Here is a 71,674-nt window from a genome sequence, read left to right on the forward strand (position 1 = left end):
CGGCTAACCAGGATAACCATCCAAGTACCCGCCCGACGGCCACCACTGAACCTGCCTCTACGCTGGGCGGGCCACATCGTCCACACATCTGACCACAAGACTCCCAAAGACAAGCTCTCCACTCCGAACTTTGTCACGGTAAGCGGCTGCCAAGAGGGCAGAGGAAACGTTTCAGGGGCACCCTCAAGGGGGCCTCTCTTAAAAAAAAATGAAACATCCCCACCGACGCGCGGGAACCTCTTGCTCGAGACCGCCCAAACTGCAGAAGACCATTCCCCCAAAGGCGCCAACCATTTCGAACGTCTCCCCCAGGCCCAGGCGGAGGCCAAACGCAAACAGCGGAAGGAGCGGACCAAACTCCGTGGGCATCCCACCCACCCACCTTCGTGGAACACTACCTGCCCCACCTGTGTCAGAGCGCGCGGATCCAGCATTGGACTTTTTCAGTCACCTCAGCGCCCACAACCCCGGAGTGGAAGAACATCCACTCTTGGTCCTGGGGGACTGCCCAAGGAAAGAAGATAGCGCAGGACGAGGCCATTCGGTCCATCATGTCCGCGTCGGCTCTCTGTAAAGAGCGATTCAGCTCTTCACTCCACCACCGCACCGCAACCACCCCTCCCCCCCCACCACGTCTTTCGCCCCCCTCGTCCTGCAAATCTTTCATCTCTTCAGATAATCATTCAAGTTCCCTTTCAAAGGCCACCATTGAGCCTGCCTCCACCTCACTCTTGGGCAGCGCACTGCAGATCCTAACCACTCGCTGGGTTAAAAAAAAATAAGATTTTCCTCATGCCGCCTGTGGCTCTTTTGCCAGTCACGTTAAGTCGGTGTCCGCTTCTGTCAACGGGGAGCTTCTCACTATATCTACTACGTCCAGACCCCCCTCGTGATTTTGAATATCTCCATCGAATCTCCTCACAACCTTCGCTTCTCGAGGAGGGACAGCCCCAGCGACACCAGACTAGGCCAGGAAATGAAGAGTAAAAGCAACAAGTGGCTTATTGATGGCTAAGTTATTGCAGGGAAGGCTCAAGATCTCTTACATGAAGGAGCGGGGTTGGCTTTTTGGTGGGGAGGCGGAGGGGGGATGGGGGGAAATGCCCAGTTAAGTGTTTGTTTTTGGAAACAAACAAGCTTTTGCTTGAAGTTCCCAACCTTGTTGTCTGTCTCTCTCTCTCTCTCTAGAGCCCTTTAATTTGTAAGTGGCCCACAGACCTGGCTCCCTGCTATGCAGTTTGGAATTTATACTGAGCATAGCCACACAACCAGTGCCGCCATATGGGCTACCACACAAGGACATAAGAAATAGGAGCAGGAGTAGGCCATTCAGCCCTCCGAGTACGCTCCGCCACTCAATGGGATCATGGCCGATCTTCTACCTCAATGCCATCTTCCCACGTCACCCCCGTAACACTTGATGCTTTTAACACGTAGGAATTTATCGATCTTTGTCCTGAACATAATGACTGAGCCTCCACAGCTCTTTTGGGGTGGAGAATTCCAAAGATCCACCACCCTCTGACTGAAGAAATCCCTCTTCGTCTCAGTCCTAAATGGCTGATCTCTTGTTCTCAGGCCGCGCCCCCTGGCTCCAAACACCCTGGCCAAGGCATACATCCTTGTCGAGCCCTGTAAGAATTTTTTTACACGTTTGAATGAGATCACCTCCCATTCTTTTAAATTCCAGAGAATAAAGACCCAGTCTATTTAATCTTTCCTCAACAGGCAATCCCTCCATCGCAGGAATTCATTTAGTGAACCTTCGCTGCACTCCCTCTATGGCAAGTAGTATATCTTTTCCTTGGGTAAGGAGGCCAAAACTGGGTCTTCAAAAATGGTATGGGTGCGTTTGAGGGGGAAACTAGGCCAGCAAAGGCTAAACAGAATGCCAGTGCCAAGCCTTTAACCGCATGGTCAGTGAAGCTCACCCTCCATGTGAGGCTAGTAGCCACAACACTCCTTCCTCAATATTCTGCCCTCACCCAGAGAGTGAAGCCGAGGTCTACAGAGAAACTTTCGCCGGCAATGAGCCTCTGCTCACCCACTTGTTGTGTTGGGAGAATGCTCGTTCGAGGAAAGCAGGAAAGTGAGTGCAGCAAGCAATTAGGAAGGCAAATGGCATGTTGGCCATTATTGCGAGAGGGCTGGAGTACACGGGGATAAAGTCGAGCCACAATTGTACAGGGCTTTGGTAAGGCCACACCTGGAATAACGGTGCGCAGTTTTGGACTCCACATTTAAGGGAGATGTACTTGCATCGGAGGCGGTACAGAGGAGGTTCACCAAATCGATCCCTGCGATGGGGCGGTTGTCTGGTGATGACCGGCTGAGTAAATCCTGTCCATGTTCTCTGGAGTTTAGAAGGATGAGAGATGATCTCGTTGGAACCTACCAAATTCTGAAGGGGTTTGTACAGGGTGGACGCTGAGGGGTTGTTTCCGCTGGTCGGGGGGAATCTAAAACACGGGCACACACAGTCTCAGGATAAGGGGGCCGATCATTTCGGACTGAGATGAGGAGAAATTACTTGACTCGAAGGGTTGTGAATCTTTTGGAATTCTCTATCCTAAAGGGTTGCGGGTGCTGCATCGTTGAAGACAGTTAAGGCCGGGATGGACGGATTTTTGGTCTCTCGTGGAATCGAAGGATATGGGGGAGCAGGCGGGAAAGTGGAGATGAAGCCCAAGATCAGCCACGAGTACACTGAATGGCGGAGCAGGCTCGATGGGCCGAATGGTCTATTCCGCCGCCTATCTCTCGTGTTTTCCCAGTTCTGATTCAAGGGTCCCTCGATCTGAAACGTTAACTGTTTCTCTCCCCACGGACGCTGCCTGTATTCAGGCCGCTCGCTCCCAGGTAGCTGGGACGTGACCTTAAACAGGCGGGAACACGGGTCCACCCTAGCAGCCTCCTCCTCCTTCCCCCTACCCCCCCAACCGGATGCAGAGGAGGGATATATCTGAACGGTTCCAGAAATGAGGCATTTTGAGCCACAAGGTTCGGTCGGAGAAGCTGGGGTTGGTCTCCTACGAGCAAAGGGGATTGAACGGGGATTGGATAGAGGTGTACACGATTAGGGCAGGTTTAGATAAGGCAGGCAAAGAAAAGCCATTCCCATTCGCTGATGATAGAAGGACTAGGGGAGGGGGGGACACAGATTTAATGCTTTGGGCAAGAAATGCAGAGGGTGGAGGTGGCGGGGGGGGGCAGTGGGGGAATGCTCACGCAGTGAAGTGGTGACGACCTGAAACGCGCTGTTACAAAGGGTGGCAGGAGCGGAGACGAGGAATGATCTCAATTGGAAATTGCACAGGGACTGATTGGATTGAGACGCAGAAGAGCTGGCTTGGCCTCCTTCTGTGCCGCAGAGACTCTCTATGACACAAAAGGTAGAGAGTTAGGGAGGAAAACGCCTTGGAATCACGGAGACGGCCGATACCCTCGGGAAAATTCCCAGCGTTCCTGAGGAACGTGGCAATCGATTTGCAGTTTTGCTGGTCCGGCAGCGGACTGCTCCCAAAGGAAGGCTCACCACCGGGTCAGCAGGGTTAGAAATTCCATCGCTGGTGCTACCCGTGAGCTCACCTGCAGCCAGAATAACTCCTCCCTGTGTGGAGACAGTGGCACATTGGTAACATCCCTGGACTAGAAACCCAGGAGGTCCAGGTTAATGGCACTGGGGACACGGGCTCAAATCCCACCAGGGCAGCTGGTGGAATTTAAATTTAATTCCGGTCCCAGTGGTGCATTCTCCATGGCAACGTCACTTGCCAACCAATCAGCACTCTCTTCACGCACGGTATAAATTGTTGTTTTCTCCCCTTACATTGGTATTCTTGCGAGTGTTCTGATGAGTGCAAGACGAAAAGCTTAGACGTGCCTCTTTTCTCAGCAATACTTAAATTCAATTAACAAATCTTGGGAATTTTTTAAAAAACAAAAAACTATTCTTTCATGGGGTGTGGGCAACGCCGGCAAGGCCAGCATTTGTTGCCCATCCCTAACTGTCCTTGAACTGAGTGGCTCGCTAGGGCCATTTCAGAGGGGCAGTTAAGAGTCAATCCCATTGCTGTGGGGTCTGGAGTCACATGTAGGCCAGACCGGGTAAGGACAGCAGATTTCCTTCCCTAAAAAGGACATCAGTGAACCAGATGGTAGTTAGAAAGTTAAGTCTCAGTAATGGTGACCATGACGACGATCATTGTAAAGACCCAAAACAAAAATAGAATTACCTGGAAAAACTCAGCAGGTCTGGCAGCATCGGTGGAGAAGAAATCAGTTAACGTTTCGAGCCTTCACGGCCCTTCGGCAGAACTGAAGCATAGTTAGGAGAAAGGAGAAATATAAGCTGGTTTAAGGTGGGGGGGGTGGCGGGGGGGAGAGAGAAGTTGAGGGTGTGGTGATTGTGGAGATAAGCAAGCAGTGATAGGAGCAGATAATCAAAAGATGTCACAGACAAAAGGATCAAAGAGGTGTTGAAGGTGGTGATATTATCTAAGAAAAGTGCTAATTAAGAATGGATGGCAGGACACTCAAAGTACAGCTCTAGTGGGGGTGGGGTGGACAGACTAACAAGGTTTTAGTTTTAGATTTAAAAATAATGGAAATAGGTGGGGAAAGAAGAATCTATATAAATTATTGAAAAAAAAGGGGAGGGGGGAGAAACGGGGTGGGGATGGGGGGAGGGGGAGTTTAAGATCTAAAGTTGTTGAATTCAATATTCAGCCCGGAAGGCTGTAAAGTGCCTAGTCGGAAGATGAGGTGCTGTTCCTCCAGTTTGCGTTGGGCTTCACTGGAACAATGCAGCAAGCCAAGGACAGACATGTGGGCAAGAGAACAGGGTGGAGTGTTAAAATGGCAAGCGACAGGGAGGTTTGGGTCTTTCTTGCAGACAGACCGCAGGTGTTCTGAAAAACGGTCGCCCAGTTTGTGTTTGGTCTCTCCAATGTAGAGGAGACCGCATTGGGAGCAACGAATGCAGTAGACTAAGTTAGGGGAAATGCAAGTGAAATGCTGCTTCACTTGAAAGGAGTGTTTGGGCCCTTGGACGGTGAGGAGAGAGGAAGTGAAGGGGCAGGTGTTGCATCTTCTGCGTGGGCATGGGGAGGTGCCATAGGTGGGGGTTGAGGAGTAGGGGGTGATGGAGGAGTGGACCAGGGTGTCCCGGAGGGAACGATCCCTACGGAATGCCATCAGGGAGGGTGAAGGGAAGATGTGTTTGGTGGTGGCATCATGCTGGAGTTGGCGGAAATGGCGGAGGATGATCCTTTGAATGCGGAGGCTGGTGGGGTGATAAGTGAGGACAAGGGGGACCCTATCATGTTTCTGGGAAGGAGGAGAAGGCGTGAGGGAGGATGCGCGGGATATGGGCCGGACACGGTTGAGGGCCCTGTCAACGACCGTGGATGGAAAACCTCGGTTAAGGAAGAAGGAGGACATGTCAGAGGAGCTGTTTTTAAAGTTAGCGTCATCAGAACAGATGCGACGGAGGCGAAGGAACTGAGAGAATGGGATGGAGTCTTTACAGGAAGCGGGGTGTGAGGAGCTGTAGTCGAGGTAGCTGTGGGAGTCGGTAGGCTTGTAATGGATATTGCTGGACAGTCTATCATCAGAAATTGAGACAGAGAGGTCAAGGAAGGGAAGAGAAGTGTCAGAGATGGACCATGTGAAAATGATGGAGGGGTGGAGATTGGAAGCAAAATTAATAAATTTTTCCAGGTCCCGACGAGAGCATGAAGCAGCACCGAAGTAATCGTCGATGTACCGGAGAAAGAGTTGTGGGAGGGGGCCGGAGTAGGACTGGAACAAGGAATGTTCCACATACCCCATAAAGAGACAGGCATAGCTGGGGCCCATGCGGGTGCCCATAGCCACACCTTTTATTTGGAGGAAGTGAGAGGAGTTAAAGGAGAAATTGTTCAGTGTGAGAACAAGTTCAGCCAGACAGAGGAGAGTAGTGGCGGATGGGGATTGTTCGGGCCTCTGTTCAAGGAAGAAGCTAAGGGCCCTCAGACCATCCTGGTGGGGGATGGAGGTGTAGAGGGATTGGACATCCATGGTGAAGAGGAAGCGGTTGGGGCCAGGGAACTGGGAATTGTTGATGTGACGTAAGGTGTCAGAGGAATCACGGATGTAGGTGGGAAGGGACTGGACAAGGGGAGAGAGAAGGGAGTCAAGATAACGAGAAATGAGTTCCGTGGGGCAGGAACAGGCTGACACGATGGGTCTGCCAGGACAGTTCTGTTTGTGGATTTTGGGTAGGAGGTAGAAGCGGGCCGTCCGAGGTTGGGCGACTATCAAGTTGGGAGCTGTGGGAGGAAGATCTCCAGAGGAGATGAGGTCAGTGACAGTCCTGGTGTGCTTCACCGATGCCCTTTAAGGAAGGGAATCTGCCATCCTTATCCGGTCTGGGCTACGTGTGACCACCAGACCCACAGCAATGTGGATGACTCTCTTCACTGCCCTCTGAAATTGCCCTCAGTTCAAGGGCAATTCGGGATGGGGCAACAGGTGCTGGTCTTGCCAGCGATGCCCACATCCCACGAACGAATATATATATATATAAAATCAAATGGAACAACGGAGCGTACGAGAGGGATAGCACCCATCAGGATCTGTTTACCCTCCCAGCCCCACAAAAATACAGATATCAGATACAATCACCTTGGCCAAGATGTCACAGCTCTGTAAAGTAGGAAGTGTGTAGTTTAAGAAGGCCCTTCCTTCCTGTCGCAGTGAATAATAACTTTTTAAAGCTATATCAAAGCAGAACCTTCCCCTTTTTCTTCCCATCCAAACCATGCAACAGATAGTCAGACTGCAAGCAGAGATCCTTACCCCGCTGATAAAACAGGGACTGCGTACAATCATCCTTACCCTGCTGAGTAAACAGGGACTGTGTAGAATGAACCTTACCCTGAATAAACAGGGACTGTGTACAGTGATTCTTATCCTGCTGAATAAACAGGGACTTTGCACAGAGATCCTTACCCTGCTGAATAAACAGGGACTGTGTACAGAGATCCTTACCCTGAATAAACAGGGACTGTGTACAGAGATCCTTACCCTGCTGAATAAACAGGGACTGTGTACAGTGATCCTTACCCTGAATAAACAGGGACTGTGTACAGAGATCCTTACCCTGCTGTATAAACAGGGACTGTGTAGAATGAACCTTACCCTGAATAAACAGGGACTGTGTACAGTGATTCTTATCCTGCTGAATAAACAGGGACTTTGCACAGAGATCCTTACCCTGCTGAATAAACAGGGACTGTGTACAGTGATCCTTACCCTGAATAAACAGGGACTGTGTACAGAGATCCTTACCCTGCTGAATAAACAGGGACTGTGTACAGTGATTCTTATCCTGCTGTATAAACAGGGAGTGTGTACAGAGATCCTTACCCTGCTGTATAAACAGGGACTGTGTACAGAGATCCTTACCCTGCTGAATAAACAGGGACTGTGTACAGTGATCCTTACCCTGCTGAATAAACAGGGAGTGTGTACAGTGATCCTTACCCTGCTGAATAAACAGGGACTGCGCACAATAATCCTTACCCTGCTGTATAAAACAGGGACTGTGTACAGTGATCCATACCCTGCTGAATAAACAGGGACTGTGTACAGTGATCCATACCCTGCTGAATAAAGCAGGGACTCTCAAGACTTGCTAGACACTAGGATGGAAATGTTAACCCTGAATGACTACCATAAACGTAACAACGAGCATTTAGGAAGAATGGCTGGGGTAATGGGGGTTACGTAGGATATAACTCACCTGACAGAATGATGTCCCTGGCTCTCCACAGGTTTAGACTGGTGAGGATGTGCAGCAGCTGTCCCACCGTCCCATTGCGATGCATCCAGTGCCACATGACGTTCTGCGTCCGACCAGGATGGCCTCTGTTCTCCAGTAGCCGAAGTTCAGTCATGTCACTGACGATGTAGGAAGCTGAAAGAGAAACAACAAAGAGTGTCAACCCCGTTAGATCTTAACTGCATAAGGCACACTTCCCCACTCTGCGTGTGCTCAACAACCAACTCCCAATCGCCCCTTCCTTCTCTGTACTCAGCGTCGGCAAGAGGGATCCGTCCACGCGACTGGCAGTGTGTTGATAGATGGGGACAGGGCGCTGGGGCGGGGGGGACAAGGGGCAGAAGGGATCGCTGGTGGGGTGAGGCGGGGTGGGAGGCTGGAGGGCCTGTCAGGGGCGGAAGGGGGGAGGGGGGTTGGCGGGCAGAAAGGCCTGTCAAGGGGTTTGGGGGGCGGGGGGGTGGGGTGCAGGAGGGTGCGCCGGGGGAGGGACAGACGTGACTGAACCATACAAAGTCTCCCAGAGAACTGCTCAAGATGATTCTACAAACAAACACAGGTGATCTGGACATTTACCTCACTGCCGCTTCAGGGATTTTGTAGTGGGCCGGTTGACCACCGTGTTTACTCTACATTCCAACAGCGACGACACTTCAGAAGGTACTTCATTCGAACGCTGTGAAAAGGTGCTACATAAAATTCAAGTCTGTTTCTCTTGTATTACATTTATTCCAGGTTACCTGACACGTACATAGCGGCAGGGTCAACAGATCGACAAAGCACGCTGAAGGCTAAATCTAGGACTTCAATGCCAGCTGCAGCATCGGATCAGCACAGTAACACTGCAGGTTGGTAAAGCGGTGCTAGCAAAGAACAGAATACCAGCACACACGCTTCAGTGGTCTGCTAATGAGCTTCTCCTGCACTAGGATTAAAAGCAGCTTTTACGCAGCTCAAGGGAGCCATAGCTGAACCATTTGGCCACATTTATTTCTGTCAAGGTGCATCCTGTCCATTTACAAAGATCCTTGCTTGTGCGGGCTTCCCTAAGACACAGCCATTGTTCTGTTGCAGGTCGGCCAGGGTGCAGCAGTGCTGCTGTTATCATTATGACAACACGGAGTGGGAAGCTGGGTGCACGCACCATCACATCAGGTACAAAGCTCCACCTCGGCACTCGGGAATCAGAGGGGTCAGTTGGTAACACGCTTGCCTCTCTCTCATAAAAAAGGTATCCGGGCTCAAGTCACACTCCAGGACTTGAGCACAGGAATCGAGGCTGGCATTCAAGTGCAGTGTTGAGACCAGTGCTGCACTGCTGGTGGGGGCCGGTGCCGCACTGCCGGTGATGGCCGGTGCCAAGGCTAGCGCCGCAATGCCGGTGGGGGGGACCAGTGCCGAGGCCACTGCCGCACTGCCAGTGCCAGAGCCGAGGGAGCGCCGCACTGCCGACCGGGGGCGGCAGCACTGCATTGCCAGTGCCGACGGAGCGCCACACTGCCGACCGAGGGGGCGGCAGCACTGCACTGCCGGTGCCAGTGCCAAGGGAGCATTGCACTGCCAGCGCTGAGTGAGCGCTGCACTGCCGACCGGGGGCGGCAGCGCTGCCCTGCCAGTGCCAGTGCCGAGGGAGCGCCGCACTGCCGACCAGGGGGCGGCAGCGCTGCACTGCCAGTGCCGAGGGAACGCCGCACTGCCAGTGCCAGTGCCGAGGGAGCGCCGCACTGCCGGCGGGGCCAGTGCCGAGGGAGCACCACACTGCCGACCGGGGGTGGCAGCGCTGCACTGCCAGTGCCGAGGGAGCATCGCACTGCCGGCGGGGCCAGTGCCGAGGGAGCACCACACTGCTGGAGGGGCCATCTTTCGGATGGGGCATTAAACTGAGGCCCCATCTGTCTGCTTGGGTGGATGCAAAAGATTCCGCGGCTGCTAATTCGATGGTGAGCGGTGTGTAGGGGGTTGGGGGAGCGGTAGTCGAGCTCTGCCCGGTGTCCTGGGGGCCAATATTTATCCCTCAACCAACACCGCACACAAAAAAAAAACCAAACCCCAGATGATCTGGGTCATTGTCACGTCGCTGTTTGTGGGAGCTTGCTGTGCACAAACTGGCTGCCGCAATTCCTGCACGATAACAGCCAGCGCCCTTCAAGAAGCGCCCGGCAGGGGGGTGGGGGAGGGAGGGGTCTGCAAACTGCGGCGAGCAGTATAATCAAACGCCAGTCTTTCTTTCCCTGCTTTTTCTTTTCCAAGGCTCCAGTCTCAACAAACTCAGTGCAGTTATCCCGCACAAGATCGAAGGCGTGTACAGATGCAGCGGCTACGCGAGCCCTTTGCCTGCTCCCTGGGTCTGTGATCACTCGGTCCGGTAGGTACCTCGCATCCTTCCCCGCTACGCTGCAAAGGTACTTCCTTTCTCGCAGCGAAGTGGGGGCTGGTGGGGGGGGGGCAAGAAAAGGCCATCTCCTGAATTTGCTTCCTCGTGATAAAAATGGTTCGAACGCATTAAAAAGGCAGCAGATCGGTCGTGAGCAACGTCTCACCAATTTTAAAAGAAAAAAAATCCCTCTGGGCAGGACACACCCACGCAGATCAGGACAAAAGGCACTGCTCAGCCAGAGCACCACACGTAGCTAAAGAAAACAAGAGTCAGTCCACGTCAGGGAAGTCAGTCAGGCCTCTGACTCAACCGGAGCAACGTGTCGAACATTGCTGCTTTGGTCTGCTTCCCCTGAATTTATAAACAGCACAGTCTCCACGCTCATGCCACTTTGCAACTCGCCACGCTCCCAGGCATGGATACGGGTCACTCACTGTCAGGGGGGGGTTTTTTACGATTGGCCCGAACCGAGGTGGGGGGCCGGCCGGAGTTGGGAGGACGGGGGCGGGGGAAGATTAGTTTCTGGATGCTGGACGAGGTATCGCCAATTGGTAGCAAGTTCCTCCCGCACACCCGACACCACATTGTCTCCTTTCCAACGAGGCCCTCAGGCTGGTCTTCTCTGCCCTCCTCCAGATCGGGGTGCCATCCCTTACGTCGCAGGCGAAGGATTTTCGCTTTGGGAACCGATTATTTGGCGCACGGGCCGCAAGCGCTCAGGCCGGCGGAGCCGATCCCGCTCGATCGCGGTCGGGACGCCGGAGGGGCTCGGCTTCGGCGAGGACGCCGGGGTTTGTTCAGCAGCGCCTTCCCGTTTGTTAAAAACGGCTGAAGGCGTCCGAGGGTCCCCTGGGCCCCGACTCCCGCCTTAGCCGAGCTGGATCCTGCCCTCCGGTGACGCACCGTCCATTCGGAGCGGTCCGGCGGGCGTGTAAGTGGGAAGGGAAGAGAAGGGGTGCTTTTCTGCAAGCATTGTGGAACGAGCTAAGCAATACGTAGCCTTTTTGCCTCATGAGTTACCGTCCCATTGCCGAGTGGAGCTTGGTGCAAATGCTGGCTGGTTTTGGCTAACCACAAAGCACAGACGACGGGTCTAGTACGCAGGTACAGCAAGTAATTAGCAAAGCAAAAAGAACATTATTGCTTGTTGCAAGGAAAATTCAATATAAATGCAGGGAGGTTATGCTCCACTGACACTGAGCACTGGTGAGACCAGACCCGGAGGACTGTGTACAGTATTGGTCTCCTTATTTAAGGAAGGATGTAAATGCGTTAGAAGCAGTTCAGTGAAGGTTTACCAGGCTAAACCTGGAACAGGAGGGTTATCTTATGAGGAAAGGTTGGACAAGCTAGGCTAGTGTCCACTGGAGTTTACAAGAGTAAGAGATGACTTGGCTGAAACATATAAGATCCTGAGGGGTCTTGACAGGGTGGATGTGGAGAGGATGTTTCCTCTTGTGGGAGAGTCTAGAGCCAGGGGTCACTGTTTAAAAATAAAAGGGGCCGCTCATTTAAGACAGAGGGGGGAGAATTTTTTTCTCTGAGGGTCGTGAGTCTTTGGAACTCTCTTCCTCCAAAGGAGGTGGAAGTAGAGTCTTTGAATATTTTTAAGGCAGAGGTAGATAGATTCTTGATAAACAAGGGGGGGGTGAAAGGCTATCAGGGTGGGTGAAAGGCTATCAGGGGTGGACGGGAATGTAGGGCTGAGGTCACAATCAGATCAGCCACGATCTTACTGAATGGCGGAGCAGGCTCGAGGGGCTGAATGGCCTACTCCTGCTCTGAAATTCGTGTGTTCGCACAGTCATTTTGAGTGTCTGAGCAGCCAGGGGCTGGCAGGGCAGGGGGAGGAAGGAAGGGGAATTGATGTTGCTGTGCCTGTGGCTGTCATGACAAGAGAACCGACAGTATTCCTGGGCAAGGTAGACAGGCAGAAACTGTTCCCCTTGGCGGAACCCCCTTGCGTATACAGATTGGGGTGAGGCTGTTCTTCGAGATCCTGAAACAGGAGCCGGCTGCGCCTGTGCTGGTGAACTCGGGGCTGTTTACAGCCCGTGTCGCGCTGGAAAGCACCTTGTCAGAATGTGATCGAGACCAAGAAGCGATGCTGAGCCTGTTCAGGAGGAGATGATGACTAGAAACTTGGTCAGGGAGGTTACACTTAGCCGACAGCTTGGGGAAATTTAACTGCACGTCATATCCTCTGTCGTCGAATATACTTATAGGTTGAGACAGACTTTGGTCTCCCAGGGAATCAAGGAATACGGGGGGCGGTCGGGAAAGTGGAGTTGTGACACCATCTTCTCAAAGGCAACTGGGGATGGGCAATAGATGCCAGCCTAGCCAGTGACGCCTACATCCTGTAAACAAATTAGTTTTTTTTTTTAAAAATAGAGAACCAGGGCACATCAAGGTGAATGGCTAAAGCAGCAAAGTTCACCGACCCCTCCACGGCCTCATTCCATCCCAGCGGACCCTCTCCAGACCCTGGGGTGGCCTCTCCTCCTCCCCCATCCTCCCCTCCCTCCCCAACCCAGCCACCACCACCGTGGAGATGCCTTAAAGTCATCCCGCAACCCTCCCACTCTGGGACTCTCTCTTCTTGAAGTCCCCCCCACCCTGGTTCTGTCCCTTGGCTTTCGAAATATGTTTCTCCAACAGCGCCATTGGCACATGCTCGGTCTGCAGTTAAAGCAGGCATCCCAAGAAGCCCTTTGCGTGGACACGCGCTGCACAAGGTGGCGCTGGCCCAGAACATACGCGTCAGCCTCTCCGCACTTATTAAAAATTCGCTCATTCGCAGGACACGGGCGTCACTGGCAGGGCCGGCATTTATTGCCCATCCTTGGCTGTAATAGGGCAATTAGGGATGGTGGAGGCGGGTGTCCTTTGAACTGCTGCAGTCCATTGTCGCAGTTTTCCAAAGAACTGGGCATCTTGCTAGGGTCGTTTCAGAGGGGCAGTTAACAGTCGACCGCATTGCTGTGGGTCTGGAGTCACATGTAGACCAGGCCAGGTATATGACGGCAGATTTCCTTCCCTAAAGGACATCAATGAACCAGATGAGTTTTCAACAACAATCTGGTAGTTTACACGGTTCACCGTCGCCGAGACCGGTTTGTTTTATTCCAAATTCATTGGATTCGAACTCAGATCATTAGCCCAGGCTGCGGGTCCAATAACATTGTGCCATCGTTTACATAGGAACAGGAGTAAGTAAAGCGCACAGCCTCTCGAGCCTGCTCCGCCATTCAACGATCATGGCTGATCATCTGCCACAACTCCACTTTACCGCCCGCTCCCCATATCCCTCGTCCCCGAGACACCAAAAATCTGTCTCAACCCTTAAACATATTTTCAACAGCAGAGCACATGACGTGGAGTTAAATTTCCTCACTCTTTCGGATAAAAGTGTGCCACCCTGACCAAGCCTCTAGTCGTCATCTCCTCCCAAACTGGTTCGAGGTCAATTTATGTCTCCATTACATTCGGGTGAGGGCGCATTCTAATGTTATAAGGCGCTACACAAGCTGTAAACAGCCCCAAGTTCACCAGCACAGGCACAGCCAGCTCTTGTTTCAGGGATTTCAGAGCACAGCCTTTTCCCAATCCGTATGCTCGATAAAATTCAAACAGCGCCGAGCACCAAGTGGGAAGCATAATCACAACTAAGCCAGACCCGTTAGGTTTCAGAGGCTGATCTGGGACAGGGGTCAGCAGTCGGGAGTTTTAGACATCCCTGCCCGAGCTCTCTTTGCAAGCGCCCGAGGCTGTGTCAGTCCGTGCGTGACCTTGGTGTCATCTTGGACCCCGAGATGAGCTTCCAACCTCACGTCCGCGTCATGACGAAGGCAGCCTAGTTCCATCTCGGTAACATCGCCCCCCCAACTCCGCCCATCAGCTGCTGAGACCTTCGTCCACACCTTCATTCCCTCCAGACTCGACTATTCCGATGTTCTCCTGGCTGATCTTCCACCCTCCGTAAACTTGAGGTCATCCAAAGCTCTGCTGCCCCACTGTGTCCTAACTCACGCTAAATGGCGTACCCCTATTGCCCCCTGTGCTCGCTGGCTTACACTGGCTCCCGGTCCAGCAACATCGCGATTTTAAAACTCTCATCCTCGCTTTCAAATTCCTCCATGGCCTCGCCACCCCCCAACCCAATCTCTGTAACCTCCTCCAGCTCCCACAACCCTATCTCTGTAACCTCCTCCAGCCCCTACAACCCTCCCTATCTCTGTAACCTCCTCCAGCCCCCACAACCCTCCCTATCTCTGTAACCTCCTCCAGCCCCCACAACCCTCCCTATCTCTGTAACCTCCTCCAGCCCCCACAACCCTCCCTATCTCTGTAACCTCCTCCAGCCCCCACAACCCTCCCTATCTCTGTAACCTCCTCCAGCCCCCACAGCCCTCCCTATCTCTGGAACCTCCTCCAGCCCCCACAACCCTCCCTATCTCTGTAACCTCCTCCAGCCCCCACAACCCTCCCTATCTCTGTAACCTCCTCCAGCCCCCACAACCCTCCTTATCTCTGGAACCTCCTCCAGCCCCGACAACCCTCCCCTTTCCCTATAACCTCCTACAACCCTCCGAGATCTCTGCGCTCCTCCAATTCCAGCCTCTTGATCATCCCCCGATTCCCATCGCTCCACCATTGGCGGCCGTGCCTTCAGCTGCCTGGGGCCCTAAGCTCTTGAATTCCCTCCCTAAACCTCTCAGATTCTCTCTCTCTCTCTTTTAAAATGCTCCTTAAAACCGACCTCTTCGACTGGACTCTTGGTCGCCTGTCTCCAATATCTCATGATGTGGTTCCATGTTAAATCTTGCTTTATGAAAAAAAGGTACCTGTGAAGCATTTTGGGATGTTGCACTTTGCTAAAGCTGTTACATAATTATTTTTTGTACCGACAGTACTCAACCAACCCACGCTTACAAAGCCCAAAACAAAATGTCTGCTGTTAGATGCGATTCCGCGATTGGGCAGCACTTGCTGAACAATCCCAAGTGTGCTCATAGCTACACTCACACCCAGTTTAAGCTAAGCAGTCGAGCTCGTAACGAAGCTCATTTACGCTTGCTAGAAGTAACATATATTCACACACACAGGCCCGTCCTCGGCAAACGAAAGGAATGTTCGAGCCTTGCGCCCTTTTTAAATTATTATGGAGCCTATAGTTCCCCGTTGCTTTCTCCATGGCAACGCTTCGGCCAATCAGAGCCAACTTGCCAACCAATCGGCAGCCTTTTTCCCTGTGGTATAAATTGTTGTGATAGTCTGAAATTTGGTATTCTTGTATTTGTCCTGATGAGTGCGAGACGAAAAGCTTCAGCAACACCTCTCTCTCTCTTTCTCATGATATTCAACTTCTGCGCCCTTGTACATCTAACCTCCCCCCTCAGATAGCTCCAAACACGGACAATCCTGCCCAGTGCATTTCCCACGACTTTGCTCAAGATAAACCCAAGTTCACTCGTTCATCAAGAAGTGACACAATAGCATGTCATGGCATGATGGAATTGTAAGCAGCTTGCCATGTCCCTTTAAGGCCCGGCAATCCCTGTGTCTTCTTCAGTTCAATCAAGCGCCAAGTTCTCTTGGCAGATAACGTGTCACATCTGATATACATCGGAGAGACAGGATTGTGAGAATCACAGCGAGAAAGCAATAACTGTGCTAAATTTACTTCTCATTTATTTAAATCGCTTGATCCTGACAGCCAGACTAAGACGGTTGTCATATTTAGGTTAATCTCACTTGTACCATTTAATATTTTATAAGCTTTGCTGAAGAATCCCCACTGCCTACCCCCGCCTCTCTTGACTGTCAAGCTTTCATTTCTTGTTCTTCATAGCTCATCAGTTTTTCCCTTGGAATCAGTCTCGCCAATTCCCCACCCACTGAACATGTGTAAGCCATTGAGTTCGGTCCACAAACTCCAGTTCCCTTGCCACTGTCCCCCTCCCCCCCCCGCTGCCTGGCAACTGCCTGTGGCTGAACCCAGACTGTTCTCAACCTCGGTGCCATCTTTGACCCCCAAGATGAGCTTCCGACCTCAATCTCGTCGTCACTAAGGCCACCTACTTCCACCACTGTAACGTTGCCCGGTGCCGCCCCGGTCTCAGCTCATTGGCTGCTGAAACCCTTGTCCACGCCTTCATTACCTCCAGACTCGACTATTCCAACGTTCTCCTGGCCGCTCTCCCAAAATTCGACCTTCCGTAAACTTCGGCCCATCCAAAACTCTGCTGCCCCCGTGTCCGAACTCAAACTAACTTCTGCTCTCCTCCCACCCGTGCTCATTGACTTACACTGGCTCCTCTTTATTTTAAAATTCACACCTCTATTTTCAAATCCCTCCATGTCTCTCACAGCTCCCCATCTCTGCAACCTCCTCCAGCCCCTACAACCCTCCCCATCTTTGTAACCTCCTCCAGCCCCTACAACCCTCCCTATCTCTGTAACCTCCTCCAGCCCCTACAACCCTCCCTATCTCTGTAACCTCCTCCAGCCCCTACACCCCTCCCTATCTCTGTAACCTCCTCCAGCCCCTACACCCCTACCTATCTCTGTAACCTCCTCCAGCCCCTACACCCCTCCCTATCTCTGTAACCTCCTCCAGCATCTACACCCCTCTCTATCTCTGTAACCTCCTCCAGCCCCTACAACCCTCACTATCTCTGTAACCTCCTACAAGCCCTCTGAGATCTCTGCGCTTCTCCAATTCCGATGCCTTGAGTGTCCCCCGATTCCCATCGCTCCACCATTGGCGGCCATGCCTTCAGGTGGGCTGGGGCCCCAAGCTCTGGGGTTCCCTCCCTGAACCCCTCCGCCGGTCTCTCTCCTCCTTTGAGGTGCTGCTTAAAACGGATTTTATGACCAGTTTGACCAAGGCTTTCGATAACCTTCCCTAATATCTCTTACGTGGCTCGGCGACTAATCCTGTCTCAACGCCCCTATGAAGCGCCGTGGGGGTGTTTTATTACATTGAGAAGGAGCTATATAAATACAAGTGTAGAGAGTGACCAAAATGGAGATGAGGTGCAAGCGTCACCTCGTCTCTGTAGAGCGGGACATCCCCACGCTAGGGGTTATGAGACGAGCTTTTGGGCTCGCGAGCTCCAAGGCGGTAATGGCTGTCACAGAGCTCAGCCTGAGTGCTAACAGGGCCCCTTTAGATCCTCAATTTTGTTTCCTCCCGATGGGTCTGGCCAAATGGGCAGCTCTCCAAGGCCCAATTGCTGATGCAAAAAAAAAAGGCCCATGAATAGGTTAAATGTTCATTTGCTTTTGGATCAACTTCCCCCGATGCTCAAACTCCTGTTTCTCCACACCCATCGTCAAACCCACCCACCCCAACCTCATTCCAGTCCAGCTCCACATCAACAGCTCTTGTGCCCCCGAATTTTCACTCTGATGGCCACACGAAGTCTGAGGCATTAAAAAAAAAGGGGGGGCAGCACCGGGACAACGTGTGGGAGGCACCGTTCTCGAGTCACAACTCCTCTGGCTTCCTCTTATTTTTAAAAATTGTTTCACCACATGTACGAAAGTCCAGTGTTGCGTCTGCTGGCCCTCCACACAGTCTCTCCTGTTATCTCAGCGCCGTTTGGAGGCTATGCATGTGTACGCTGCGCCTCTATTCTCCCACCAAACACCACAATTAGGAGGAGGAGGCCATTCGGCCCCTCGAGCCTGCTCCCCCATTCGATAAGAGCGTGGCTGATCCGATTGCGGCCTCAACTTCACTTTCCTGCCCGTCCCCCACCATAACCCTAGACCCCTCCCCCCCTCGTCGATCAAAAATCCGCCTAACTCGGCCCTTGAATATATTCAGTGACCCGGCCACCACCGCTCTCTGGGGGGTGGGGGGAGAGAATTCCACAGACTGATCGCCCTCTGAGAGAAGAAATTCCTCCTCGCCTCCGTCTTCAATGGGAGACCCCTCATTCTGAAACCGTGCCCCCTAGTTCTAGGTTCCCCCACGAGGGGGAAACATCCTCTCAGCATCGACCCTGTCAAACCCCCGCCTCAGAATCTAACATGTTTCAATAAGATCACCTCTCATTCTTCTAAACTCCAATGGGTAGAGGCCCAACCTCTCCTCATAAGACAAACCCCCTTCATCCCAGGAATCGGCCGAGTGAACCTTCTCTGAACGGATTCCAAGGCGAGTAATATCCCTCCTTAAGTAAGGAGACCAGAACTGTACATAGTGCTCCGGGTGCAGCCTCAGTGCACAGCAATTTACTTTCTGCCAGTAAGAAATTTGTCTGTCTGGCTGAATAGTGTGTAAATAAGCTTCTGCAGGTCATTCATTGCATTCCCTGTGCTCACCCGCTGCCACCACCCTTCCCACACCGCATGTCTACTGCTCCCTCCTCTCCCGTATGCTACTTTCAAACCCAACAATATTGGCAACCGTATTTCAGAAACAACGCTGCGCTGTGACCCACGGAACACACAAGACACTCACACATGACCCGTACTCAGGGGTCTGAGGAGAACCTTCACCAGCAACCCCCCCCACTGCTGCCACCCCCTCCCCTCCCCCAGCTGATAAGGCTTTGCCAACTGAAACGCTGTCTCACGGGTTGTCAAGCCAGGGCCTGTTCTCGCTTAACTTCCATGCGGAGGAATCCTGGATGCAAATCACTGGAGCAAGAATCCTGTTGCGATTGAGTCACTCCTTGACCCAGCGGCGGCGGGTGTGGGAGGCGAGGTGGTGGGGGGTGCTGGGTTTTAAAGGCACTGGAGCCAAAGGCAGGGGGAGGTTAGAAAGTCTCCAATCAGCTCGGGGGGGACTTTACCCAGGGAGCAGCGATCAGGTAGGAGACCTTACAAAACAGCCACTGTCAGTCGTACGGGCTTTCAATGAATGGCTCCTTGTTAAAAATGAGTCCAGGCGAGGTCAGCAGTCAAACGAGGCCATTTGAGGCTGCCAATGAAACTTGCGCTAGCATTAAATATTGCCCAACCCCCCTCCCCACCACCCGTACCGAGTCAGTGGTCACGAGATTCCACCCCCCGCCCCCGCCCCAACCACCTTGCTCGACTGCTCATTCCTCACGGCAAGAGCTGGACAGCGAGTGCCAGTGGGCTGCTCAACTGCAGAGGCTTCACAGCTCAGCCCAATCCCTGCCTGACGGCCCCCCCCCCAACACGTGTACACTTCTCAAACTGGGGTGGGGTGGGGGCGCGAGAGGGGTCACTGGATGGTGAGGAGAGGCTCTTGGGGTGGTGGGGGGATGACAATTCTGCCAGCTGACCGCCGGGGTAGGCTCGAGACGGAGGCAGGGGCCCTTCTGTTTCGCGTAATTCAGTTCCACGCTGCTTAGAAAATGCTTCATTGGGGAAATCCAGGAGATTATAAAAAAAAAATCAACAATAAGGTTGCTATCGGTGATGCAAAGGCATCGTCACACACTGTTTGTAAAAAAAAGCACAGTCGGGGTTTACCAGGTTTCACTCAGGCCTCTACCACGGAACAACGCTTTACCACATCCCCAGCGAGTCATTCACTGAAACCCTGGCCAACACGCACAAAATCACCAGAAGCACAATGTCATCGTGCTGGCTTCAAACCATCTCAGGAGTGTCTTCATGCCAATGCCGGGGGCACCAGCGTCCATCCCCTTGCTGTTGGTCACTCAACAGCGACACGGGCACAGGGTAATGAGCGACCCACTGGGTCCGCTGAGCCTTCGGCCAACTGAGGAAAAAAGAGTATTTGAGGGCCAGGGCCCCAAACCCAAAGGGATGGTCATGATTTACCAGGCGGCAGTGAGCCCCGTGCGCTTCAGAGACTTGGACAACCTACAGCGGGAACCTTAAATCGCTGGAGTGTTACCAGCTGCTGGGACTCGGCAAGATCCTCCCAATCTGGTGGCTAGAAAGGCAGCTCAACAGCAGCGTCCTCTCCCAAGCCATCGCCCCCATCTGCAAGATGCACTGCACTAACTCACCAAGGCTCCTTCGACAGTACCTTCCAAACCTGCGACCTCTACCATCTAGAAGGGCAAAGGTGGCAGACACATGGGGAACACCACCACCTGCACGTTCCCCTCCAAGCCCCACACACCGCCCTGACTTGGAAACATATCGGGCGTTTGCTCACTGTCACTGGGTCAAAATCCTGGAACTCCCTCTCTAACAGCGCTGCGGGTGTACCTACGCCACACGGACAGCGGCGGTTCAAGGCGGCGGCTCACCACCACCACCACCTTCTCAAGGGGCAATTAGGGATGGGCGATAAATGCTGGGCCCAGCCAGTGACGTCCACATCCTGTGAATGAACAAAACAAAAAAAAATAATCCTCTCCTAAGCCATCGCCCCCAGGGTTGAGATGTTAATCACTCAAAACCGGCTCTGCTGGGCGAGACGTGTCGATCGGACGCCCGACACCGGATTCCTGAAGCTATTGCTCCGCTCGGAACTCTGCCGCGGCGGGAGTCTCCCGGGAGGACAGCGAAAGCTCTTACAGGGACGCCCTCAAAGCATCCCTGAAGAGGTCAGACACCACCCCCCCGCCGACGATGGGGGAGGGAGTCGCCGGCTCGTGACCAACCGAAATGGAGGCGGTTTACCGGGGAAGGGCACCGGGCACACGGAGAGGCTGCCAGTGAGAGGGCGCGCGCAAACCTCCCAACGCCTCGCCCGCCCGATCCCTCCGAGCGCCACCTGCCCCACGCGCGGCAGAGTCTGCAGGTCGCGGTACCGGGGGCTCGTCAGCCGCCGAACCGGAGCGGAAGCCAGTCGCGCTCGAGGGCGTGGGACTGGGCGAGAAGGACACAACTCTAACGGGTCGGGAAAGAGCACCCAGCACTGGCGTTCAAACATACAGCACTTTTTTTTAAAAAAAAGGAAGATCCAGGCGTGCACTGCGATGACGAATGCTGACTCATTACACCCGTGGAAAAAATGATTTAAGAAAAACCAAGCGAGGTCAGGCAGGAAGCACCACACATGACTTTAAAGCACATATTTGCCTGTAAATGAACCCGGCACCGAGAAACCTCCTCTTAACCTTTGCAGGCTAAACTCTCTCGGAAAACTAAGTTAACCCCGTCACGCTCAGCCGATTCCTGGGATGAAGGGGGTTTGTCTGATGAGGAAAGGCTGAGCAGGTTGGGCCTCGACCCGTTGGGAGTTTAGAAGAATGAGAGGCGATCTTATTGAAACACGTCAAATTCGGCCAGGGGCTGGAGGGGAGAAGGGCTTGACAGGGCAAAACACTGAGAGGGTGTTTCCCTCTCGTTGGGGGAAAATCTAGAAAGGGGGGGGGGGGGGGCATAGTTTCACAATAAGGGGTCTCCCATTGAAGACGGAGATGAGGAGGAATTTCTTCTCTCAGAGGGTGGTCAGTCTGGGGAATTCTCTCCCCCACCTAGAGAGCAGCGGAGGCCGGGTCACTGGACATATTCAGGGCTGAGTTAGACAGATTTTTGATCGACAAGGGGGGGGTCAAGAGTTATGGGGGGAGGGGCACAGACAGGAAAGTGGAGTTAAGGCCGCAATCAGATCAGCCATGATCTTATTGAATAGGGGAGCAGGATCAAGGGGCCCACTCCTGCTCCTATTAATGTTCTATTTGCTCTTCCCCATCTTGTTCTCCTTCCTCCTGTTGTGTGGTGCACCTTTCTATAGAAACGTAGAAAATAGGAGTAGGCCATTCGGCCCTTCGAGCCTGCTCCGCCATTCATTATAATCATGGCTGATCATCCAACTCAATAGCCTGCTCCTGCTTTCTCCCCATACCCTTTGATCCCTTTCGCCCCAAGAGCTATATCCAACTCCTTCTTGAAAACATACAATGTTTTGGACTCGACTACTTTCTGTGGTAGCGAATTCCACAGGCTCACCACTCTCTGGGTGAAGAAATTTCTCCTCATCTCAGTCCTAAATTGTCTACCCCGTATCCTCAGACTGTGGCCCCTGGTTATGGACTCCCCCATCCCCCAATCGGGAACATCCTTCCTGCATCTACCCTGTATAGTCCTGTTAGAATTTTATAGGTTTCTATGAGAATCCCCCCTCATTCTTCTGAACTCCAGCGAATATAATCCTAATCGACTCAATCTCTCGTCATATGTCAGTCCCACCATCCCAGGAATCAGTCTGGTAAACCTTCGCTGCACTCCCTCTATAGCAAGAACATCCTTCCTCAGATAAGGAGATCAAAACTGCGCACACTATTCCACATGTGGTCTCACCAAGGCTCTGTACAATTACAGCAAGACATCCTTGCTCCTGTATTTGAATCCTCTCGCTATGAAGGCCAACAAGCCATTTGCCTTCTTTACCACCTGCTGCACCTGCATGCTTACCTTCAGCGACTGGTGTACGAGGACACCCAGGTCTTGATGCACATTCCCCTCCCTCAATTTATAGCCAGGTAATAATCTGCCTTCCTGTTTTTGCTGCCAAAGTGGATAACCTCACATTTATCCACATTATACTGCATCTGCCATGCATTTGCCCACTCACTCAGCTTGTCCAAATCACACTGAAGCATCCCTGCATCCTCCTCACAGCTCACCCTCCCACCCAGCTTTGTGTCATCTGCAAATTTGGAGATATAACATTTAGTTCCCTCATCTAAATCATTAATATATATTGTGAATAGCTGGGGTCCCAGCACCGATCCCTGTGGTACCCCACTAGTCACTGCCTGCCATTCGGAAAAAGACCCGTTTATTCCTGCTCTTTGTTTCCTGTCTGCCAACCAGTTTTCTATCCATCTCAAAACACTACCCCCAATCCCATGCGCTTTAATTTTACACGCCAATCTCTTATGGGGGACTTGGTCGAAAGCCTTCTGAAAGTCCAAATAAACCACATCCACTGGTTCCCGCCTCATTAACTCTACTAGTGACATACTCGAAAAATTCCAGTAGATTTGTCAAGCATGCTTTCCCTTCATAAATCCATGCAGACTCTGTCTGATTCTGCCACTGTTTTCCACGTGCTCAGCTATTAAATCTTTTACAACGGGCTCTAGAATTTTCCCCATTACCGGCATCAGGCTGACTGGTCGATAATTCCCTGCTTTCTCTCTACCTCCCTTTTTAAATATATGTGAGGAGCACTGCAGAGTGCTCTGAATTTTCACCTTGAAGTTTTACTTTCACAGTGAATAGCAATCAGGAGGCTAAAACCTCCTCCCTAAGACTGACAAAAACACAAGAGGCAGGAGAAATAGGCCATTCGGCCCAAGGAGCCGGTTCCCCAATTCAATGCGATCGTGGCTGGCCATGGGCCTCAACGCCACTTTGCCGCCCACTTCCCCCTATCCCTCGATTCTCTGAGGCCTAAAATCGGTCCATCCCAGCTTTAAATGTCTTCAACAAAGGACCGTCCGCAACCCTCTGGGGGAGAGAATTCCAAAGATTCACAACCCTTCGAGTGAAGGAATTTCTCCTCATCTCAGTCCCAAATGATCGGCTCCTTACCTTAAGACTGTGCCCCACCCCCCACCCCCCCTCCTCACCGTGTTTTAGATTCCCCCAACCAGCAGAAACAATCTCTCAGCGCCCACCCTGTCAAACCCCTTCAGAATCTTGTGTGTTTCAATGCGAACGCCTCTCATTCTGCTAAACTCCAGAGAACATCGGCCCAATTTACTCAGCCTCTCATTATAGCGCAACCCCCCCTCACCCCAGGGACCTAACACTTAAGCGTCCTCACCTCACCTCAGATCAACTTTCTTTGGAACAGAGGTGGTTGAGGGGAGATCTAATGGGTACATACATAAATGATTTGGACTTAAATGTAGGGGGTATGATCAAAAAGTTCGCAGATGACACAAAAATTGGTAGGGTGGTAAACAGTGAGGAGGATAGCTGTAAACTGCAGGAGGATATCAATGGACGGGTCAGGTGGGCAGAGCAGTGGCAAATGGAATTCAACCCGGAAAAGTGTGAGGTAATGCACTTGGGGAGGGCTGACAAGACAAGGGATTACACTATGAATGGTAGGACCTTGGAAAGTACTGAAGATTAGAGGGACCTTGGGGTGCATATCCACAGATCCCTGAAGGTAAATAAGGTGGGTAAGAAGGGATATGGACTACTTGCCTTTATTAGCCGAGGCAGAGAATAGGAGAGTCAGGAGGTTATGCTGGAACTGTACGAAATACTGGTCAGGCGACAATTAGAGTACTGCCTGGAGTTCTGGTCACCACATTATAGGAAGGATGTGATTGCACTGGAGAGGGTGCAGAGGAGATCCTGGGGGTTACCATTGACCAGAAACGGAACTGGACCAGCCATATAAATACTGTGGCTACAAGAGCAGGTCAGAGGCTGGGAATCCTGCGGCGAGTAACTCACCTCCTGACTCCCCAAAGCCTGTCCACCATCTACAAGGCACAAGTGAAGGTGAGTGCCCAGATGAGTGCAGCTCCAACAGCACTGAAGAAGCTCGACACCATCAAGGTCAAAGCAGCCCATGTGATCAGCACCCCATCCACCACCTTCAACAAACACTCCCTCCACCACCGATGCACAATGGCAGCAGTGTGTACCATCTACAAGATGCACTGCAGCAACTCACCAAGGCTCCTTCGACAGCACCTTCCAAACCCACGACCACTACCATCTAGAAGGGCAAGGGCAGCAGACACATGGGACCAACGCCACCTGCAAGTTCCCCTCCGAGCCACACACACACCATCCTGATTTGGAAATATATTGGCCATTCCTTCATCGTCGCTGGGTCAAAATCCTGGGACTCCCTCCCTAACAACGCTGCGGGTGTACCCATGCCACATGGACTGGGAGACGATAGTACTGGAAAGGTGACTAGCTAACAGCGGGTGAGAGGTTGGGAGTCTGGAGGCTGCCTGCCAAAGCTAAAGCAAGCCACTGGGGAAGAGGATGGATGTGGGGTTTGTTGGCAGGGGTGGGGAGAGAGGAGCGGGGAGCCTGCGGTATCAGAGCCCCAGGTGTGCCTCTTGAGGTTCAGGAGCTGCCTGGCTCCTGTGGGGCCCATTACCCTCAAAGGGCCACATCTTCCTGCAGGTAGAGACTGAAAGACAGCGCCCAATTTACCCGCTGAAGATGGCGGAGAGTTGGAATCGAGGAGGAATGGGACGATATATTTTTGGAGGCAGTTTCATCCGTCCGGCCAAGCTGTGCGGGCTAAAACCGCACCCCCACCGAAACGTCAACGTCACAGGAGGTTGGGATGACCTTCCAAGTCCATCCATTCAACGTTCAGTTCGTCGGCGCGACAGTAGTGGGACTGCGTGCTTTCACCCAAGTGGCCACAGACCGGCAGAAAACCGGTCAGTGGTTTTCGAGTACAAGAAAACGAAGTTAACCTGGTCACTCATCCGTTCTGGCACTTTGACGAGTGTAGAATGACTCTTGCGTTCGGCTGCAGTGACCAGCGATTTATAATGCACTTTGACAAGCCCTTAAGGCTCTCATAAGGTGCCACTTAAATGAAGTACCACTGCAGCCAAGGCGGCTCCTCATGTCCCTGCTTCTTTATATTTAAAAAAAATCACTCATTTTCCACACCTCTGTGTTGACCAATGACAAAACTAAAATTTTTTTTTAAACACTTATCTCACATTGCAAAAACGTGCCAGCTGCTTTATACTGTCATTTATTGGGGGCATGTTCTGCGATACTTTCTCAAGTAAAACGCAGCACATCGCCGACAACGCCAGCCGTGGCTCTCAGTGCGTAACACGCTCACCTCCGAGCAGGAGGTTGTGCGTTCTGGGTCCCGCTCCGGGGGCTCGAGCGTAAAATCCCGGCTGACTCTCCGCTCCGCTGGAGCGGCGCCAAGGGAATGCTGCACTGTCGCAGGTGCCATCCCTTGGACGGGACGCGAAGCCAAGGCTGCCATCTGCCCTGTTGGATGGCTGCAAAAAAAGACCCCATCGCTCTTTCCCCAAAGACGAGCAGGGCGTATCTCCCCAAGGTGCTTTGGGCTGATCCACCAAGATCACAACCTGCTCATCCCCCCCCATCCCTGCTGTTTGCGGGAGCTTGTTATGCATAAGTTGATTGTTACCTTTCGTATGAGCATAGGAATGAGGAGGGGTAGGCCACTCGGCCCCTCGAGCCTGCACCCCTATTCAACAAAGTCATGGCTGATCGGATTGAGGCCTCAACTCCACAGACAGCCTACCCCCGGTAGATTCTTGACTAAGGCAGGAGTCAGGGTTTATCTACTGCTGCCTTGATAATATTCATTGCTCCTGCCTCCTCTGCTCTCTGGGGAAGAGAGTTCCAAAGACTCACGGTCCTCTCAGGTAGAAAAAGAATTCTCCTCATCTCCGTCTTAAACGGGGGGCACCTTCCTTATTTTTAAATGTGTACTCCAGCTCTAGTCTCTGTGAAACATCCTCTTCAGCATCTACCCCGTCCAGTCCCCCTCAGAATCTTATATATTTCAATAAGATCACCTCTCTTTCTTCTAAACTCCAATGGGTACAGGCCCAGCCTGTCAAGCCTTTGCTTGTTAAGGTCACCCCCTCATCCCAAGTGTCGATCGAGTGAACCTTCTCTGAACTGCTTCTAACGCATTTATATCCTTCCTTCAATAAAAGGAGAGCAAAACTGTACACAGTACCTACACAGCCCTTGAAGAACTTGCCTTTCTGTAGAAACCTTTCACGGCTTCAGGATGTTCCAAAGCGTTTTGCAGCTTTCTGAAGCGTAGACAGGGCTGTAATGAGGGAAGATAAAAGAGCGCGAGGAGAGCGGCGGAGACACAGGATAAAACTGAACAAGTGACGACTCAGGAAAGCCGTGACCTGGCTGGTTAGTAGGAAATCTGCACCAAGTTTGAAAAAAAAAACAACACTGCAAAGCTAATTCATAAATGACTCAACTAAGTGGAGATGGCTGGGCAGGTGATGTGCTGTAGCTGTATGATGTGGGCGCTGGCAGATCCCATTGCGAGCCGCAGTGACCACATCTGCAGCAAGTGTTGGTTGCTGGAGGAACTCCACCTCAGGATTGGTGAGCTGGAGTCCGAGCTCCGGACGCTGCGGCACATCCAGGAGGGGGAGAGTTACCTGGACGCTTTGTTTCAGGAGGCGGTCACACCCGGTAGATTAAGTACCTCAAGTCCGGTCAGTGGTCAGGGTCAGCAGGGTGTGACTGCAAGTGAGGCAGGCAGAGGGATCCCATGTTCAGGAACAGAGGAGCCTCAGCTCTTGACCTTGTCCAACAGGTACGAGGTACTTGCTCCCTGTGTGGATGAGGAACAGGGCTGTAGGGAGGATGAGCCAGCTGACCACGGCACCGTGGCACAGGAGGCCATTCAAGAGGGGGGAGCAAAAAGACAAGTGGTAGTTGGAGGGGATTCTATAGTTAGGGGAATTGACAGCATCCTTTGTGAGCAGGATCGAGAGTCCCACACGGTATGTTGCCTGCCCGGTGCCAGGGTGAGGGACATCTCTGACCGGCTTGAAAGGGTTTTGGAGAGGGAGGGGGAGGATCCAGTTGTTGTGGTCCACGTCGGGACAAATAACATAGGTAAGACTAGGAAAGAGGACCTGTTTGGGGATTATCAGGAACTAGGAACTAAATTAAAGAACAGGTCCTCAAGGGTTATAATCTCCGGATTTCTACCCGAGCCACGTGCAAATTGGCATAGGGACGCAAGAATAAGGGAAGTAAACACGTGGCTAAAGGAGTGGTGCGGGAAAGAGGGGTTCCATTTTGTGGGGCACTGGCATCAGTATTGGAACAGGAGGGATCTGTACCGTTGGGACGGTCTCCACCTGAACCGATCTGGGACCAATGTTCTAGCGAAAAGGATAAATAGGGTGGTCAACAGGACTTTAAACTAGAAAGTGGGGGGGAAGGGAAGGGTAAAACTCCAAGAAGTATGACTAATGGGAAACAAAGCAGCCGGTTAGCATGTTGGGGGGTGGATTCAACTTCATGGAAAATTATGAAAAAGCTGATAAGGAAGGAGAGCCTAGGAGAGGCTATTAAAGTCTCCAGAACACAAAATAGGACAGAGTGTTTGGAAAGGGCTAGGAATCTAACTTCATGCACATCAGATAAAGGGACGACAATGAGAAAGGGGATGGGAAATACAGGACTGAAGGTGTTGTATCTGAATGCACGCAGTATACGAAATAAGGTAAATGAGCTTGTGGCGCAGATTGAAACTGGCAGGCATGATGTGGTGGGCATCACGGAGACATGGCTGCAAGGGGATCAGGACTGGGAGCTAAATATCCAAGGTTATACATCCTATCGAAAAGATAGGCAGGTTGGCAGAGGGGGTGGAGTTGCTTTGTTAGTAAGAAATGAAATTAAATCGATAGCAAGAAACAACGTAGGGTCAGATGATGTAGAATCTGTGTGGGTAGAGTTGAGGAACCGCAAAGGTAAAAAAACCATATTGGGAGTTATGTACAGGCCTCCGAACAGTAGTCAGGATGTGGGGCACAAGATACACCAGGAGATAGAAAAGGCGTGTAAGAAAGGCAAGGTTACAGTGATCATGAGGGATTTCAATATGCAGGTAGACTGGGAAAAATCAGGTTGGTAGTGGATCCCAAGAAAAGGAATTTGTGGAGTGTCTACGAGATGGCTTTTTGGAGCAGCTTGTGGTGGAGCCCACTAGGGAACAGGCAATTCTAGATTTAGTGTTGTGTAATGAGGCAGATTTGATAAGGGAGCTTAAGGTGAAGGAGCTCTTAGGAGGAAGTGATCATAACATGATAGAATTTACCCTGCAATTTGAGAGGAAAAAGCTGGAATCAGATGTAACGGTATTACAGTTGAGTAAAGGTAACTACAGAGGCACGAGGGAGAAGCTGGCCAGAATTGACTGGGAGATGAGCCTAGCAGGAAAGACAGTGGAACAGCAATGGCAGGAGTTTCTGGGAGTAATTTGGGAGACACTGCAAAAATTCATCCCTAGGAAGAAGAAGCATACAAAAGGGAGGACGAGGCAACCATGGCTGACAAGGGAAGTCAGGGACAGCATAAAAGCTAAAGAGAAAGCATACAATGCAGCGAAGAGCAGTGGGAAACCAGGGGTTTGGGAAGCCTACAAAGACCGACAGAGGACAACTAAAAAAGAAATAAGGAGGGAGAAGATTAAATATGAGGGTAAACTAGCCAGTAATATAAAAGAAGATTGCAAGAGTTTTTTTAGATATATAAAGGGTAAGAGAGAGGCAAAAGTGGACATTGGGCCACTGGAAAATGACGCTAGAGAAGTAATAATGGGGAACAAAGAAATGGCGGAGGAATTGAACAGGTCATTGCGTCAGTCTTCACAGAGGAAGACACGAGTAACATCCCCAAAATTCAAGAGAGTCTGGGGGCAGAGGTGAGAATGGTGGCCATTACCAAGGAGAAGGTGCTAGGAAAACTGAAAGATCTGAAGGTGGATGAATCACCTGGACAAGATGGATTACACCCCAGAGATCTGAAGGAGATAGCTGAATAGATAGTGGAGGCGTTAGTGGTGATCTTTCAGGAATCACTGGAGTCAGGGAGGGTCCCAGAGGACTGGGAAATTGCTAATGTAACCCACCTGTTTAAGAAGGGAGTGAGGCAAAAGACGGGAAATTACAGGCCGATTAGCCTGACCTCGGTCGTTGGTAAGATTTTAGAGTCCATTATTAAGGATGAGATTTCAGAATACTTGGAAGTGCGTGGTAAAATAGGGCAAAGTCAGCATGGTTTCAAGGGGAGGTCATGCCTGACAAATCTGTTAAAATTCTTTGAGGAGGTAACGAGTAGGTTAGACAAAGGAGAGCCAATGGATATTATCTACTTGGACTTCCAGAAGGCCTTTGACAAGGTGCTGCACAGGAGGCTGCTCAGTAAGATAAGAGCCCATGGCGTTAGAGGCAAGGTACTAGCATGGATATAAGATTGGCTGTCTGGCAGGAGGCAGAGAGTGGGGATAAGGGGGTCCTGCTCAGGATGGCGGCCAGTAACTAGTGGAGTTCCGCAAGGGTCAGTGTTGGGACCACAACTTTTCACTTTATACATTAATGATCTAGATGAAGGAGCTGAGGGCATTCTGGCTAAGTTTGCAGATGATACAAAGATAGGTGGAGGGACAGGTAGTATTGAGGAGGCGGGGAGGCTGCAGAAGGATTTAGACAGGTTAGGAGAATGGGCAAAGAAGTGGCAGGTGGAATACAACGTGGGGAAGTGTGAGGTCATGCACTTTGGTAGGAAGAATAGAGGCATAGACTATTTTCTAAATGGGAGAGAATTCAGAAATCTGGAGTGCAAAGGGACTTGGGAGTCCTAGTCCAGGATGTGCTGGCCCTGGAGAGGGTCCAGAGGAGGTTCATGAGAATGATCCCAGGAATGAAAGGCTTAACATTTGAGGAACGTTTGAGGACTCTGGGTCTATACTCGATGGTGTTTAGAAGGATGAGGGGGGGATCTGATTGAAACTTACAGAATACTGAAAGGCCTGGATAGAGTGGACGTGGGGAAGATGTTTCCATTAGTAGGAGAGACTAGGACCCGAGGGCACAGCTTCAGAGTAAAGGGAAGACCTTTTAGAACAGAGATGAGGAGAAACTTCTTTAGCCAGAGAGTGGTGAATCTATGGAATTCATTGCCACAGAAGGCTGTGGAGGCCAGGTCATTGAGTGTATTTAAGACCGAGATAGATAGGTTCTTGATTAGTAAGGGGATCAAAGGTTACGGGGAGAAGGCGGGAGAATGGGGTTGAGAAACTTATGAGCCATGATTGAATGGAGGAGCAGACTCGATGGGCCGAATGGCCTAATTTCTGCTCCTATGTCTTATGGAAACAGGGCAACAAAAAACTGTGTGCGCGCGCAGGAAGATCCCACAATGACCAGATCATTTTTTTTTTTTTTAAAAGTGACATTGGTTGAAGAATAAATACTTGCCCCAGGATCTTGCTTTCCTACACTGCCGCAGTGAGCACTAAACTACTTAATTGTCGTCAGAAAGCACTTGGAGGCATTGTGAGACAAGAATATCTGCCCATGAATCAGGGATTTGTTTGCCAAGCATGTCAAAAGGCTGTCTGTTTGATTCTCTCTTAACACGTCTCCCTCTCCCATTCGTCCTCCACTCACTGGCATACCTACTCCACCCATCCCTCCTTCAAAGCTGACCCAATAACCCACTTTTGACCGAGCTTTCAACCACACTCTAAATCCCTCTTTCGGCTCTGCATTCCTTTAAGGTCACAGGTCTGAACCATCGTCAGAGGTGTTATCGTACTGTTAAAACACTACGATAAGTGAACATAGTTAAATTACTCTACATTAAAACGATATATTACCAAACCAATTTAAGAAAGACACTTGGTCTTTTAGTTACCAAATGCCTGCAAAACTTAAGGAATTTGTATTCTTTAATGACACGTTTAAACTTCTATTAGGTGTTACATCGGAGTCAAATAGGTTCTTACTTTACTAAGCTGAACTGATGCAAAATTTAAAGACTCTTGTATGTGATTTTCTTCATGCTCAATGTGTATATATTTCAAATAATATTAATAAAATCTGAACCATTTAATAAAAATATGTACTTTTAAAACTATTGACAGGCAGCTTGCTTTGTAGTTGAAGTACTAATATCAGACACATAATTCAAAAGTTATTTTTCGTAACTGCAATATAACATTTAAGATTATTGTACAGTTTTAATTATTTTGCAGTTAAAAGGCAAAATAAATTTTAAAGGTAGTTTTGCACACACAGTAATTAATGTACAACTAAAACAAAATTACCTGGAAAAACTCAGCAGGTCTGGCTCCGCCGATGCTGCCAGACCTGCTGAGTTTTTCCAGGGTAATTCTGTTTTTGTTTTGGATTTCCAGCATCCGCAGTAGTTTTTTGTTTTTAATTAATGTATAACTGTTGTGCCTATAACTTGCGACATGTATAAAGTTTACTTTATGTATGATTTGCAATACATAAAGATTATTTTGCACATTATTGCAATATATAAAACATTATATCTTAATGTATATGCAAAATAAAGGTAAATTTGCACATCATAAAGGTTATATGACATGCAATTGCAATATATGACCATACTGTTAATTTGGATATGATTGTTTTGCACTTTATTGCAATATATAAAAGGCACTTTCCACCTAATTGCAACCTATAAGCATATCTTAATTTATATGCAAAATAAAAAGATTATTTTGCACACAATTGCAACATCTAAATCACTTTGCACACAGGTTAGCAATACATAAAGATTACTTCACAGATAACACATGAAGTTTACTCTGAACATAATTGCGATATATCAACAACTATTCTGCACCTTAATAAGATGCAAAGATCACTTTGCACATCCCTGCGTTAATTTACACGTAACAGTAAGCATGACAGCAACATGCAAACTGTAAACATGACTTTGCACATGGGATTAATTCAGCACACCACTGCAACACCCTGGATCACTTGGCACGTGAGATTTGCAAGAGGTAAAAGGTTTTAATCGATTGACAGGAATGGGTTTCGAGGAGAAGCAATCGTATTTTTTTTTTAAAAATGTTTTGCCTGATTTTGCATTAAATTGAATGAACTTTGCAACGTGTTGGGTTTTATCTGTGATGTGCATTGGGGGGGGGGTGGTGTGACTTATGTCTCTGTGCGTTATATATTCAATAAGCTCACCGAAACGGTCCCAGTCGGCGTTACCCAGCGAGTCCATCACCGAGTAGAATTCGTACATGACGCTGGCGGGCAGCTTGTAGACCAACTCGGTGGCCAGGCTCCACTCGGACATCTTTCCCTTCTCCGCCCGGTTCACATTTACCTCAGTGACCGTCCGCCAGGCCAGGCCAGGCCAGACCAGACCTACGACAGTTCCTATGGCAACCGAGATCCTCACCGACCGGCGGCCGAGCCCAGACTGGCTGCGCCTGTGGGGGCCCTTGGCCCTCTGACTCCTCCGCCTCCCCGATTGGTCGCACCGCCCGGCCCAGACTCATTGGTCGGCCGAAACTCCCCGCCCCTCTCGCTCCCATGGGTCGACCGCGCCGCCAGTCAGGCGCGGCCTCGGGGTCTCATTGGGTGGCTCTCCGTCACCCCTCCTGCGATTGGCCGAGCTCTCTCCTCCCGCCCCTCCCCGGATGGGTCACCCTACCTGTCTTCCACAATTGATCGGAACCCCCCCTCAGGCTCTGCCCCTCGAGCCTTTTCATTGGCCTGCCGTTCCTCTCTCTCCCTTCATTGGCTGACCACGCCGCCATTCACGCGCGGCGTCGGAACCTCATTGGTTGGTCCCTTCAGCCACCCGCCCCCCCACTTTCCAACCGCCCTCCCTCCTGCGATTGGTCCAGCACGCCGCCGCTACGTCATCCCAGCCATCCCTATTGGCCAAATACCTCCATCGCTCAACTCTGATTGGCGGGATGGGGCCGTCAATCCCAACTCCGTCGCCCGGCGGCTGGGACACGCCCTCTCACTTATACCACCTGGTCTGATTGGTCGAAGGGAGAGACAGAGCTTGTTTCTAATTTGTCAGGCGGCCTGCCAATCAAAGGTGATTGACTGATGCTCAGGAGCAGATTCACTTGGCCCTTCGCTATCTGCTGTTCCTCTTTTTGTAAAGTGAAAGTCGAGAAAGTTAGCAGAGCAGAATTTTTTTTATTGTCACACATTACTATTATTAGATTGGAAAATTCCCCCAAACTAATTTCTCATCTATTCTTATAGCCACACATTAATCCCATTGTGGAGAGGGACTTGGTTAGAGCCCATCTGAAGCCTTTGCTGGCCTTGGTACGTTGGATATATTAGCCTTGCGGGTACAGATAACAGGGTTTGAAGAAAAACAATGAGATTTTGCATTGATATAGCGCCTTTCGTGACCTCAGGACGTCTCAGGGAGCCATTCCGGCCAGCTTCGGCTGCAACGCAGGAAATGCAGTGGCCCAATTTGTGCACAGGAAGCTCCTGCTCTACGTAACAATACCAATGAGGAGCAGGAAAAGGTCATTCGGCCTCTCAAGCCTACTCCACCATTCAGTAAGATCATGGCTGACCAGATTGTGGCCTCAACTCCACATTCCCGCCTTCCCCCGCTAACCCTCAACCCCCTCGTCAGTCAAGAATCTATCTATCTCTACTTTAAAAATGTTCAATGACCCTGCCTCCCACCGGTCTCTGGGGAAGAGCGTTCCGAAGATTCACACCCGCTGAGAGAAAAAAACTCTTCTCATCTCCGTCTTAAATGGGAGACCCCTTATTTTTAAACTGTGTGCCCTAATTCTCATCTCCCCATCCTTTCATTTTCCACCCTGTCACATCCCCTCAGGATCCTATATGTGTCAATAAGATCGCCTCTCATTCTTCCAAACTCCAATGGATCCAGGCCCAGCCTGTCCAATCTTTCCTCATAAGATTCCCACCACCCCACCCGCCCCATCCCAAGTATCAGTCGAGTGAACCTTCTCTGAACTGTTTCTAATGCATTTATATCCTTTCTTAAAATAGGAGGCCAAAACTGTGCACAGTGCTCTAGATGTGGTCTCACTAGTGCCCTGTACAACTGCAGCAATACACCCCTACTTTTATGTTCCATTCCTCTTGCAATAAACGACAACATTTCATCCGTTTTATTCCATTATCTCTTTCAGTAATGGGAATGAAGGGATGAATATTGCCGGGACACCAGGGATAACTTTTTTTTATTATTCTTTCAAACGATGTGGGAATCGCTGGCAAGGCCAGCATTTGTTGTCCATCCCAAAATTGACCTTGAACTGACTGTCTTGCTCGGGTCATTTCAGAGGGCAGGTTAAGAGTCAACCACATTGCTGTGGGGTCTGGAGTCACATGTTGGCCAGGCCGGGTAAGGACGGCACAATTCTGTGGTCGCCTTGTGAAACTGATTGGAGAGCTGCTGCATAATTCTGAGGTGCAGAGGGATCTAGGTGTTCTAGTACATGAGTCACAAAGAGTTAGTATGCAGGTACAGCAAGTAATTAAGATGGCAAATGGAATGCTACCTTCATTACGAGAGAGACTGAACATAAAAGTAAGGATGTTATGCTTCAGTTATACAGGGCATTGGTGAGACCGCACCTCGAATACTGTGTGCAGTTTTGGTCTCCTTATTTAAGGAAGGATCTAAATGCATTGGAGGTGGTTCACAGGAGGTTTACTAGATTGATACCTGGATTGAACGGGTTGTCTGATGAGGAATGGTTGGACAGGCTGGTCTTGTTTCCACTGGAGTTTAGAAGAGTAAGTGGTGATTTGATTGAAGTATACAACCTTGACAAGTTGGACGTTGAAAGGATGTTTCCTCTTGTGAATGAGTCCAGAACTAGAGAGCACTGTTTTAAAATTAGGGATCACCCTTTGTAGGACAGAGATGAGAAGAAATGTTTTTCTCTCAGAGGGTTGTGCGACTTTGGAACACTCTGCCTCAGAAGGTGGTGTAAGGTGGGGCCATTGAATATTTTTAAGGCAGAGGTAGCTAGATTGTTGTTAGGCAAGGGAATCAAAGGTTATCGGGGGTAGATGGGAATGTGGAAATCGAAACACAAGAAGATCAGCCATGATCTTACTGAATGGCGGAGCAGGCTCGAGAGGCCTAATGGTCCAGTCCTGTTCCTATTTCTTATATTCTTAAGGCCTTATTTTAAATTCCACCGGCTGCTGTGTTGGGATTTGGACCTGTGTGGCCAGGACAACAGCCTGGGCCCGTGGATTACTAGTCCAGTGACATTACCACTACACAACCGTCTCCTCGATCTTCCCCACTCTTCCTTGAAATGGCAGCCATGAGATCTTCTGCGCCCACCTGAGAGGGTAGATGGGGCCCTCAGTTTAAAGTCTCACGGGAATGCTGGCACATCCAACAGTGCAGCTCTCCTCTGGTACCTCACTGGAGTGTCAGCCTAGCTTGCTGCATTCGAGTTTCTGGAGCGGGACTTGAACATGCAACCTTTTGACTCAGCAGTGAGAGAGAGAGATGCTTACCTCCAGCTGACACTAAAAAGGTTACGAAAGCAGCTTGCGTAAACTTGGCTCATATTTCACTGATGACTGCACCACGTTTAGTTCCATTCGCAACTCCTCAGATATTGAAGCAGTCCGTACTCCGCATGCAGCAAGCCCTGGACAACATCCAGGCTTGGGCTGATAAGCGGCAAGTAACTTTCCCGTCGCTCAAGTGCCAGGCAAAGGCCATCTCCAAGAGAGAATCTAACCATTCCCCCCTGGGCATTCAAAGGCTTTACCATTCACTGAATCTCCTCGCCATCACTGAATCTCTCCACCATCAGCCTCCTGGGGTTTAGCACTGCCCAGAATCTCAACTGGACCGGCCACAGAAATACGGTGCCCATGACTGCAGGTCAGAGGCCATGTATTCTTAGGTGAGTGGCTCACCTCCCGACTTGGCAAAGCCTATCCAACACCCTCGAGGCACATGTCCGGAGGTGAGCCACTTACGGCAGGATGCCCAGTCTGCAGGCAAGCGGAGAGCGTTCCAAAGAAGAATCATTTTGGGACTCAAAACGTGAGGTCTGTTTCTCTTTCCACAGATGCTGCCAGATGCTGAGTCTCCCCAGCACTTTCCTCTTTTTTTACGAGCGGAGGGCGTTCCACATATCTGAGCAGCTGCCAAAGTTGGAGCGATGGAAATCGGGAACGCGCAAACAGCCGGACTCGGGAGCAGAGCAGAGATCTCGGAAGGCTGGGGTGCAGCAGGAGGTTGCAGAGCGAGGGAAAAGGGGAGCCCAGGGAGGGATTTGAAAGCAAGGGGACTTTTATAGGTGAGGCATTGGCAGAATGGGATCCCGTGTAGCTCAGCGAGCATAACGGGGGTGATGTGTGAAGGGGATTTGATCAGAAAAAGATTTCCATTCCCGTAGTGACATTCAGGGTGGCTGAACATCCTGAAGTGCTTTACAGCTTATAAAGTACTTTATTGGTGTAATCACTGTTGCTATAATGTAGGAAACGCAGCAGTCAATTTGCAGACAGCAAACTCCTGCCAACAGAAATGTGATAAATGGCCAGACAGATAATCTATTTTTGTGGTGTTGACTGAGGGATAAATATTGGCCAGGATGTACGCCCCTGATTTTCTGCAAAGTAGTGCCATGGGATCTTTTGCATCTTCCTGAGAGGGGAGCTCAACTGGTTTAACATCTCATCTGAGAGGCAGCACCTCTGACAGTGCAGCGCTCCCTCAGTACCCCACAGTGAGTTCTCAGCCTAGATTGCTGCACGCGAGTCCCGGAGTGGAGACTTGAATCCACAACTTTCCTGACTCAAGATGTGATAGTGCTACCAACTGAGCCACAGTGGACACCGACTAGTGCATGTTACAATTCGGGAAGCAATCTTCACTGTTTTTTTATTTTGGATATCCACCATCTGCAGCTCCTTTTTTTGTTAATGACACGGCACCAAAGTGCCCTCTCTGGCGGCTAAACAGAGAGCTATTCCCGAAGAATGGCGCTGGGTCAACATGCTGGGATAGTCTCAGCTGAAAGACTGAGGTGAGGTAGATGGGCACGTGGGGGATAAACACCAGCGGCGACCAGTCAGGCTGAAGGGCCTGCTTCTGCTTTGCACGCTGCACAAGAATTAGGAGCCAAAGTTGGCCACTTGGCCCATCCAGCCTGCTCTCCCATTCAATAAGATCGTGGCTGATCTGATTGTGGCCTCAACTCCACTTTTCTGCCCGTCCCCCTCCATAACCCTCCACACTCCCTCGTCGATCAGAAATCTGTCTAACTTGGCCTTGAATATATTCAATGAGCCAGCCTCTGCTGCTCTCTGTGGGGGGAGAGAATTCCACAGACTAATGACCCTCTTTAGAGAAGGAAATTCCTCCTCGTCTCTGTGTTCAACGGGAGACCCCTTATTTTCAAACTGTGTTCCCTGGTTCTAGACTCCCCCACAAGGGGAGGCAGCCTCTTAGCATCCATCCAGTCCCCATGCAACTCTACATGATCCAACTCCCTTTTGAAAGCTACCACTGAAAATGCTGCCATTGCCCTTTCGGGTAGCGCATTCCAGATCACAACTTGCTGTGTTTTTTTTTTAAAAATTCTCCTCATCCCCCCCACTGGCTTTTTTTGCCAATTGATTTCATTTCTCCGCACAGTTAAACACACCAGTTTCTCCCAATCGACTCCACCAAAAAGTCCATGTTAATTCTGAACACCTCTTATTAAATAGCCCTCGAGCATTCTCTGGACCGAGGAGATGAGGGCACGCTTTTGATTGCACGTGCCTGTGCAGAGCCGACTGGCACGAATCCTCCTCACTAAGTCACGCAGGAGGAACTATAAGAGGCGCAGAAAGCTACAGAGAGGATGTAGGAGTTTTTCTGGCCCCTCTTCGAGGCTCTGTTCACTGCTCACAGTGAATCATGTTGAATGAATGCTGGCTGCCTGCCAACTCAGCTTGTTTACTCCTGAAGCACTGATCTGGCACCCGAACGCATTTCCTCCTCCCCCTCCGTCCGCTGAATCACTTGGAGGGAACAGAGGGTGGGACCTTCCAGCTGCTTGAGTTTATTTAACTCCGCAGCCCCTCTGAAAAGGGGAGGAACACCCCTCCCCACCCCCACCCCCCCAACTACTGAAGCCGCTCGCCCTGGCTGGGCTGTAGCCCCAAGCAGTCTGCCGTTCTTAGCAAGTGTCGTGCCTCTGGCCGTGCGGGTAAGCAGGGTATCCGACTACGGGAGGCATCACAGCTGTGCCTGATCCTCGTGTCGCCACACAACCTTCTCCGAGTTAACAAACAGGAGGAGGAATGCGCGGCCTGACTATTTTTCTCTTTCCATCACCCGGGGGCACACAGGTCAGATGTCGCGTCCCCACCACAACGCCACTGGACCGCAGCAGGGCCCTGGGGTGGGTTAGGGGAGGCAGTGGCAACACCACTGGACTAGTAATCTAGATAACCCAGGCTAATGCTCGGGGAGGGGCACAGGTTCAAATCCCAGCACGGCAGCTGGTGGAGCTTAAATTCAATTAATAAAGTTCTGGAATCGGAAGCCAGTCTCAGTGATGGTGACCATGAAACCATCATCGATTGTCGTAAAAACCCCGTCTCGTTCACTAATGCCCTTTAGGGAAGGAAATCTGCCGTCCTTACCCGGTCTGGCCTACGCGTGTCTCCAGACCCCACAGCAATGTGGTTGACTCTTAACTTGCCCTCTGAAATGGCCCCAGCTCAGTTCAAGGGGCCATTGGGGGGGGTGCTGTCTCAGTCCTGGGCCTCGGTTCCCCTGCTCTTGAAACACTTTGTTACCTCCAGACTTGACGACTCCAGTGTTCTCCCAGGAGGCCCGTGCGACACCATCTCGCAGTTTGGAGCTCGTCCAAGGCTCCGCTGCCCCGGAATCTGACTCGCATCGAGTCCCGTTCACCCTGCGCTCGTTGAATTCCATTGTCTCCCTGCTTGGCAATGCCTTTTTAAATAAGTTAATTCATGGGGTGCGGGCACCACTGGCTGGGCCAGCATTTATTGACCACTCCTTATTGCCTTTGAGAACTGAGTGGATTGCTGGGGCCATTTCAGAGGGACAGTTAAGAGTCAACCGCATTGCTGTGGGGCCTGGAGTCGCATGTAGGCCAGTCCGGGTAAGAATGGCAGATTTCCTTCCCTAATGGACATTAGTGAATGAGATGGGCTTTTACAACAATCAACAATGTTTTCAATGCTCATCATCGCATTTTTAATTCCAGATTTTTAAAATGAATTCAAATTTCACCACCTGCCGTGGTGAGATTCAAACCTGGGTCCCCAGAGCATTACCCTGGGTATATTGAGTACTGGTCCAGTGATAATACCACTCTGCCACCACCTCCCCTCCTCCGTGGTCCCACTTAACTCTGTAACATCCTCCGGCACTACAATCCTCCAAGATCTCTGCACTTCCCCCAATTCTGTTCACGAGTGCATGCCTGATTCCCGTCGCTCCATCACTGGCGACCATGTCTTCAGCTGCCTGGGGCCCTAAGCTCTGGAATTCCCTCCCCAAACCTCTCTCTCCTCTCAAAGGTGCTCCCGATAAAGCTCTTTGACCAGGCTTTAGGTCATCTGTCCCCGAAATCTCACGCGACTCAGCGTCACTCCTGATTGACAACGCCTCCGTGAAGTACTGTGGCATGTCTCGCCACGCCAATAGGGCGCTGCGTAAATGCAAGTTGTCATTGTAACCTTGAGGGCCGGGTCGAGCCGAGCGGCAGCAATAGTGCAGTGTTAACGCTCCAGCCGCTGTGAACTCGGCTGATGTATCGCCACTGCTGTCTCGATGGGTTCTGTTGCTGAATGAAAATGGCAGCTCCAGCTACTGTTAGCCTGAGATAAAATGTTAGCCTGTGATAACATCAAGGGAAGTTGATTCCATGCACCACGCTTGCAGTTATTCCTCGCACCTAATGCTATGAAATCACTGCTATGGCTCATTAGAGCCTCAACTATTTCCTGAAATTACAGTTATACTTAATTAGGGGGATGTGAAGAAGAACTTTTTTTTTTTAATCGCAGTGAATGGTAATGACCTGCAACCCGCTGCCAATATGACTAGTGCAAGCAGAAACGGCGAATGATCTTCAAAAGGAATTTTCTATGTGTTCTTTCACGGGACGTGGGCGTCGCTGGCTAGCCCAGCATTTTTCGCACATCCCTAATTGCCCCTTGGGAAGGTGGTGGTGGTGAGCTGCCTTCTTGAGCTGCTGCTGCAGTCCCCGTGTGGTGTAAGTAAACCCACGGCGCTGTTAGGGAGGGAGTTCCAGGATTTTGACCCAGCGACAGTGAAGGAACGGCCGGTATATTCCCAAGTCGGGATGGTGCGTGTGGCTCGGAGGGGAACTTGCAGGTGGTGGTGTTCCCCATGTGTCTGCTGCCCTCGTCCTTCTCGGAGGTGGAGGACATGGGTTTGGAAGGTGCTGTCGAAGGAGCCTTGGCGAGTTGCCGCAGCACATCTTGTAGATGGTACACACACTGCTGCCCCTGTGCGTCAGTGGATGGGCAGGTAATGAGCAGGGGAATAGGACTTACTGGGTTGCTCTAGAGAGCCAACACAGATATGATGGGCCGAATGGCCTCCTACTGTGCTGTAAGGACTCTTTGACCCCCCTCTGTTTCTTTGAGGTTGATGTTGGGGGTACAGTTCCAATGTGTAACACCACCCCTGGGGCACCTTGCATGACCAGTCGCATTTACTTTGGCTTCAGCCTGGACTGTCAGTGGCTTGAGGCTGTTCCACGACAAGTGTTGATATGCAGTCCCCATGTGTTCTCACCTACCAGCTGGAGGCAGTAGAGCTGGAACCTTGATTTAATTTTGCGTTGCCATGGCCACCCAAGCCAAAATCGGCTAATTCAGGAAGAGGTGAGGGCCAGCGCAGAATCGGAAGCTGCCAGTTTGCATCAGGCGATCTCATTCTTGCCTCCGAGTCAGGAGGTTGTGGGTTTGAGACCCCACTCCAGAGCACAAAAACCTAGGCAGACAAACACATCGCAGTGCTGAGGGAGCACCCGCATTGTTGGAGGGTCAATGCTGAGGGAACACTTGCGCTGTCGGACGGTCAGCGCTGAGGGAGCACATCGCTGTCGGAGGGTCAGCGCTGAGGGAGCACATCACTGTCAAGAGGGTCAGTGCTGAGGGAGAGCCGCACTGTCGTAGGGTCAGTGCTGAAGGAGCGCTGCACTCTCGGATGGTCAGTACTGAGGGAGCGCTGCACTGTCGGAGAGTCAGTGCTGAGGGAGGAGGGAGTGCTGCACTGTTGGAGGATGATGCACTATGGGAGGAGCAACTTGCATTTACACAGCTCCTCTCTAATAGTAACATGTCCCAAGGTGCTTATCTACAAAGGACTACTGCTACTGACACTCACATAGCTCAAAAATCTAACTCAGCCTTGAATATATTAAATGAGCCAGCCACCACTGCTCTCTGGGAAGAGAATTCCACAGACTAACGACCCCTGTGAGAAGAAATTCCTCCTCACCTCCGTCTTCAATGGGTGACCACTTATTCTGAAACTGTGTCCTCTAGTTATATATTCCCCCATGAAGTGAAACATCCTCTCAGTATCTACCCTTGTCAAGCCCTCTCAGAATCTTAAATGTTTCAAAAAGATCACCTATCTTCAAAACTCTGATGGATATGGGCCCAGCCTTTCCTTATAAGACAAATTCCTTCATCCCAGGAATCAATCTAGTGAAACTTTGCTGAACATTTTTTTAAAAATCTATTCACAGGATGTGGACTTGGCTGGCTAGGCCATCATTTATTGACCATCTCTAGTTGCCCTTGAGAAGCTGGTGGGGAGCTGCCTTCTGCAACCGCTGCAGTCCGTGTGCTGTAGGTATACCCACTGTGCTGTTAGGAAGGGAGCTCCAGGATTTTGACCCAGTGACAGTGAAGGAACAGCCGATATATTTCCAAGTCAGGATGGTGAGTGACTTGTCGGGGAACTTCCAGGTGGTGGTGTTCCCATCTACCTGCTGCCCTTGTTCTTCTAGATGGCCGTGGGTTTGGAAGGTGCTGTCGAAGGAGCCTTGGTGAATTCCTGCAGTGCATCTCGTAGATGGTACACACTGTTACTACTGTGCATCAGTTGTGGAGAGTGTGAATGTTTGTGGATGTGGTGCCAATCAAGTGGGCTGCTTTGTCCTGGACGGTGTCGAGCTTCTTGAGTGTTGTGGGAGCTGCACTCATCCCGGCAAGCAGGGAGTATTCCATCACACGCCTGACTTGTGCCTTGTAGATGGTGGACAGGCTTTGGGGAGTCAGGAGGTGAGTTACACGTCGCAGGATTCCCAGCCTCTGACCTGCTCTTGTAGCCACAGTATTTATGTGGCTGGTCCAGTTCAGTTTCTGGTCAATGGTAACCCCCAGGATGTTGATAAGTGGGGGATTCAGCGATGGGATTGGCATTGAACATCAAGGGGCGATGGTTAGATTCTCTCTGGTTGAAGATGGTCATTGTCTGGTACTTGTGTGGTGTGAATGTTACTTGCCACATATCAGCCCAAGCCTGGATATTGTTCAGGTCCTGCTGCATTTGGACATGGACTGCTTCAGTATCTGAGGAGTCGTGAATGATGCTGAACAGTGTGCAATCATCAGCAAACATCCCCACTTCTGACCTTATGATGGAAGGAAGGTCATTCATGAAGTAGCTGAAGATGGTTGGGCCTAGGACACTACCCTGAGGAACTCCTGCAGTGATGTCCTGGAGCTGAGATGACTGACCTCCAACAACCACAACCATCTTCCCTGGTGTTCAGTATGACTCTAACCAGTGGAGAGTTTTGCCCCCGATTCCCATGGACTCCAGTTTTCCTAGGGCTCCTTAATGCCACACTCAGCCAAATGCGGCCTTGATGTCAAGGGCAGTCACTCTCACCTCACCTCAGAAGTTCAGCTCTTTTGTCCATGTTTGAACCAAGGCTGTAAGTGAGCAGGTTATTGCTAAGTAAGTGCCTCTTGATAGCACTGTTGATGGCCCCTTCCATTACCACCCCCGCTTCCCATCGCCCTGGAGTCCTTCAGTTTCATCTGACGGAGCAGACACCTCCATTTTATGACCCATCCGAAAGACAGCACAGCACTCCCTCAGCACTGCACTAGCCAGCTCCGGATTACGTGCTCAAGTCTTGGGAGTGGCACATGAACCAGCGATCTAATGAGTCGGGGGAGCAGTGGGGCCAACAGTGTGACCACTGTGTCAAGACTTGACAGTTGAGGGCAATTTATCTTTTTTTCGAGTTGGGATGACACCAGTGGCTGGGGCCATCAGGGGGAGCTCTGCTTAAACTAATCTGAACCTGAATGAGCTCAACACTCAAGTGAGCGTCAAGCCTGGTGCAAGCACACGACTGCAGGAATAAAGTGGGATTGTCAACTCTGGGTTGGATGCATTCCGCCATTGGCTGCACAACACATCACAATGACCATCTCCAATATTTCTTTCAACTACTCGCGTGTTCCAACGGGGATGAATAACGTAGGTATAAGCCACACGTTACAAGTGTGTGCCTGCACGTAGCACACCTTTTAAAATATGCCCCTGGATAGGCGAGGTAGGGAGCATCCGGTCATCGCCGGGGTGCTACTCGTGGGAGCTGGCCGCGCCTGAACTGGCTGCCGCCGTGTCAGCGACAGTGGCTACTTTGCGGGAAGGTACATCGTTGGCTGTGAAGCCCTTTGGGACGTCCCGAGGCGGTGAAAGGCGTCCATGAAAAAGACAAGTCCTCTGCTTGCGGCTTGCGAACGGAGATGATGGCTGCCGATTTCCCGCCGAGGTACAGCTGCAAGAGAACAAGGAGGCACCTCAAAAGTAACAAGGCGGCTAAGTTTTCTTTGTTTTGTCTGTTCTTTTTTAATAAATATGTCGTAGGGATTCCATGTCACTTATACGGATACACATTCAAACAAGTCAGTAACTGAAATGATACAAATTTCCTTTTTTTTTTAAAACAAATCGTTGCGTTTCCAGCTAACTCAGTGCTTTTCCATTGTTCTTCAGTTAATACAATGAACCCAGTACTTCATTTAGAAAATAGAACCTTTTTTTTTTAAATTTATTGATCTTATTTTAAATAAATCAAAGCCTTTCCTGCATTAACCCTTCTGACAACTAGAATGACCTCAGAGCCATATGCAAAATAATAGATTCTAGAAAAAAAACTTTTAACCTACCTGCCTACAAAAAATTCCTGTCCCAAAAAAAACCCCACCAAATTACTCTAATTTGAAACAGGCGGGGCTAGGGGGGTGGGGGCGGTAAATTACACATGTTAACGCTGTTTGGGGAAAATAATCAAAGGACAAGTGCACAGCTGAATATTAAAAATAAATGAGAACGTTAGAGAGAGAGAGAGAGAGCGAGGGAGGCAGAGAGAGAGAGAGAGACATGGAGAGAGAGAGAGAGAGAGACAGGGAGAGAGAGAGAGAGAGAGAGAGAGACAGGGAGAGAGAGAGAGAGACAGGGAGAGAGAGAGAGAGACAGGGAGAGAGAGAGAGAGACAGGGAGAGAGAGAGAGAGACAGGGAGAGAGAGAGAGACAGGGAGAGAGAGAGAGAGAGAGACAGGGAGAGAGAGAGAGACAGGGAGAGAGAGAGAGAGACAGGGAGAGAGAGAGAGAGACAGGGAGAGAGAGAGAGAGACAGGGAGAGAGAGAGACAGGGAGAGAGAGAGAGAGACAGGGAGAGAGAGAGAGAGACAGGGAGAGAGAGAGAGAGAGAGACAGGGAGAGAGAGAGAGAGAGAGACAGGGAGAGAGAGAGAGAGACAGGGAGAGAGAGAGAGAGACAGGGAGAGAGAGAGAGACAGGGAGAGAGAGAGAGACACGGACAGACAGAGGTGGAGGTGGGTTAAATATGTTTGCTACTTTACCAAGAAGCATGCGGTGTGCATTTTCAATAACAGTCCTGTGTTTTTGGTCTGATGGGAGCTCACTAGGGTTTTTGGTTAGTTCCCCTGCACCTTTTCTGCAGCAAGTTAGCTAGTAGCAGTTGAATGATGGAAGCTGTAGGTTCAGAACAGCTCAAAGGCGACACAGCTGCGCTGTACACGAGCAAGAGTTAAATCCGGCCTTGCCCTTTACTCATGGCAGTTGTTGGGTTTTGCTTTCGGAGATACCAGTAACACTTAATAAAATATACTAAAATTGAATGATTTTTACTTTGTGAAGGAAAATTGGTTCCGCTTGACACACCAGCACATTTATAGATATATATATATATATAGATATATATATATAAATAAAAGGGGGAAGCTCTGCAATGATGTCAGGAACATGCAACTTGGTGAGCCTCGCTGCTGTTGTGAGTGATTGATTATAAAGCTCAAGGTGGGGGAGTGGGGTTAATGAATTTACACTGCATGGGACACCCAATCGTCTTCATATTAAGGCAAAATACTGCGGATGACGGAAATCTGAAACAAAAACAAAATGCTGGAAAAACTCAGCAGGTCTGACAGCATCTGCGGAGAGAAAGGCAGGGTTAATGTTTCGAGTCCGTATGACTCTTAAATGCTCTGAAGAAGTCATACGGGCTCGAAACGTTGACTCTGCCTTTATCTCCACAGACGCCGTCAGACCTGCTGAGTTTTTCCAGCATTTTTTTGTTTTTGACCCAATAACCTTAATCTGGTTCTCAGACAGTAAACCCAGGGCCGGTTTTTTTTTCGCAACTGGACAAACGCAGTTTTGGGGAGGGTGGCTGAGGCAGGAAGCAGCGGCACAGCCATGTGAAGGGAGGAGAAGGGGAGGCCTTTGTGAGCGAGGCGGGGGGGGGGGTCAGAAATGCCAGGAGCGTTTTTTGACATCGATATGCGATGGCCCACATCCCCCCCCCTCAAAGGGAAAGGGTTGCCCCCACCGGCATCCCCAACTCTAACAGGTGCCTGGAAGGTGGTTACAGTGCGGTGCAGACAGTGGTCAGCAGCAGTTTGATGGTGGAGTGACGAAATGCTGCCCTAGAGTGGTGGGATGAGGGTTTGGTAATTCTACCAGGGATGGCAGGCCGCTTTGTGATGAGGAAGCAATGTTGTGCAAGGTGAATGATTCCCAAAGAAGAAGAAAGTTAGGGAAATGTGGTGGGATTGGGGTGGGGGGGTGAGAGGTGGGGGTGAGGGCACGGAGGGGCGGGCAGGGGAGAGAAGAGCGGGCAGGTGGTGGGAAGTAGGCGCAGAGAGCGTTGAGGGGCATGCGTGCGGGCGGGAGAGTATGCAGAGGGGCAGGCTGGCTGGGTGGAGAGCGGAAGAATGGAACAGGAAGGGGAGTGGGCGGAGGGAAGGGGCACAGAGGACGCAGAGGGGCACAGAGGATGCAGAGGGGCAGGAGATAGAGAGGGCGCAGAGGGGCAGGAGATAGAGAGGGCGCAGAGGGGCAGGAGATAGAGAGGGCGCAGAGGGGCAGGAGATAGAGAGGGCGCAGAGGGGCAGGAGATAGAGTGGGCGCAGAGGGGCAGGAGATAGAGAGGGCGCAGAGGGGCAGGAGATAGAGAGGGCGCAGAGGGGCAGGAGATAGAGAGGGCGCAGAGGGGCAGGAGATAGAGAGGGCGCAGAGGGGCAGGAGATAGAGAGGGCGCAGAGGGGTGGGCGGGGGAGAGGGCACAGAGGGGCGGGCAGGGTGAGGTGGTAGAAGGCAGCCGGTGGGGCAAGAAGGTGCAGAGAAGAGGATACGGAGTGGAGGGCTGGCTTGGGGGAGATGGGGGACAGAGAGGGAGAGAGGGGGAGATGGGAGACAGGGAGGGAGAGGGGGGCGGACGGCAGGGAGGGAGAGAGAGGGGGGCAGATGGGAGGGAGGGGGAGAGAGAGGGGGGCGGACGGGAGGGAGGGGGAGAGAGAGGGGGGAGGGAGTGTCGGAACGCTCAGTGGGAATGTCAGGAACCAGCCGGTGAACTGCAAAGGCTGTGATTTTGGAGCTTGTTGCCAATCTGCATCGCTTTTCCAATGTTGAGTGTGACTAAGAATGATCAAATAAGATTTTCTGAATCAGTGGCAAACGTGGGCGTACTAGCAACGCCAACAGACAACTTTCCATCCGGTAGCTGTTGGCCGACATTTTCCTTTTTCCTCCGCAACTGGTGGGACCTTTCGCTTCAATAGAGAAATGAGAAAGCATAACCATGTGGGACTTAAATGGAACCCCGAACCAACACAGAGGGTGAGGAAGATTACGAGTTAGTTCAACCTAACCCAATTCTCCTGATTTGCAGTCTGAATGCAGCCAACAAGGGCACTGATGTCAACATTTTAAGCATCAAGTGTCAACACCAAATACTCACAATGAATACAGCACTAATAGGATGGAGCTCCCTCTCCAGCAAGCACACTTGGACCTCAGCTTTAGAAACCCATCATACAACTGCTCTGTTATAGAGGGATAGAAGGGTTGGGAGGGAGAGAGAGAGGGGAAGGACAGGAGGGAGAGAGAGTGGGGAAGGCCGTGGGAGAAGAGAGGGGTGATGGACAAGAGTGAGAGAGTTGGGGAATGGACGGGAGGAGAGATGGGGAATTGACGGGAAGGAGAGAGAGGCGGCGGACAGGAGAGGGAACCCCCATTCTAATGCCAAATTACAGAGAGAGAGGGAGACGGGGAGAGAGAGAGAGAGACGGAGAGAGAGAGAGATGGAGAGAGAGGCAGAGAGAGAGACGGAGAGAGAGAGGCAGAGAGAGAGACGGAGAGAGAGAGGCAGAGAGAGAGACGGAGAGAGAGAGAGAGAGACGGAGAGAGAGAGAGAGAGAGAGAGACAGTCTTGCAATTAGGGGTCCACATTTACTACAAGGTTGGGCAGAGGCCATAGCAAACTTATTCCATTGGATACAGGACAGTAAGTGATCATCCATTGGCATAGGATAGACTGGATTGTGTGTCCTCCAGACTGGAAGAGCAGTGGCCTGACTGACGAACCTAACGTGGGAATTTATTGATGGAAGTAATGTTGCGGGGTGGCGGGTGATAGTGAAAGGTTCGAGATAGTGAAAGAAAGCAACCCCTTCTCATCTGGCCGGATGGGAGATCGGGACATGACATCAGTCAACAGAATCAGAGGGGCAGTAACAGGGTCATTCTGGTATCAACGGTCAATAGGCTCCACGCTATGGGCAATAAAATCCAAGCGCCCCACAATGGAAGAAACAGCTTGGTGTGAAGAAACATTTCAAAGCTGGGTTATACAGTCCACATCTGGTCAGTGATGCTGCAATTGGAACAACATCAGTTCACTGCTGACAACATTAACCACATGCTTGTGGCGGGCTGCCCACTGGGGCAGGCGTTCAAGAGAACTTTGCTGGCCTAAAGATTGGGAAACTCAACTTCCAACCGCCGTGGTTCCAGCAGTGGGCTGGCAAGTTGAAAACGGAAGATCAGTGCATCTTTAACGGAACTGGGTTGGGGTTTCCATACTCAGGCATGAAGAGAAAGTGCCCGTTCTATCCAATCTCAATCCTTCTCTCGGTTAGTCTGGAGTTCTGTTGGATTTTGTGTGTGAACTCATAATACACATACATCCTCTTCCTGATGTCACATCTCCTGATGCAGCGGAGATGCAGGGCAAGCGGCATAACCATCCCAGTGGGGGCAGCCTCTTTTAATTCACCTCCCAACGAGAGGACACCCAAATTCTCTCCAGCGCTTCACTGAACAGAAAGGCTGAGGGCCCAAGGTTGTGCCCTCACAGCCTACGGCACTTCCCCCTTGCCACAAGCTTGTCCACGTGGAGTCTGAGCCTGGTTTTCAATACTGTCGGGGCTTTAACCAGAATGCAAACACACACAACGCACAAACGTGCAACATGAAACTCAGCAAGCCCTCAGGACATGGGCCGCCTGACATATGGATCGGGAGAGAGCACAAAGCTTTAGCCAGGGTATAAGAATGACATTGTTCAAAAGTATGAAAAGGCTTGGGGGGGGGGGGGGCAGAGGGTTGAGGGAGGGGGTATCTATAAAACTAGTCCACTCGTTCTCAAGTACCCTTGGCAGCTGTGTTCACTGGGTTCAGGTCGCACCTAACCAGCCCTGTTCCAGCAGTCTCCAGGTCGCGACAAACTTCACACTGCACAAGGCTGCTTTGTTGTTGGGTTTAAGGTGCTTTGTACGTTATTGCCGAAGGTTACTTTTGGAAAGGCAAAAGGTTTGCCTGTGCACGTGCATTCAGAGAGCATCAGTGCTGGAACAGGATGATTATTCCCTCTGCTCACACACTTCAAAACCAAGCAGTGATTCGATGTTTAAAGCGGGGTGGGGTTCTGGTCCATTGGCCACCTTGCATTTTTGGAACCAGCACCCTTCCCTCACTCCCCATGAATTGCCAATTTATGGGGAGACAGTGGCTTAGTGGTTACATCACTGGATTAGTAATCCAGAGGCCCAGGCCTATTATTTTAGGGATACGGGTTCAAATCCCACCACGGCAGCTGGTGGAATTTAAATCCAACTAATCTGGGATTGAAATCTAGTCTCAGTAATGGTGATCACAAAATTATCGATTGTTGTAAAAACCCATCTGGTTCACTAGTGCCGTTTAGGGAAGGAAATCTGCCGTCATTACCCGGTCTGGCCTACATGTGACTCCAGACTCTCAGCCATGTGTTTGACTCTTCACTGCCCCTCTGAAATGGCCCTTAGCAAGACATACAGTTCAAGGGCAATTAAGGATGGGCAACGAATGCTGCCCTTGCCAGTGATGCCCATCCCATGAAAGAATAAAGAGAGAAAAAAAATCGCCCACTATGTTATCCATGGGCTGATCACACTCCATTAAATTACCCTCTCCCTGTCCTGCCCATCAGCCTCCATTCAGATCACTGCAGTACAGTCACATGCGCTCACGCGCACATGAACACACACAAACAGCCGGGCCGGGGATTTCCACCACATGTTTCAAACAAAGGTTGTCTCCGATTAACAGTGCAACGTGGCACGAGGAGCAATTGGAGCACACCAGCAAACGTGCAAAGTCCCGCCTAAGGTATTAACAATGGAACATTCCAGCAGACACTTGCCTTTTTCAGGGCTGGGGTCAAAGATTGGGAGAGAAGGCCTGTGACGACTGTGACCTACACAATTCCTGCGGCCCTGGGGTCAAATCAAGCCAAGGGCGAGACACTTGCCAAAACCCAGCGCCCATTCTTGTACCCAGCTTGTTTTGTCACAAATGGATAAGCTATTGAGGTTTGTTTTGTTTTCGCGATGAATTTTAACTGCCGAAACAGGCAGGCATTTCACAAATACCATCACTGAACAGGAGGTGCCCTTCAGGCTGGTTAACAACTGACTCCCATAGAACAATTTTTAAAAAAAAATTCTTGTTGGCAACCCACCACACACGGTTCACGGGAGTCCGCTTTGGTCAGTCACCCAGTCCCTTACCTGACGGCCAAGCACGGTTCAACCTCTCTCCACCACCCAAAATTGATGTGGTGCCAACACTCTTTGAAAATGCAAATAGACCTGACTACGACAACAGATCACAGCAATGAATACTTCCAACAATCTGCACCCCGCTTCACTCCCGTTCAACACACCAGAAGCAAATTGGGCACATCTTCACTTATGGGCCTTTGAATTATACACATAAGGTACCGTCGACTTAACAGGTAGGACTAACAAGGGGACAGGTGGCTATGTATTTTCCAGCTGGGCGAGGGGAGGCTCGGGGCGCAGGAGGATGGAGGTGGCAGGGAGGGGGAAGTCGCTGTACTATGGACTATTCGCGGCCAATGGGTACCTGGTCTCAACTGTTCCAACTGCGGGCTGATAGGGAGGGTACCAGCAGAGATCATCTGCTTCTTGCTCGAGGAGCAGCGGGAGGTGGTATTCAATTCTGGGGATGTGCCCATACATGGGGTGGGGGTCCCAAGGTTGTTTGTTCCCTCAGAGATAGCATGTGGTGCAGAAAGTGGGGGCGGTGGGGGAGAAAGAGACTAGGATGTGACGCCTGGCATCAGCATCACCGAACTCCCTGCCACAGGCCGGGTCATCCTCCATTCTCAGTTGTCTGGCATTCTCACCTTTTCGACTCCTCTCCTTTTCCATTCCCGCATTCACCACTCTTTTTTTTTTAAAAAAAAGAGGTTTACCTGCAGCTACCCCCAGTGCAAGTAGCTTTGGCTCAGGACTTTGAGGCCCTGGGGCAGCTCCACAGCCTCCGCCAGAGTCCAGTTCTGCAGTCAGCTTCCATCAGCCGCTAGGAGTTGAGCACAAGACACAGCTTTGTTCTGCCCTGGTGTTTAAAAGCGACACGTTTACACGTTAGGACTGGGTCTGTGATCTTTGACCTCGTGGGCTGGAAGTTTGACGGACAGCCTGTGGTCAACAAGATTTAAAAAAAAGACGTAACTTCATTTTGCTGCCAAGTAAAACTCTTACAAATGATTAAAATTGAGGACTTGGAAGTTTTTATTTGCGTTTCGACAGTGACGGGAGACCACATCAGTTCATCATATGTGCTGAGTCATGGAAGCCACATTTAAGAATCACTTGGAAGGTTAAATGAGAGAAGACCAATCAGTCTGCAGAGTCATCTTAGTCCTTACCCTGCTGAACAAAACAGACCCCCATACAGTTACACAGTGAGTGACCCTTACCCTGCTGAACAAACACGAACTCCATACGTTACACAGTGAGTAACCCTTTTAACCCTACCGAATAAAGCAAACCCCCACAGTTACACAGTGAGCAATCCTTGCCCTGCTGAGGCAAACAAAAACTCCAATACCGTTACACAGCGATTGGGCTTCACTCCTCGCAATAAACAGAAACTACATAATCACGGACGAGTAAATCCTTACCCTGCTGAGCAAGAATTCAACATGGTTACACACAGTGAGCAGGAGAGCTTTTACCCCACCAAACAAACAGGGATTCCATAATTACACGCAGCAGTCCTTACCCTGCTAAATAAACAGGAACTCCACACAGTTAGCACGACAAATCCTCCAGCACTGTAGTGTAATTAAAAGGAGGGTGGGCTTTAAGGATGCTCGAGCCGACCACACAAACTACAGGCCCGGGTTTTATAGTCACGTTAGTCGGACAAGTACAAGAGAAAAAGGAAGCACTGAGCTATAATCTATTAAGTAACTATACATATATATTCTATAGGAAACTATATGTTTATATTCTATAGGAAGCTTTATATATTCTATATATTACTAAAATGTAAAAAATATAAACCAGGTGGTCCCCCAACCGGTCAATCCTTACCGGACAAACAGATTATCTATTTAAAATTAAAAAAAATAATAATCGACACACACATTAACGGCTAGGAATTGGCCACGGTCACTGAAATATGGAAACGCTTTGCCAAACTGTGCGGCTGCCGTATTTGCACCCAAGTTATGACATGCAAGTTCTTTCTCGGCACCCCGCCCCCCCCCGCCCACCCGACCCCACACCCCCCGACCCCATACCCCCCCACCCCATACCCCCCCCACCCACTTCTGTTTGTGAGCGTCGCACATTCCTCCAGTTCGCCCCCCACCCCCCCTCCGCCATTTATTTATTTATTTAAAAAAGACAGGTTTGTGGGAACGGAGAAGCAGGGATTAAAGTCACAAATCTCGATTTGCTACCAAGTGTTGACGGCAGAAGCACTGGGACGCTGATTTAATTTACTTTGTCTTAACTAAAAAGAAACCACCAGCACACCAACTGAGTTACCTAGGTGATGGTAAGTGTGAACAATGTAAAAGCAACAATTATATATAATATATATATAATTTATATTTTTGTTTACTGAAACATTTCGGTGGAGTCACAAGCAAAACAGTTTTACAATTATGATTTTTTTAAAACTTTTTCTTAAAAAAAATATAAACTTGTTTTCTCTATTTTCGTGCAAAAACAAAAGCATTATTCTACAGAATAAAAGACCCACGGGTTAAACCTAGGTGTGTTATTGGCTATTGGTTTACAGGAAGAATCTCGTCACTGACAACACACACAAGAACAACGTGTTAGGAGTGCAGACTAGAAAAGGTTTCTGGCGAATTCTTACCACTGTTGGGTACTTTGCAGATGTTTGTCCAACTGTTGGGAAAGGGCTGTTAACAAAAAGCCACTGCAACGCAGTGAAAGGCTTTCCGCACGGGTTATACAAAAACAGAGCAGGAATGCAGCTTTGTAAAGAACAGGGAGGAGGGAAAGGTAGATGGGGTAGGGTAGGGCGGTGGGTGAAAGTGACGCTGCGCCAAGTTACTGGAGAGAGACATTGCTGGCTTCAACTGACGGGAGAAAGTCACTGACCTCAGCCATGTTTATGAGAACAGGTCAAGAGCGGTGAGATGACGCTGCCTAGAGTAAGCTCACCCACTAGTGTTCATCGGGGGTGAGTGCTGCTGGAGAACCAGGGGGAGAGAAGGGGAGAGGTTATCTCAGGGCTCTGGGATAAAACCTGTCTCCCCTTCCCTCCTTCCTAAAGGTCTGGAGTGTAACTGGACACCTGGACGCAATGGTTGCCGTACGATCTGGCACCCTTTCCCCCTTTCCACATTAAGCAACTGATTTAAAAAAAAAAATCCTGCTGAAAACGTTCTCATTTGAAGCCGGTGCCTTCAATTAGAAGTCCGGCTTCCAACGCAAGTTGCTTGCGCGTTGGGACCTTTTTGCTACGTCGTAAGCGCTAAAAGCAAATGCACGGGGCCTTCCTAAACTGGCACTGACCAATCGTGAGGACAGCATCACGTCCATAGCGCGCACACTGCCATACCCTGCCTGGACAGACGAGTGTAAATTTTCTAACAATTAAAAAGCGTACACGCACACACGCATGCACGAGCACACACACACGCGCGCACGCACAACACGCAGCTGCTTCTGGAACTCAGATGACACTGGCAGTCGGATGCAGAAACAGAGGCTATCTGGGCACAGGGAGCAAGTGTACGACTGTCAGGTCTTATTCCTAATATTATTGAGAAGGGCAATTAGTAGGGAAAAAAAAATGTTTTCAACTGTCTGAGGCAGGGAAGTCAGTAGAAATCCAACTTGCGGTGTATTTTCAACTCTCACGGCCCAGTGAAGCCAAGTCACCCATGGCAATGGATGCTCCAAGTCCAAATAGCTGTCTTTTTTTTTTAAATATAAATTTTCTGCCACTGTTAAGAGCTTGGCAAATTTCCAGTAGGCGGAGAGCGAATGCACATTACAAGCAAAATCCTCTGGCAATGAACGGGGGGCCTCACTAAGGATGGCCTTGGGCACTGTTTAAAAGGCTGGGGGGGGGGGCTGGGGAATTTATCTGCAGCGTTCCTCCAAGGTGCAAAAGCGTTCTGGCTGCTGGGTTACACATTCCCAATAGTTTATCACGGTGTCTGTGAACCCATCTGCGGTGCTCGTTTGTCTCCCTGTTACCGAGTTTCACAATTTGAAATAAAAACAGGAAGTGCTAGAATAAAACAGCCAGTCCAGCAGCGCCTGCGGAGCTGACGCTTCAAGTCCAATAGGACTCTTCTTCTGACCTCGTTCTGAGCCAGTTCCGAAGAGGAATCCTATTGGGCTTGACACGTTGGCTGTATTTCTTTCTCCTCAGATGCTGCCTGACCGGCTGAGTTTTTCCAACACTTTTTATTTCAGATCTCCAGCATCCGCAATGTTTTGCTTTTGGTCACGACTTAAAATTCCTACTCTTGGGACACATATTGGGTGCAACCATCAGGCGTGCAGCTCCACCCTCCCCCCTCAGTTGGCAGCAGCCTGCAGGCTCTGTTCCTGTGATGTGTGGACAAGAGGTGCCGGTTGTCGCCCCATTAACCCGCTTCACGTGATTGCCAGAACTAACCAGAGATCCACGCCGAACGAGCATGAGAGTTACCCCCACCTCGTCCAGGCTACAGATTTACACTGAGCCAAGTTGACTTGGAATCCAAGCCTAGGTTTCTACTAAGATAAAAGCAAACCGGAGCGGGTGCTGGAAATCTGAAATAAAAACAGAAAATGCTGGAAACACTCAGCAGGTCTAACAGCATCTGTGGAGAGAGAAAAAAAAAAGTTAACGTTTTGAATCCGTCTGACTCCTCTTCTCTCCACAGATGCTGTTAGACCTGCTGAGTTTTTCCAGCATTTTCTGTTTTTGTCCCGGATTTCTACTGATGCTTCGAGGGGAATACGTGCTCATTCGCACTCACCACCCCAACCAGTGTCTTTTGTTGATGGGTATACAGATACCGCTTAACGCTTAGGATTAACAGTGGGGAATTGGTGCAAAGCACACTCACACGCACAGAAGTTCTCTACTTGGCCCTGCCAAAATGGGGAGACTTCACTCTGAATCAGCAAACTTGCAAAGTTTTAACAGGTCAGCTTGGCCCCTCGCAGCTGAAGCACAGTAGAGTGCGCAGAAGTGGATGGATGGATTAGGTCTGAACTGCATCACGTACCCCAGGGGCTTCTCTTCCACAGCACGCCTGCCACCCCAAACACATTACCCCTTCTATTCCAGTGACCTGCATGTTAAAAAATCAAATCAAAATGATAAACGATGGCAAGGATGCAAACATCAGCATTCCGAGACAGTGCCTGGGAACTAACACAAAACTGGTGCGCACACTCGTACTCCCACCGCCTGCATTTCAAAAGTGTGTGTGTATGTGTATTTGGGGGGGGGGTGAGGTGAGGGTGATAGGAAAGCAAAAAGGGCATTAAAATTTAGATCACTCAAGAAATGGGGCAAAGAGCAAGGGCAGTTTTCGTAAAGTTTTCGCCAAGATCAAGAGCGTTGCTCATCAAGAAACGATGTCACCAAGTGTCGGAAATAGCCACGGTGCCACTTTCCTCATGAAAATAGCAGGCCTGCCCCACCCTCAAACACAAATTTGTGACAGAGGTTTCAAAGCAGGCACAAAGTAAAACTGTGACAAGTAATACTGGCCGGAGGTCATTTAAAAAAAAACAAAAGACAGGCTTTGGCCTTCTGCGTTGATTAAATTGCCTGTGCAAGCCCCTACCTCTGCAAAATGGCAGTCGCACAATAGCGATGAAAATAAAATCAAACGCCAGCATGCAGCAGACTGCAGAGCGCGTTAGGGGCGAACAACCATTGAGTAATTACTACTCTAGATGTCACAAGGCAGTTTGAAGTAGTCTCTCAGGCAGAACGCAAGCTTTTACAGTGGAATTGCTCGGAGCTGTTCGAGTAAAATAAAACGACGGACAGATAAAAGCCTGTGTGAAACCACTGTCTGGCTGTGGTACAATATCCAAATTAAAGCGGCAGATGCATATGAATTGCCCCATTGTTCGAAAGAGTTAGAAAGGGACAGAGAGCCAGTACATCCCGGTCAGCATCTGCTTTCCTCTCTTCCTGTGCTTGAAGTCTGGTCAAGGCTGTGGCAGCCCTGGATGAACAATGAACAGGGATTTATAACCCCAACTTCAGCATCTGAACCAGAACAAAAAGTGCCCATTCCCAAAGGTTGCCTCGGGTCTTTTGGAATTGCACGCTAACCTTGACAAGCGCAGCTTCCCTCACCTTAGCATCATCCCACCTATAATTACAACATGAATAAAACCAGGCCTACTGAAGCATCACACCTTCTGACTCAGCTTTCACTTCTGACTTAAAACATACAAGTTCACGATAAGTGACCCATAAGAAAGAGAGGTGCGCTATCCTTTGTTTACTGGCCTGTAGAAGAACTGATATATCCAAAATGCTCGAGTTTGCACTTCTTGAATTGGATCAGTGACATGATCTGATCGCGTCAGTCCCAACACGAGGGAACTCTGTGCTATGCAACATCAGGGTGCAAGACACGGATGTTACAGGTCTGTCACTGGGAGTGAGAGGACATGGAGCTGTACAACATTAGGGTGCAGGATACTGACGGTTACAGGTCTGTCACTGGCAGTGGGAGGACATCGAGCTGTACTTTAGGATGCAGGATACTGACGGTTACAGGTCTGTCATTGCTGGTGAGAGGACATCGAGCTGTACATTAGGGGGCAGGATACTGACGGTTACAGGTCTGTCACTGGGAGTGGGAGGACATCGAGCTGTACATTAGGATGCAGGATACTGACGGTTACAGGTCTGTCACTGGGAGTGGGAGGACATCGAGCTGTACATTAGGGGGCGGGATACTGACGGTTACAGGTCTGTCACTGGGAGGACATCGAGCTGTACATTAGGGGGCAGGATACTGACGGTTACAGGTCTGTCACTGGCAGTGGGAGGACATCGAGCTGTACATTAGGGTGCAGGATACTGACGGTTACAGGTCTGTCACTGGAAGTGGGAGGACATCGAGCTGTACGCCATTAGGGGGCAGGATACTGACAGTTAAAGGTCTGTCACTGTAGGGTGGGAGAACACTGAGCTGTACAACGTCAGGGAGCAGAATACTGACGGTTACAGGTCAGTCATTGGTGGTGGGAGAACACCGAGCTGTACAACATTAGGGTGCAGGGTACTGATGATAACAGGTCTGTCACTGGGAGTGGGACATCAAGCTGTACAACATTAGGGTGCAGGATACTGACGGTTACAGATCTGTCACAGGGAGTGGGAGCAGTCTGTGGGAATCACACAAACAGGGTGTTGGCTTAAGTGCGATTTCCTCCTCTCTCCCCCACAGCCTACTGGCATCAATAAATACCAGAAGTGGCAAGGTGGCAATCTTGCAAAATAAATTTGGGTTGATTCTTTACAAGAAATTTACTGTTAATGATCAAACTGAATGGCAGAAGGAAATTTTCAATACACATTACAGGGGTTGACAAAAAGTTGGTCTTATTTTGTCACCTACGTCAAGGCACCATGTTGCTTCAGTCCCCAAGATGTGCATGCAAATTGAGACGTCTGTAGTGTGTAAGTCACTGCTGGTCCACCTACTCGTGTCAATGAGCACACAGGGTAGTTAAAAAAAAACACCATCTCTTCTTTAAATTTCAGAAATTCCTAAGCTCCTTTTTTCTTGGATAATCAGTTGAATTCTCTCCCTCTCTTTCATCCTTTGCGCCCTTGCTAACGATTCACTGTTAATTCTGGCAGAGCGCTCTTCTCTGGCATTAAAAGCCTTAGTCCAAGGATTCCAAACTTTACTGGTAACTGCAGTTAGTGACCTGCGAAATAATGATAAAGTAGAGGAAGTTGAATGTAATTAAGCTGGGCAAATCTACAGGCCAGTTGCTCCCAGATCCCACCCTGCCCGACTGGGACTTACTGCAGAGGCAGCTGAAAACCAAGATTGCACTAGGCCCATGTAGATTGTGGTGCAGGTGCCTAGGAGAGCCACTGGCTATAGAGTTTTCAAAGGTGGGAAACAGAGTGGTTTGGGGGGGGGGGGGGGGAAGAGAGAGAGAGAGAGAGAGAGAGAGAGAGAGAGAGAGAGAGAGAGAGAGAGAGAGAGAGGGGGGGGCCACTCAAGAAACAAAAGGGAAACTGCTCACAGACATTGGCAGAGTGCACGCTCAAAGCTGTAGAATTTTACACGTGAAGAAAAGCCATCTAGGTTTTGCAGCAAAGACAGCACGGACGCACTGCTTTGTCCTGAGCGTGACGGAAAGCTGCCCCCCACCCGCCCCCCCGCTCAGAAAGCAAATCCATATTCGGGAGCAGTTTGGAGGGTTTTCTCGTTGAGAAACAATGCCCGTGGCCACTGCTTAGTGGAGAAACATCAGTTTTGTTACTGAGACCCACTAAATAGCTAATGAAACCATAACGGAGTTACATGCACGCTCACATTTTCAATAAATATAAATACTAACTTTAAAAAGGTGCAATTTAGTGCATTTTAAAGGCGCTAAAAAAAACTTAAACACAAGTGCTTAACTGTACCTTGAATGTAAAGGGTGGGGGGGGGTGGTGTGGGGGAGGAGAAATTCAGGTCACACATTAAACCAGGTCCCTGTCTGCCTGTTTAGGTTGCTGTCAAAGTTTCAATGGCAATATTTGGAAGGAGTGGGGTGGGAGTTCTCCGCAGTGGCCTGGGACCAATATCCTCATTTAGAAAAGAAAATTAGCGGGTCATTCGTATCATGAGAGTTCTGTGGGACACTGCCGCAGCAGAATGCTTTCAGTGTTTGCCTACGTAACAGTCACTGCAGTTAAAAAAAAAATTGTTGCTCGGAACTCTTCTGGGATGCTCCATTGCGAAATTTAAAGTTTAAATTTATATATCACTTGTGTTCTTCCCCCACCCTCATCTGAAGATTTTGGCGCGGTGGGGGGGAGCGGGTGGTTGGTTGGTGGCAGGGGGCGGGGGAAGATACAAATCTCGACCTTGCTGTAGGATCCTGCAGTCTAGTTTACACAGCCAAGTAAAACCCTCATCCCTGTGCACCAGCACAGCCTTGAAATTTGAATTACAGCTTGACAGGATTTAAACCAGTGGCTTCCTCGACACTCATGCGCTACTGATGGGAAATTTGGAAAATGCACAAGCCTGAGTATGCCTTGCAATTTGACTGTCCCGACCTCAAAACACAGGTTGCTACCTCCTTAGCACAGAGGACATCGGCATACACGGGGTTGTACACGAGCCTCAAGAGGAGCACTGCACAAACAACACACTTAAAACAGGCTGCTCCTTCCTGAAAAGTAGAATTCAAATCCACAGCACAGTCAACACTGCCATCCAGGTTAATCCAAGATAAGTTGCCTTGGCTCCATGTTACAGCATTTGATGCTCTGACACTAAGAAGCTGCCTGCTGTCAATAACATCTATTACATCTATCTCTTCGCACTCTGGGTGGGGAGGCGGGGGGGACGCGGTGTGGGTGGGTGCTTGGTTGCGCATTCAGCAGTTCTACTGTAATGCACTAGCTGGGTAGGGGGTGGGCGGTGGTCAAGGGGCAAGGTGGGGGGGAGATGAGGGGAGGAAGGGAAGAGCCTCCACAGTAAAACTCATGACCTGGTCAATGGCCTTTCTACGGTGTTTCATCAATAACCTGGTCAGCATTTACGAAGGTACAGGATTTCTGACCAAGATTGTTATGAGGCGATGGCTGGGAGAACATGCAACATACACAATCGTGCGTGTGCCATTCTTTCAAAGTATCAGGTATCTGCCATTCCCTTTTTGTTTAACTCTGCAGTCTCCTTTTGCAGCACCCTTGTCAACCATTTCCACTTCTGACAGAATGCTCTAAACCGCAGACACCTGTCCATAGTGATAACTCTGTGGCTAGATGACAGGACTGAACCGGTCAACACCCCATCGGGTCCAACCCACCTCCCCACACCGTCGGAGATGAAAAACCGAAAAGGGGGGGGGGGGGGGGGGGGGGGGGGAGGAGGGGCAAAAAAAAAAACCCAGAAAGGGAACAATTTTTTAAATTTTATTTTAACAAAACATTCGGTGAAACCGGAGATTCCAAAGCCCGCTACTGAGGCTGGGTAAAACTCAGTCCTTACCCCACCACCCTGGCTCCCTCGTCAGCAGCAGCAGCAGCCCAGCGTTATCCCTAAAAGAACAACTGGACCTCAGCCTTCATTTTTTTTTAAACTCTTCAATCAGCTCGAGCTGCCGGTGCCATTTTGAAAAAAAGTCAGTCAAATGTTTGGAAACGTAGGGCATCAGCAGATTTCAGGCAGCCTGACCAGATCATACTTTGTTTTTTTTTAAAAAAAAACACACAATCAAAACTATTAAGATAGAAATAATATTACGATATAAAGGACAGCTTACAGTACAGTAAAATCCTCTAGTTGACAGTGCAAGCGGGAAGAATAAGATTCAAGGCTAGCAGACAGTTCATAGCCAGCTCAGCGGAAAGACGGGATGTGGAAACCAGATTGGTTGTATCAACGCCAGGATACAGAAAGTGTTTCAAGTGTTTGCAACCCTTAACGTAGTACAGCGGAAGCACAGGCTTTGCTCTCGCCCGGACACATGATATCGAAACAACAGTCTAATGTGGGAAGTAGACAGAACACTATCTTGGGAACTATACTCCACTCATCTACGTGTCCTATATATATGTGTATAAAAAAAAAGTTGGTCATTTTTGGATATTTTTTTTTTAAATCCTTACTCCCCCCCTCCCCCCCCCCCACCCCAAACCCGCCATTTACTCCTCTCACCACCCACAAACCAGAAGGAGCAACTTTTCTACTGGGCAGAAGTGCAGTAAGGCTGAATTTCTAAAACCAGGGTCGAAGGGGGGGGGGGGGGGGTTTATTCAGAGTGTTCCGCACACAATTTAAAGAAACAAGGGTCATGATCAATAACAGGGCAACCCATGGATGGCCAGGTTTACGAAGAGGGTCTAGTCTACAATTTAGCGGGAGAGAGAGCGCAAGGGTGTTCATCTTCGAGCGTCACCCAAGAGCGGGTGGATTTAAAAAGATATACACGGTTGCATGATTTTGCAAGATCTGTAACACTGGGGAAATCGATGAGCAGTCCATAATCATCTAAAGGGCTCCCATGGTTTTGAAAGCTTGCTGCATAATTCTGTCCCCCTCATCATCATCATCAGTCTTACTAAAATAAAAATCGAAGGGAAAAGCCCCACCGTCGAAAAATAAAAGGTTGCCCCCTCCCCAAAACTCCCCGTGAAGCTCTTGGGCCTTTGACGAGCACATAATGTACCCTGTTCTAGACAGAACACACTATTCACGGTCAGGGTCCCTCTCCACATGAGGGAGATTGTTTTTTATATATATATATATATATATATATATATATATATATATATATTCGTCCTCCTCCCCTCTCCTACAACCCCCACCCACAGCCCTGTTCTGCACCGACAGCCAGCAGAATTGGCAACCTTCACTCTGGGGTTCAAAGAGCACTCCAGGGTAGTTTCAGTGCCGGTCGTTCCCTAACCCAGGCTGGGCTCAACAATGTCTCACTATGCCGTACATTTTGCCTCAAAAGTCCAGCGCCATTGTGCACATCCTCACTAATTTCACAAATTGAGCCGGTGCGCAGTTGTCTCGGTTCACTCAGGGGCAGTAGAGTGGGCAGGCCAGGTGGCGTCTTTCTCTTAACTCTACACAGTTCAGGTTGTACTCATCAGCACAATATCCACCTTCGCCACAGCTGGGATGCTCTGTACCCTCATCTATTACGGTGCAGAAAAGTGTCCCTTTCCTAGCACGGTTGAGGGTGCAGGGCACCCCCGGGTCAAAGGCGGGCTTATTTAACAAGATGTGCTCTCTTCGATCTCAGGCCCAACACAACATGTAAAAGTCCCTCGGCTGAGGGTGGTGGACATGAGTGACCATGAGTCTCACACTCGTGCCCGTTCACCAAATGGGCCATCCACTACTCAAGTGACTGGGGACGAGCGACATGTCTTGTCGAGTGCCTCAGCACACAATGGACGGCTGATTCTCCAATCAGGGCACCGCAGAAAAGGGTCCAAGGTGTCTCAAATCCAACGAGCGCGTCGGTGTAACTTTAAAAAAAAAGGTTGGTGCATTATTGGTCTCCTGCCTCCAGATGTCAGTCGCACAGCTAGCAAGGACGACAGCATGACAAGCCGGCGACAGGCATTTAAAGGGCACAACAGCATCAGTGCACCTACTTTCTCCCCACCCCCACAGTACGGACTCTGTGGGTCCAACATCAAACTCAAATTGGGCTGAGGAGTTCAGAGGTGCATTGATCTAAGACCTTAGCAACTTGGGTTGCGGGTGGGGGGGGCCGGTGGGCAGGTGTCACTAACATCCTACTGACTGAAGGTGGACTCTGTGACCAGATCACAGAAGGCACAGTGAGCTTTTTCCTTTTTTTTTTATTATTCTGAATGGGAGGAGGGAAGGAGGAGGATGGTGGGGAAGGGGCAACCTCTCGTTCGCTATCTTTTCGAGGGCCGAACAAAACACAAAGACAGACTGAACATTTGACCACCTAACAGATGCAAACACTTCAAGGAAGAAATTAGAAATTAACTCTTGCCCCAGATAAGCTTCGAGGTTCAGCATCACTGCTCTGGAAAGCCTTCGTTAGAGCCCTACTCACAAGGAGAAAAAGACACAACAGCTGCCTCGTTCATTTTTTTTTTCCTTCTTCCTATCAAAGTCAGCTAACTCTCTCTGAAACGGTCGCCCGAGTATCTGCCGACTCTTCTCTGCTCGGCCTCGGCACGGTCGAGATGACGCCCCTCTGATCACCCTCGCCTCTCAGTTTGCCCTTCTCTGCAAGCTCAGTCTTTGAGGGCTCCTTTGGAAACAGGTCAGCCTCGGGTCTGCTTCGCGGAGGCTTCTCCTCCGCGCACGCTCTGGTGCTCAAGTCTTTGGGTTCTGAGGGGCTCCTCCTGTCCTTGGAGCTCTCCGCCTCTTGAGCAGTCACCTCCTTCAGCTCCGGCTCCTTGGGGTCAGCAGGGTGAGGGGGCTCCTTCTTGACGCTCCGGCCCTTTGGGCTCCCCTCTCTTGCCTTGTGAATCACACTTTTAATGCTTTTCTGTCCTTTCCCACTTTTCTCGCCAGCATCCACCACTGACTGTTCGGGTTGGGTGCTTTCCTTCACTACCGAGCTTCCCACCACTGGTATGCTGGTGTCCTCCTCGAAGATGCGTGTACTTTTTCTCTTTTTCAGGGGTGAACTCTCCTCCCCCAGGTTTCTCTTTTTGATTGGCAAAACAGTCACTTCTTCAGGCTTGATGGAAGACTCCTTGATGATTTTCTTCTTCACGGCTGGCACCACGGTGGCCCCGCCCGGCTTTCTGCCCCTCTTCTTCGGGACAGCCTTGGGCTCGACGTCAGACTTCCTCTTCCTGCCAGGGCCGCCTTTCCGCACCTTTGGAAGCTGCTCCGTGGAAGACGTGGCTCCTTCGGCTTTCTGCAGCAGGGGAGCCGAGAAAGGCATTTTAACCAGGAGCTTTGCCGCGCTTTTGTCCGACAATCTTTTCGACGGGCCGCCTTTCTGCACCCTCTTGTCCTTGCCGCTGCCTTTAGGCCTGCCCCGCCCTCTTCCTGTGCCAGCCGACTTGGGGCTCTTTGGCTTTTTGGGCGGTTTTTTCTCTCTCCTTGAGGGGCTCCCTCGGCCTGTGACCGTGAAGTCAAAGTCACTGGGGTCGAGGGTGGTATCGCCAACCTTCTCGAAGTGTGCCAGGAGCTCCACTTTGGAACGGAACGCCTTTCCTTGTGGGCTAAAGGACGGAAAGAAAAAGGCAGAGTAAAAAACGGAGAAGTGGCTTATGTGCCCGATAAATGCACTTTAAAGTTGCAAACTGCCGCTCGTCACCTTCCCTCCACTCCCAACGACAGACCCTAGCTTTGCTTTCTGGTCTGCCAATTCGCAGACACGAGTGGGACCAGACTTACGAATCTCTAAGCTAGTTGCACAGGATAGAGTTTCTGCTTGCCCAACGAGCAGTGCGCAACTCTTCCTCTGCTGGAGACAGACTCAATTTACCTACAGACAGGGGCTGGGGTGAACTAATGCTTTTGGATCCCCAAGTATTGCTGGAGTTTAACCACCTGAAACCATGAAGCCTTCCATGGCTAGAAGGCTTCCCACCGCCTCCCCAGCCCAGGATCACCTTACCCACTAGGAAACTGCTTGCAAGGCTGGCTGGAGCCAAACGGGAAGAGCCTCAGTTATCAGCTCGCCGACCAAATCTCGTTTAGAGCGTGGATGGGTGGTGGAAAGAGAAAGAGAAGGAGCAAATGAAATCCCTTTCCTTTACTATGATCAAGCCGAAATGCTAACACCCTTTCACTCTCTACAGGTGCCTACAGCATTTTCTATTTTTATTCCTCTTTCATTTTCATACTTTACCACACTCATACATAGGATTCTATAGGATATAGGACACAGAAACAAGCCATTTGGCCCAACCAATCCATGCTGGTGTTGAGCCTCCTCCCATCTTTATTCATCTAAATCTACCATCATAACCCACTACTCCACTCTCCCTTATCTGCTTGTCCAGTTTCCCCTTAAACACTCACTGTAGGAGTGAGTTCCACATTCTCACCGCTCTCTGGGTAAAGAAGTTTCTCCTGAATCCCCCGGTTGGATTTCTTGGGGACTGTCTCATATTGACGGCCTCTAGTTCCGCTCTTCCCCACAAAATGAAACATTCTCTCTGTCTCCACTCGATCAAAACCTTTCATCATTTTGATTAGGGTCACCTTCCTCAGCCACCTCTTTTCAAGAGAAAAGAGCATTGAAGCCTGTCAATGCTTTCCTGAGATGGATACCCATGCATTTCTTGGATCACCCTTGTCAATCTCCCCACCCTCTTCAGTGTCTTGATGTCCTTTTGATAATATGGCGACCTGAACTGCATGTAGTGAGGTCTAACAGAGATTCAGTACAGGTTCAGTATAACTTTCCTACTTTTTAATTCTATCCCTTGAGAAATAAAGCCCAGTGTTTGGTTTGCTTTTTTAAAAAATATACAGCCGAGCCTGATAAACTACCGGTCTTTTATAAAGTTCTTCCATATATCACCCCAGTAAGACAAATTAGAAAAATACTCCAGGGAGCTTAGTTGAGAAGTTTAGTGAGCAGCGGAACTGTGTAGACCAGGAAGGTACCAGGTTTGATCCATGCTCTGAGTCAGGTCAATTGAGCTCAGCCACGATGGTGAGTGCCAGAGTATCTGGGTGAGAGATGGGATACTAGCCAGAATTCCCACTGCTGATCACTGTGAGCATACCCAGGTCAGGTAAGGTTTAGCAGTGATGCCCCCCTGCAGACTGACTTGTGCTGGGTTGCATAGAGAATTGCCATTCGAGTCAGGGGCTTGGAAGCAGTCAAACAAGCACGCAATTTGCATTTGTAAAGCGCTTTTATCATAGACAAACATCCCACAAGCACTACACAGGAGCATTATCAAACATAATTTTACACCGAGCCACATAGGAATACTTGAACAAGCGATTGAAAGCTCCGACAATGAGGTAGTAAGAAGTGTCTTAAAGGAGGGAGAGCTAGAGACAGAGGGATTTAGGGAGGTAATTCCAGAGTTTCGAACCTAGGTGGCTGAAGGCACAGCTGCCGATGGGGAGCGATGGAAACTGGGGACGTGCAGGAACGCAGAATTGGAAGAGCACAGAGATTTTGGGCAGGAGGGGGGCTGGGGGAGGTTACAGAGATAGGGAGGGTTGTAGGGGCTGGAGGAGGTTACAGAGATAGGGAGGGTTGTAGGGGCTCGAGGAGGTTACAGAGATAGGGAGGGTTGTAGGGGCTGGGGGAGGTTACAGAGATAGGGAGGATTGTAGGGGCTGGAGGAGGTTACAGAGATAGGGAGGGTTGTAGGGGGCTGAAGGAGGCTACAGAGATAGGGAGGGTTGTAGGGGCTGGAGGAGGTTACAGAGATAGGGAGGGTTGTAGGGGCTGGAGGAGGTTACAGAGATAGGGAGGGTTGTAGGGGCTGGAGGAGGTTACAGAGATAGGGAGGGTTGTAGGGGCTGGAGGAGGTTACAGAGATAGGGAGGGTTGTAGGGGCTGGAGGAGGTTACAGAGATAGGGAGGGTTGTAGGGGGCTGAAGGAGGCTACAGAGATAGGGAGGGTTGTAGGGGCTGGAGGAGGTTACAGAGATAGGGAGGGTTGTAGGGGCTGGAGGAGGTTACAGAGATAGGGAGGGTTGTAGGGGCTGGAGGAGGTTACAGAGATAGGGAGGGTTGTAGGGGCTGGAGGAGGTTACAGAGATAGGGAGGGTTGAAAGGCCTGGAGGAGGTTACAGAGGTAGGAAGGGTTGCAGGGGCTGGAGAAGTGTAGAGAGATAGGGAGGGTTGTCAGGGCTTGTGGAGATTAGAGATAGGGAGGGTTGGAGGGGCTGAAGGAGTTTAGAGCGATAGGGAGGGGTGTAGGTGCTGGTGGAGGTTACAAAGATAGGTAGGGGCTATGGCCATGGAGGGATTTGCAAATGAAGATGAGAATTTTAAAAGTCAACGTGTTGAGGACTGGGAGCTAATGGAGGTCAGCAAACACAAGGGGTGGTGGTTGAACAGGACTAGGTGCGAGTTGGGATAGTTGTAGATGAGCTTAAATTTAGAAAGGGTGTAACTGGGGAAGCCAGCTAGGAGGGCACTGAATAGTCACGTCCGGCGGGAACAAAATCATGGATGAGGGTTTCACCAGATGCGGTGAGGCAGAGCAAACGAGACCCTGCACTAGACAAAGCACCGAAAGATTGGGGTGGGGGGGGGGAGAGACAAGAGGGGAGACTCCGATAAGTAGGTTTTAAAGAAGTTAAAGTCCTATTTTAAGGGTTACCTACTTGATAATGTACACATCGTACTTTCCCGCCGATCGTCCCGACTTCCTCTGTTTCAGCTTCCGCGTCCAGCCCTCAGGGAGCGTGGGGTCATCGTACAGTGGGCCCCGGTCTCGGATCAGGGAGCGCCTTGGCTTTGGAGTGGAAGGGGTAGCCGCGACCGCTCCCTCTTGCTCCGCTGTCTCAGCTTTGTTACCGTCGGCCGGCTCAGGGACCAGAGCTTCGGCCGGCTGGGCTTCTCGGTGCTTCTCGTCATCTCGCTCCTCCTTTTTCTTGTGTTTCTTCACTTTCAGCAGCTTCTCCCTTTGCCCAGCCTGCTCGTGGTCTTCAGATTTCTCTTCGCTGCAACAACAACAAGAAACCATCACTTTGTTTTTTTTAAAAAGGGAAAAAAAGTGTGTTGCGACTCATAGAAAACAAGAGCTCATTTAAAGATCCTTTCAGAATTTCCCCATACAGCCACCACTGACGGGTCAAAACACCGGTGACGATGCCTGCTGCTCAAACCCGGCGACGCTTGTGCGTCAGGCTCAGTAACTTGTCCAAGCCCTCAACGTCCTGTATCCCAGCCCAGCAAACACTGCCCTCTCCGGCCCCCAGTCCCACTCAGGAAAGCACCTCGCTCCCTTGCCTCAATTTCTAACGCAACCGAGAACCACACACAGAACATGAAAATCTTTCAAATAAACACGGCAAATGCTGGGAAAAGTACAGCGACAACTGGCATTTAAGTACCTCCTGTAAAAGGTAAGGAAACATCCCAGAGCACTTACAGGGGCATAAGCAGATTTTTAAAAATGGAGGGGTGACTACAAGCTTTGTCAGAGAGCTAGGCTTCAAGGGCGGCTTTAAAGGAGGACAGACTGGGGCATTTTGCTATGTTAAAGGCACTATATAAACGCAAGTTGACGGACCTGTGTATTTTCCAGGATGCAAAATACAACCCATGAAGTGCCGTAAACACCTCCCCCGCCACAAAAAGCATCTAATGACACAGCAAAGCTCAGATAAACAGCCTGGCTGCCACAGCGACTTTGCAAAACAAAAATCAAACCATTACACAAACGCCACCAACTTCTCTCTCTCTGTCCCCCCCTCATTCATAAACGCAAGTTAGCTTATTTGTCTAAACACAATTATGGATAAAAGGACTGTTCAGCTGTGTTGAGGCTGTACATGAAAAATATTCCATCCCCAATACACCAGGGTACAGTGTCAAAGCAGAAGAAGAAATTTTATAGTCTATTTTGACAACTCGATTTTTAATCAAACGATATAGCTGATAAAAACAAAAAACTACTGCGGATGCTGGAAATCCAAAACAAAAACAGAATTACCTGGAAAAACTCAGCAGGTCTGGCAGCATCAGTGGAGGAGAAAAGAGTCGACGTTTCGGGTCCACACGACCGGTCGTGTGGACCCGAAACGTCGACTCTTTTCTTCTCCACCGATGCTGCCAGACCTGCTGAGTTTTTCCAGGTAATTCTGTTTTTGATATAGCTGATAGTCTTCATGCATCTGTGCTCAATAGATAATGAACACAGACTTACAAGAATAGGATTCTTCACAGCATTTACATACGCAAGTCCTGGTAACTTCAGCAATTACCTCAGTAAGCAGTAATAAACTTCAATGACTCACTTTAAAACAACTTCTGAAACAGTGAAGGCCCATTTGCGTGCAAATCCTGTTTGCACACAGCCCTTCCAAACTCCCAACACGATTTTGCTCGCTAGCGCGTGAGGCAAGGATTTGCCCTCGGTGTCCCCACACTCTCTGTTGCACAGGCGGCGCAGCTGTAAGCATGGGCAGGCAGCTCCACATCCCTTCCCCGTGCTCCAGCAGAGATAAGCAAGTAGAGGCAGAGCTGCAGCTTGGGTAGAGCAGGCCCCAGTAAAAGCTATGGTTCTAGAATAGTTAACATGGCTGTTCCACGCTTGCAAGGGGAGGCTGAGGCGTCTTGGTAACGTCACTGGACTAGTAACCCAGTCACTGCTCTCGTGGACATGGGTTCGAATCCCGCCATGGCAGCTGGTGGAATTTAAACACAATCAATAAAAGTCCAGAATTTAAAGCTAGACTTAGTAATGGTGACCATGAAACTATCGTCAAGGTGAAAGCAAAACACAGCAGATGCTGGAAATCGGGAACAAAAACGCGGGAAATGCTGGAAAAACTCAGGTCTAGCAGCATTTGTGGAGAGAAAAACAGAGAACGTTTCGAGTCCGTATGACTCTTCTTCTTCAGAAGAGGGGTCATGTGGACTCGAAACGTCAACTGTTTCTTTCCCCATGGATGCTGCCAGACCTGCCGAGTTTTTCCAGCGTTTTCTGTTTTGTTTCATGAAACTATCGCCGACTGTTGTAAAAGCCCATCTGGTTCACTAATGATCTTTCGGGAAGGGAATCTGCCGTCCTTACCCGGTCTGGCCTACATGTGACTCCAGACCCACAGCAATGCGGTTGACTCTTAACTGCCCCTCTGAAATGGTCTAGCAAGCCACTCAGTTCAGCTGAATTTAGTCACAGGAATAGTGTTAGTTTCAGTTTCGTTTCTGAACTTCAAGGTTTTGTTTCATTTACTTTATAGTCTTTGGAAGAACATCGATCCCAGTTTTAGGTGAGCGCTTCTAAAACTGGAGTCATATTTCAGTTTTACTCTTGGAATTTAAAAAAATGTTATTTTAGAGCTTTGTACTTTTGTCCTGATCATCTGAGAAACATTGAGAAATGTCTCAGAAAATGCCCCAAATTTTTTATTTCACTAATCACTGGGGGCACGCAAAAAATAATAATCGGGAAATAACGATAATACAATTTACACAATAAATGGAAGGATACTGAGAGGTGTAGAAGAAATGTGGGACGTTGGAGTGAATGCCCACACATCCCTGAAGGTAGCAGGGCAGGTCAATAAGGTGGTTAAAAAGGCATAGGAAATCCTTTCCTTCATTAGTGAGGTATAGAATATAAGGGCAGAAAGGTCATGCTGGAACTATATAAAACACTAGTTAGGTTACAATGCGAGAACTGTGTGCAGTTCTGGTCACCTCATTCCAGAAAGGATGTCATTCCATTAGAGAGGGTACAGAGGAGATTTACGAGGACGTTGCCAGGACTGGAAAATTGCAGCGATGAGGAAAGATTGGATAGGCTGTGGTTGTTCTCCTTGGAATAGAGGAGGCTGAGGGGAGATTTAATTGAGATGTACAAAATTGTGAGGGGCCTGGACAGAGTGGATGGGAAGAGCCTATTTGCTCCAGCAGAGAGGTCAGTGACTAGGGGGCATAGATTTAAAGTGATTGGTAGAAAGATTAGAGGGAAAATTAGGAAAATCTTTTCACCCAGAGGGCTGTGGGTCTGGAACTCACTGCCTCAAAGGGTAGTTGAGGCAGAAACCCTCAACTCATTTAAAAAGGTGCCTGGACACACACCTCAAGTGCTGCAATCTGCAGGGCTATGGACCAAATGCTAAAAAGAGGGATTTGGCTGGGTGGCTTGTTTTTCAGCCAGTGCAGACACGATGGGTCAAGTGGCCTCCTTTATTTTTATTCATTTATGGGATGTGGGCTTAGCTGGCTGGGCCAGCATTTATGCCCATCCCTAGTTGCCCCTGAGGTGGTGGTGATGTGCTGCCTTCTTGAACCGCTGCAGTCCATGTGGTGTAGGTCCACCCACAATGCTGTTAGGGAGGGAGTTCCAGGATTTTGACCCAGCGAAAGTGAAGGAGCGGCCGATATATTTCCAAGTCAGGGTGGTGAATGACTTGGAGGGGAACTTGCAGGTGGTGATATTAGCATCTATCTGCTGCCCCCTTGCCCTTTGAGATGGTAGTGGTTGTGGGTTTGGAACGTTCTGTCTAAGGAGCCTTGGTGAATTCCTGCA

General features: G+C 50.1%; 2 protein-coding genes across 3 annotated transcripts in view; both read right to left on the reverse strand.

Moving 5' to 3' along the window:
• Nucleotides 1–7,786: 7,786 nt before the first annotated feature.
• On the reverse strand, nucleotides 7,787–32,997 carry LOC144675296 (interleukin-1 receptor-associated kinase 1-like; the record flags this gene model as incomplete). The annotated part of the gene is made up of 2 exons (XM_078536157.1): nucleotides 32,828–32,997; nucleotides 7,787–7,960 (listed from the first exon to the last, which is right to left on the reverse strand). Coding segments are annotated over exons 1-2 (286 nt in total), but the record flags the coding sequence as incomplete, so codon positions are not given.
• Nucleotides 32,998–50,371: 17,374 nt separating this feature from the next.
• Nucleotides 50,372–71,674, reverse strand: part of mecp2 (methyl CpG binding protein 2) — a 62,571-nt gene continuing 41,268 nt past the window's right edge. The window contains exons 2-4 of one of the 2 annotated variants that reach the window (XR_013574918.1): nucleotides 67,794–68,132; nucleotides 63,580–64,708; nucleotides 50,372–51,966 (exon numbers count right to left, since the gene is read on the reverse strand). Coding sequence is in view for 1 of the 2 variants with exons in the window: in XM_078536156.1 (XP_078392282.1) it covers nucleotides 63,640–64,708; nucleotides 67,794–68,132 (1,408 nt within the window). In the remaining variant the exon portion in view is untranslated. Of the gene's footprint in view, nucleotides 51,967–62,338; nucleotides 64,709–67,793; nucleotides 68,133–71,674 lie in introns of those variants that run through there. The other variant, XM_078536156.1, reaches the window with a different exon arrangement.

This window comes from Cetorhinus maximus, unplaced genomic scaffold (genome assembly GCF_964194155.1).
Source record: "Cetorhinus maximus unplaced genomic scaffold, sCetMax3.hap1.1 HAP1_SCAFFOLD_939, whole genome shotgun sequence".
In the NCBI taxonomy this organism is placed as follows: Eukaryota; Metazoa; Chordata; class Chondrichthyes; order Lamniformes; family Cetorhinidae; genus Cetorhinus; species Cetorhinus maximus.